Source organism: Aythya marila, assembly GCF_965140915.1.
Source record: "Aythya marila genome assembly, contig: HAP1_HAP1_SCAFFOLD_192, whole genome shotgun sequence".
In the NCBI taxonomy this organism is placed as follows: domain Eukaryota; kingdom Metazoa; phylum Chordata; class Aves; order Anseriformes; family Anatidae; genus Aythya; species Aythya marila.
In genome coordinates this window covers 396362-459708 of record NW_028137141.1, presented here as the reverse complement: position 1 = coordinate 459708, position 63347 = coordinate 396362, and the positions used below count along the sequence as shown (strand labels likewise).

General features: G+C 48.3%; 2 protein-coding genes and 1 pseudogene across 3 annotated transcripts; 1 reads left to right on the top strand and 2 right to left on the bottom strand.

The window, feature by feature from the left end:
* Positions 1 to 13758: 13758 nt before the first annotated feature.
* Positions 13759 to 31492, bottom strand: LOC309891180 (zinc finger CCCH domain-containing protein 11A-like; the record flags this gene model as incomplete). Its single annotated transcript, XM_082785559.1, has 6 exons — positions 13759 to 13852; positions 14397 to 14458; positions 14873 to 15042; positions 15683 to 15875; positions 16584 to 16660; positions 31432 to 31492. Coding segments are annotated over 6 exons (657 nt in total), but the record flags the coding sequence as incomplete, so codon positions are not given.
* Positions 31493 to 40635: 9143 nt separating this feature from the next.
* Positions 40636 to 41749, bottom strand: LOC309891168 (olfactory receptor 14J1-like; annotated as a pseudogene). The gene has a single exon. The product of its transcript is annotated as an olfactory receptor 14J1-like (transcript).
* Positions 41750 to 47965: 6216 nt separating this feature from the next.
* LOC309891167 (olfactory receptor 14C36-like) lies at positions 47966 to 48898 on the top strand (the record flags this gene model as incomplete). The annotated part of the gene is made up of 1 exon (XM_082785549.1): positions 47966 to 48898. The coding sequence occupies one exon, from the start codon at positions 47966 to 47968 to the stop codon at positions 48896 to 48898; it is 933 nt and encodes a 310-aa protein (XP_082641675.1).
* Between the last annotated feature and the right edge of the window lie 14449 nt (positions 48899 to 63347).

Here is a 63347-nt window from a genome sequence, read left to right as displayed (position 1 = left end):
GAAAGGGAACCTTGAATCCCAGTGATTACGACCTCAGCCAACATGCAAAAAGAAACATCACTGGAAAAGGACAAACAGAAAGACTAAATACGAAACCCAGGAATCCAATCCAGATGCCCGTTTAGTACCTGTCTCTCTCTTGGGTGCTTTGTCAGCATTTCCCGGAGCCTCTACCTTCTTCCCCAGCCTTTCAGCAAGTCTGCGCTTCACTGGAAGGCTGCCTACATCATCTTCAGAGAAAACAAGGAATATTGTAAGGACTTTTCTTTGCAGGAAGGTTTGAGAACAGTCAACAATAAGCTTCTCTTTTTCAAGCATATTTTCATAGAATTGCCTTTCAGCTGCTAAATGTTTTTTGTTTTTTTTTTTTGCCATTTCTGCAGTCAACACAGATCTCCACTGCAAAGTATTTTCCTTTCATACATCACAAATACTCTTTAATGCAGTCATATATAGAAGGCAGCACCTACGTAACAGCTCATAAAAAGTTCTCACCCGCGGAGGCTTTCCGTTTTCCTTGTCTATCAGCAAGATCTACTCGAACCACAGGTTCCGCCCCTAAAACAAAGGGGATTTTTTTTTTCTATTTCACAGAAACCAGTAGCCAACAGAAATATTATCCTGTTAGCCCATGTCCAACAAACCCCAGTCAGACACTCTTTTGACAGCTAAACCACATAAACTCATATTTTAACTATAATTAACATAGAAAAAAAATATTAATAGTCTCAGTGCTTGCTTCAAATTCCAGCTGAGATAGTAGAGAGTGAATCTGAGTCTGCTTGACACCTATACTTTGTGCAGAACAAAGCTGCATAAGCAAGCAGAATATTCTTAGGTGCAAATGCTGAGAAATATTCCTTTCTAAGGTGAATGTCTACGAGTAAAAGTACTTCCACACTTTTTTCCCTTTAAAAGGCATTTGCACAGCTCTAAACAATTTATACACAAACTCCTGTCATACTGCGTCCACACCTGCCACTGTACGCCTCTTTAATGCTTCAGAAATTGCTTCTTATATAGCACTGTCTTCTACAGCTCTTTCTTCTTCTCGTTACTCTTCTGTTTTTCAGTTACCCCCCTATTGGCATACTGACACTTTTTTTTTTCTCCTGCCACTGCACTTAACCTGAGCACCAAATCTTTCCAGTACAACCAGGGGCTTTAAGCATAAAAGCACGTTTTGAACAGAAGGCAGCACCAGAAGGCTAACATGGGTGAATTGTTTTAAGTATTGCTTAACCCTCCAGTTCAGGACTAATGAAATCAAAACAAAAGCATTCATTATTACCTTTCTTGGAAGACAGTGTCACAGTTCTCACCACTGTCCGGACATTTTCCTTTTCTGGAGCAGGAAAAATCATAGAATCAACGGGACGAAGAGAAGATCTCGAAGAACCTTCTGTTCAGAGCAACCAAAACATAAGGAAGTTTACCCAACATAAAAAACTATCACAAAGAACAAAAAACTTTAAATGATTTGTTACTGTCAAAAATACAGCAAGCAGAGCATGTAAAGAAGAGAGGTGACTAATTTGCCTCTGGTTGCCCTTTGCACTCCCATTTAGAATACCAGCTGGCTGAGAATCAGGTTGCTTTATGCCCCCAGCTAAAAATGGAAGTCTGTCCCTCAAGCAGCTCCCAGTCACCATCACCTGCCGTGAACAGGATAAGAAAGTAGGCAATATTAACTCACCACCGTGTCTCTTAGTTTTTTCCTTCATCTTCTGCCATTTCATTTCCTCAAGTGTTTTTATTCCAAAATTCAGATTGCCCTCTGAAAACAGGAAACAGTTCGTGAGACAGGCTTAGAGGCACTCACTGAGGACCACAGGTCCTCAGGCTTCTTAGCGCTCAGGAACTTTCTGAAGTATTTCGAATAAAGCCTGTCAACACTCCTCACAAGTGAAAGAGCCATAGAACCAATGGCATTTTGCCCCTCCTTTCATCCTTCAGGGTTCAAAATGTAGTTTTAATTTTCATCCATTTACACGATATTAGATCCCTCTATCGTTAGATATGGCTTATCAACAATGGTTGCAAGGCTGCACGTGCAGCCATTTAAACTCCATGCTGTGGCCCTGTTTTGTTCTCCAAAAGTAAAGAAAAGGAGTTCACCTTTCTGACCCAATGGGCACGTGATGGTATTAATGGCAGAAATGAGATCGTGGAAATAACCGACTCCATTCAGCACCCCTACATTTTGTTGTGTTTTTACACCACGCTGCTTTTGAGTTAACTGTCAAGTTCTTCTGATTTATCCTACTAAGGTGCTGGCATACCTTGTTTAGTAGTAGTAGAACTGCCTTTCCGAGTGGAAATCACCCGTAATCCATTTTTGCCTTCCGCAGCTGGTTGCTGGACGGGAGTTTTAGTTTCTTCTCCTTCCTCAGAAAGTTGCTCTGAAGGGCAAAAATCGATTCAGTTATGCATAGACCAGGTTGGTCATGATTACGTAGCTCATGCAGTGACACTTCAGCCCATGGTTCATATAAAAAACTTTCTTGCTGTTTTTTTTTTTTTTTTTTTTTTTTTTTGTTTGTTTGTTTCTTTCTTTGTTTCTAAACAGCTACACTGACCTGATGAACTCCTAAGTAGAATACACTAGGACAAAACATCTAGGACTCTAGATTCTCTCTGCAGCTTTAACTACTACACAACACATTGCTCTTCAGACAGAAAAAACAAATTTCCTTCCTAGTTTCACATAGAACTTTACACAACAGACCAGCTAAAGCCAGGAGTGGTTCTAAGCTTTCCTCCAACGTTTCAGCTTCTGTCCACCGACTGCCAGACAAAGCCACCAGTGACCTGGCCAGACTGCCTGCCCTATCGCTAGTCAGACCTCAGGTCATCTGTGATTTATACATTCATTTACAGCACAGATTCCTTCAAGAACCAAAGATTTAACACATTCATTTACAGCACAAATTCCTTCAAGAACCAAAGATTTACACAATCATTTACAGCACAAATTCCTTCCAAGAACCAAAACATGCTCACCATCATCATCTTCATCATCATCTGCAGCATTGATTACAACTGGAGGGTGTGTAGGGCTTGGGACATTTTCAGAGTTTTCCACTTTCGTCACCCCCTTAGCTGTGGAGAGGGATTTGACTGGACAGAAAGTTTGTTTTGCTGCAGTGACATCTGAGCCACTTTCAAATCATCGTCCGCGGACTCAGGCGGACTTGGCAGTGTAGCTAGAGGAAGAGGAGGATCATCGGTAATATGGCAGTTTAAAACTTTGACCACAATGCAAAGAGATGGTAGCAAAGGCAGATAACCCGCACAGACAACGAGTTCAGCATCTCCTTTTGCCCATCCCATCACTGCTTACACCGTGAACAATGATTTCCCTTCCAACAACAACACATCTCCCTACCACCCAGCAAAAGAGGAAACAACAGGAAGCAAACTGCAAGGCAAACATCACACAAAGCAAAGAGAAGCTGAGCACGAAAGCAGAAAACAAACACCAGCAGTACACTCGGTGCAGTACACCTATGACTGCAGACCTTTTCCTGCCCTCACAAATGAACAGTTACCTGACGCCCCCTACAGCATTGGCACCCACTAAGTAATACTCAAAATTAATTCTTCAGCGCTTAAAGAAAAAGGACCTAAACTCACTCTTGCTTGGGGGTAAGAATTGTCCATCGATGTAACGTCCCTTTGCATGATGAAAAGCACAGTTGGCTTTCTGACAGCCTCCCGGCTGGTTCTCCCAGTAGCAAGGAATCTCACTGCGCTTTTTCTGAAGACAGAAGGAAAGAAAAGCTCGTGATAACATGCACCTGAGGCTTGCAAAGAGATGCACAGCTCCAGATCGTGACAGCTGTCACAACACAGTGCTGAAACAGCATTCCAAAGGTCAGTTTCTCAGTTAAGTGCAGTATTTCTGGGCATATTCACAAAGTTTGCATAAGCTGTAACCACTATGCACATTTAGATTGGTCATCACTCAGTTTGAGAAGACAGGCACTCTCAGACATCAGTTGAGGGGGGGTTAAACTAATACACCTAGGATTATACGAGGATTATTCAGAGGGAAAAAGAACATCTGAAATTGCCTAGGTTAACCCTGTCTAGAACTACTTCTTGGAGACTTAGTTCTGCTGCACCTTTAACTTTCCCCACTTCCTACCCCAGGCAGCTACAACAGCCTTATCTGAAGGACCGTGGGTCAGAAGAGACCTGATAGTTCATTATCAAGCCTGCTCCCATGAGGATAGAACAGCCTGTTTATTACCCCCCTGCTCCAGCAGGTTTTAGCAGTCTATTTAACAGCTATTCTGCATCTGTTGAGAAAACTCTCAGCATCTAATAAAAAATAAAATAAAAATTTCTTGCTAAGACATACCTAAGGCATTGATTTTATTTCCCTCTGCTTCCTCCCACCCCCTCTCTTGGTAACAGAAACCAGTATGATTTTGAAGCAAACGAATCTATCCTGCAAAAGCACAATCAGTACACCTACGGCACTGAAAAATGCTTTTGTGGATTTATTTTGAGAACACATCGTTAGGCACTCACCTCAATTTCCATGTGTCTGAATCGGCAGACATTCCTGAAACAACGACCCTCCTGCCACAGCTTGCAGACCGTCTCATTGCCCAGAGCAGCTTCGCAGTGGCGGTAGGCACATTTGTCTCCCTGGAACCAAAAGGAAACCAACAAGGAAAATAGAGTACAGCCTCAAAAATGGCCATGCTGCTGCCTAATGGTGCTACAACTGAATTCACAATCTATCTGGTTCTACGGTTAACCAAAGACCAGTGTGCTTCCTCCTCCTAATCTACTCCTTCCTGAAAAAAAGGGGAAAAAAAAGCAAAGCAAAGGAAAGCCAGCCATACCTTGCTACAGGTAGAATAGAAATAGAAGTAGCAATCGTCTCCTTGTTTAGACATGCCGACGAGTTCTGCTAACAAGCTCGGGTTCTCTCCACAGGGACTTCCTCTGCTCTTGGAGACAGCTGTCTTCACCCTTGCTTGGGCTGAAAGTCTTCTACTGGCTTGTGATCGGTGAAATCTTCTTTTTAAAAGGAACCCGAAAGAAAGTAACAAGTGAAAAATAATGAGGAACGAACATTTTTCCAGCTTTCTTCAGTTAATCAAATCAAGTTATCAGTCTCTCCAAGAGAGCAAAGCCTTGAAATCAGCTGTGACATGAACTAACTAAATATTCAAGTTCTGTAAAGCTGCCAGGAGCTTTGTCAGCAAGCGTTCTCTTCCACAGCCTCAATAATATGACCTGGAGCACATCTGGAAGCCTGAAAACGGAGTCACTCCTTAAAAAACCACCTGATGATACATGCAAGTCAATAATCAGTTATCGATCTTCAAAGACTTCCAGTTAACTGCTCCTGTAGGCCGAACCAAGACTGAATCCGTGAATTAATAATAAAGGGGTAGGAAGAATTTTCCTCCTCACTTTGCCAAGGGAACCTCTCATCCACAATTCAAACATAGGATGCGCTTTTAAACAGCTTATAACTAAGAGAGGAAGCAAGTCCATTTGAATGCTCTCTCAGGCTGGATGCAGCCACGGTTAGTTAGCTCTTCAAAAAAATAAAAAACAAAAACCAAAACAAAACAAAACCAAAAAAAAACCAGCGCATTTAGAGATGAACTCGTGATTCAAAGTGGCTGCAAAAATGAGGCTCCATCTTCCACAGCCGGACAATTTAACTTTTTTTTTTTTTTTTTGTAATTTAAAATTCAGCATGTTCCAATCTCTGGTCTTCAAGATTTCTTCACCTATTAAGAAAACACAAAAACCTTTCCCCGTCTTTATTACCTGTACAGCAAAAAACATACCAGTGCATCTAAATCCACAGATGTGCACACGCATACACACATCTGTGTTTATACACACACGAGGAGGGAGTGAGAGAAAGTTAGCGAGAGCGACAGTGAAAATCAGAATTTTTGCCTTTTCGACACAGAGAGCGCGTAAAAATTCTCTCATTTTGAGGGAACTAGAAAAAAATGGAGGCTCTGCAAAAGATTTTGATGAGTGTGCCTTCGAGGCCGATGCTTTGTAACAGGAGGGATCTGGGGGCCAGCACACAAATATGCATACGGATGTACATGCATACAGGATAAACATATCTATACACACAAGCGTGCACAGTAGATGTTGTATGATCTCCATATCGAGAACAACTCGTAGAGTTGCAATCACTTAACAGCAGCAAGACAGCAGATCAAGGGTACAGCAAGCTTTGAGAGGCAGGGGAATGCTCACTTTGCCAGTGGCATGGCTGCATGATACCAAGGAGTTTGAATTACTTTGATTTTTTGGAAGCAATTTGGTTTTTCTTTCTGCGCTGTAGCAAATGCCACAGGTTTGCCATCACGTGCTGTTCCCTAATCCATATATCCATCATCATCCATTGCTGCAGGATCATGAAAGGTTACAGAAGACGACTTAGGTCCAATTTAACAGCCAATGATTTTTCGATGAGCAGAGCTGCAACAGATTTTATTTAGACACAAGCATTTTTTTTCTTTTTTCTGATATGAAGTCAGAAATTTTGATTATTTCTTTTTTTTTTAAAGACACTAAATGTCACAAAACCTGCAACCAGACCAGGTAAAGTTCAAATTAGAGTGATTCTGAATCCTTTCATTAAAACGCTGCACATTTCTGTGCCAATTATTTCTGACTCTTCTGGACAAAAGTGGATGAAATAGTTCTTACAAATTAATAATAAAAGGTTGGAAGCTTTTACTCACACCAACACTAGTGAATTTTCCAGGAAATATTGCTTTGGCAGGGAATTTTCCCAAATCTAAAATAAAGAGAGGAAAAGTTGGGTTCTCATATTAGTTACTGCTTTTGACTGCTGGACAAAGGGAATAAAAACAGTAGTTAAGTGCAAGGTTTCCTTCTCTTCTTTAGTATGGATAGGAATCGTCACTTCGGACCTTTAGCACCTTCAGAAACACACCCAGTGCCATGCAGGTTCCTCTGCAGCTACTTCTAACAATTACTGGTGCTCCTTAGCATGGAAGTTTGACTCAAAACACTCTCCAGATTTAGCTCTTTTGACTGCCCAAGGAGCTCATCATTTTGCTTGTTGCCTTCCATTTTCCTGAACACACCGGGAACGCTGTTCAGAATCTGAATGGATCTGGTCTAAGGAATGGGAAGAAAGCAAAACCAACGATACCTTGCAGCCCTACATTCCAAAAAAGCAGTCTCATTTTAAAAAGGACCTCAAAAGCTTTTTTTTTTTTTTAAACTGACATCTGCCAACATAGCAATCCAAGCGCTAAACCAGCTGAAGTTGCCCCTGAAAGCCTGAATAAAAATGAGTAACTCTGGTGCACTCAGCAGGTCTGTCATAGAAGTTGGTAAGGTTTTTAGATTTCTTTTTTTTTGCTCCAGGGTGCTGGTAACATTTTTGCATTAAGAGATTTTGAACCTTTTGTACCAAAGAATTAGAGGTGCGCTACAGTGCCAGTAGCTGGGGGTCTGGAAATACACACCAACAAGTGTCATAAGCTTTGCCTTTGCTGAAGGAAGATGAATAGTACAAAGAAAATCTGTCTAGTTTGTTTTACAGGCTTGTCTTTCTCAGTATGGAACAAACTGACCTCCCTGGTCTAACTTTGCAGTTGCCTATTCTGCCTTTGTCCTGCAGAGAAGAGCAAGAAAGGAACAAATCTATTTTTGCACCCCAAAAACGCATTAGAGGAGGATTATCACACCCACCTAAGGGTACTGCCTTGTTTGTTTATAAAGCACAAACCATTTCTCTTCTTGGACACTCTCTGTTGCTGGCCTGTTTTGTGCCTTCCATTTGTAATAAAGTTATTAAGATGCTTACCCCTTGTTTTTTTTTTCTTTTTGTTGTTTTTTTTTTTTTTTGTTTGTTTGTTTTAATTTGTTTTTTTTTTTTTTTTTTTTTTTTAAAGAACAGTGGAAGTGGAGAGTCGGATGACAAGCAAGAACAAACACTAGAAACTCCTTGTTCTGCCCCTGCTTTTTAATCACCCAGCATCACCCCGGCTGCAAAACAGCCTCTGCTGATTTACCTGCTTGTTAAAGCACCCCACAGGCTGCAAGTGCGGTGTGCTAGGTGTCAAGTTATATTTAACGGTGCACACGTAACCATTCATCTTCCCACAGTCGAAGCACAGAACAGCCTCTTGCTAACACAACTCATCCCTGCTGCTGCAAGAAACCTCATGGCCTGCAGGAAAACCTCAAGCTAAGAGTTCCAAAGCAAAAGCAGAAAACGCATCATTTGTACTCTTTCTATTTGAGGGAATTCTAGCTGCTAAACGCTGCCTACATCTGAGGGCACGTTCTGAGGCTGGGGGGAAGGACACTCAACACCCACTGACAGCAGGAGTGCAAAGATGCCAGCCAAGAAGGCAAAGCTTAGAGCTGAACGCTGCCTCAGCTTCCTCCAGCAGCCAGCTGGGGGTCACCTTTCACCACGCTCTCTGAGCCTCGGAGCCCCGAGTTACCGCAGCCGCCACGTACAGCTGCTCCTTGCTGGCCCAAACTATTTCAAGAGTCTTCAAACTTCAGGGACCTGTTTTACGACAGCCTCAACATCAAATTCATCTGTTCCTGAAGGCGCTGATCGTCCTGCTGTTTCTGTAGCTGTCCAAGAACAATCCTGAACTGAGGCACTCGTCTGATCACACAGTGCTTCGGCACAGATTTCTCTTTAGCTTGACACAGCAAGGTGAAGAGGAATCGATTCTTGCAAGCAACCTCTCAAGCAGGGATCTAATAAGGTGACCAAAACGACAGATCTGTGGTGCAGATCTGAGCACGTCACTCTGCAGGGAATCACTTTCAAGCCTAAGATGTTTCACCCATCTCCCTGCCCCAGAGCGACACAAGGAAAGCTCTTAAGCAATTGCTAGCCTCTCCTCAGTGCTCACGAGTCCCAAATCACTAATTTTACAATATATAAACCATGGCAGCTGGCACCTAGTTGGCACACGGTGACACTGCACACGTTGGCAGTGTCCTCAGGAGCTGGAAAGTCAGGGCTGAGGGGCTTAAGGGAAAACCACACATCAGTTTAGCAACTTGGCTCCCGTAGGATACTTCCTACGGCAGGAGTTTTAGCAAAGTCCCTCCCTCAGAGGGACCTGCTGGCTAATTAAAACGGGACTTCTGCTGGAGCAGTCAGAAGGCAGCAGGGTATCAGGAGATATCCAGTGGGCATCACCGTCAGCCTGTGGCAGTTTGGGGTCCAGGTATCAGTGGTTATGCGTGGTTTTCTCTGCTTCACTTTCTCCAAAGCTGTGAAAACATATTTCTTTTACAGCACTGTACAGTCACACGTTACGGATGGAACCAGCTGCATCAACTTCCAGTACGACGGTGTTGGAAAAAGGTGCCTTTGGTGGTCAGGAGCACAACAGCTCTGGTGAGGTGTTATTTAAGTGTGTTCTTACATCTGAGTTTCCTCATAGCAGTATGTAGCTGAGGGGCTCCAAGTTTCCCAGGTAAGATTGATGTTTTTTCTCCTACCAAGCACCAGCTCAGTATACAAAGCTCTGTTAATAACACCCAAGCGTGTAGATGATAAGCTGAAACTGCTTTTAAACCTATTTGTTGTTACGAAAATAGCTTAATACACCATCTTCACAGGGTAAAAATTCACATGGAAGGACAGAAAAACCCAGAAGCGCTTCCTGAGCTTCAGTTTACCAACAGCACCATCGGATTTAGATCCTGGCCTGGCAGCCAGGATGCAGGGTCTGTAAGCATTGCTGCGATGTGCAAGTGCCAAGGCAGGTTTCTGGCCTGCCCTGACTAAAATACCTTTTATATTTTTAATACAAACAGCGTGCCAGGTACGCTGTAATGCCAATGTGCCAGCTCAATAGAGGATGTCAAACAACAGAGGCGTTTATCCTAATTTCTGGCATGAAAACACTTTTAACAGCATTCTTTTCATGAAGAAAACCCTCTCTATCTTCTCCAATGCTCCAGGATCTGCTGCAGCTGCAGCAGCCGCGCTGGTACAACCCACGTCTTTGCCAAATCTTTTCAAGAATTGTGCTTTACCTCGGCAATGTTGAGGTCACTCCTCTTCCTCCTCCAGCTGAGCAAGCAGCTCGCTGGCTCTGCCACACCGCAGGTGCGGAAGCGAAAGCTGGGAACACAGGAGTCAAACTCTCAGTGCTCACGAAGCCACCAGGGCAGAGGGCTGACACAGAGGCACCCCGGATCCGCTCTCCCTCCCCGCTGCGAGGCTCGCACCAGCCCCGACCCGAAGCGCACACAATGCTTCGCATGGTGATGTCACCGCTGATTCTGAGTCCCCACGTGAGGATCTGCTTCACCACTCTCAACGTTGGTGTTGGTTTTTGTTTTTTTGTTTTTTTTTTCTTTTAAACATTCTCAGCTTATGGGAAACCATCAGGTAAACCACAGATCGCTAGGGAAGAAGGCCCACACGAGGGAAGTCCGTGCTTTTCTTCCAGGCAGTGGCACGTGCTTTAACACGCCGCGTTCGACAAAGCAGCTCTCCCCGTTTTGCTCAGTGGCAACAGGCACGACTGCAACGCACACAGGTGTAGGCAGCACCTGCAGGTCCCAAACCCTTAACCCGTTTTTAGAGAGCACCAGTTTTGTAAGTAGTGCTTTTCCCTTAATCCATGACCCCTTCTTTCCTTTATTTCTATCGGGTGGCTCTCCTCCATTTTCCTCCTCAGTGTCTGAGCAGACACTGGGAATCGTTTCCGGAGGAAGGGCACGGCTGAAGCTCCTCCATCTACTCTCCGAGAAAAGAGAGTATGTTAAAGAATACATCTTTCCTTTCTTTTCCCTTTTTTAAATACAATTTCTGAAATCAATGCTGCGGCCTGGCAGCAAATACCTACGGGACTAAAGATGATTCCTCATCCTCACTGTGACGTTGTAGTTAACCTCCCAACGAACCCATCTCCCCAGGAAGCGGCCATTTGAGATGGGAAGGGGCAGAGCAAGAGGAAGCTCTCCTTAGCCTAGCTCTTCCCCCAACACCACCTCGCCACCCAGCACCAAATTCAACTCACCTGCTCCGCCCGATCACTCGAACGGGCGTCCGACGCTGGCACACGCCGCAGCGGTGGTTCTGACGTGCCTTAAATCACCTCTCCGCAGAATCTCTCGGGTCTGTACGCTCAAATAACGCAGTATTTGAGAAATAACGCCCAGAGCTCACACTCTGAGTGCAGCCCAACAGCACCGAAGCACCGGTAGGCTAAACATTCCAAACCTGGCAACAAGGCTGACCCAAGCAACAGCACGGAACCCTTCTGCACCTTCAGCGTGGACATCAGCGTAAGGAAACACAGACCTCCTCGATCCAAATTTTAAGCGAGAAACGCAAAAGGTCACCCAACCGGCTTGTTTTCAGCAAGCTAAAGGAGAAATTAAGGCGACAACCGGGTGCATCCAGAGTTAGTCAGATCCTGAAGGCAGTTCCTTGGGGGAACGGAGGAGCAACGCGCCAGATGAGGGCTGCCTTACAGCGCACCCCTTAGAGGCACTGCTATGGAAGGAAGGCAGAAGGTTGGAACTCGAAAGAACTCGCAAGGCGCCCGTTAAGGGGGAAATCTTTCATTTTTTTCTCAGCAGAACCTCCCCTCTCCCCTCCCCTTCCCCCCTTGAAGGCAGCCCGGGGACTCTTTGCTTCCTTAGGGAGAGCGCAGGGACGGGGCAGGGTGGTGGGACAGACGGCCACAGGGTCAGATGGACGGACAGACAGACAGCCGGACAGAGGGCCCAGCAAGGCCTGACGAAGGGCACCCCGACACGGCCAGGAGCCGAAAACTCACCGAGGGGAATCCCCAGACCCTCCCCACTCCCCCCACACCCCCCAAATCCCCATCCCCGCCCCCTCCCCGCGGTACTCACGTTCTGCAGGGAGCGGAAGATGAGGTTCTGGGGCGCTGCGTTAAGGGCTCAGCACGGGGACGACAGTTCCGGGCTCGGGACAAGGCCCCAAACCCCACAGCGAGGCCTCAGGGCCCCGCGACAAGGCCTCAAGGCCCGGGCCGAGCCCCCTGAGGTCCGAGCCGCCCCCCACCCACCTCCCCGGCACCCCCCAGCCGCAGGAAGGATACGATGGGCTGCACCATCACCTTCTGCACCTTCTGGCCCTGCCCGCGGTACGCCATGGCTGCTGCCGCCTCGCCGCTCCCGCTCCCAGCACCGCAGGCAGAAGAGGCCAAGGCTGATGGTAGAACAGGGCTTCCTGGGGTGAAGGGAAAGCGAGGGCAGGTGGGCGCAGTCTCTGAGCTCTCCTCCTCCTGAGTTTGCTTTTTCTCCCCCATTTCTGAGCTGGCAGAAGTCCCCGTGAAGTCCTTCGGCACGATGAAGGCCTGCGTGAGCTCCAGCAGCAGTTTCGGCGGCGGACGTTTTCCCTGGTGGGGCCGGGGCGTCACAGCACACACACACACACACACACACAGAGACACGTGGTTTTGTCCAAACATTAAGTATTTACAACAAATTCGACAAGCGCTTTTCCTCTGCCAGCAGCAAATGCCTGAGGGCCCCCACAGCTTCACAAATCCTAGCGGGAAGAGCCTACCGTGCCGCGAAAAGTTCGGAAAATAATTCAAAATTGACCTGCTAGGGGAAAAAAAACGATGGCTGGTGGCAGGGTACACAATACACCCGAATCTCAGCTCTGTCCTCCGCAGGGTCAGTGCCCACGCCCAAGCGCGATGCTGATGGCACCCGAACATTTGCTGTAGCAGGCGGCAGAGCCAGCAGCTCAGGGGAGCAAGTTTTAAAACCAAGAGGCACTTAAACAACCCTTCATCGACCCCGTGACTGTGGCAGAGTCCCGACTGCTCGCCCCGGAGTCCTCACACCAGCAAAAAGCACCAACCAAAGCCTGGGGGAACTTTGGTACAGCACAAGAGAAGGGAGTGGGGGTAGCGGAGCCGCATGGCAGAGCTGCTGCTTTTCACCATTTGATCCTCCCTGATAATTGAAAGGAAGGCTGGGTGGGCTGACCCCCACCCCCATTCCTGGCAGCAAGTTTGGTCCACAACACACTGGAATAACGATTCTGCTCCCTCCCACCCCTACAGCTTCATCATCTGACACGGGTACACTCAAAACAATGGCATACACGAGTCAAAGTCAAGAGTTGACATAGTAACTCCAGGATTTGGCTATCAACTGTCCGAGAAATCAGAACACCGAAGCTTCACAATGTACCCAACATCGAGTTGTGCCAAGGGCGGAGGAAGGAAGAAGCTTTACGTTTAAGCCTTCAGAGCATCGCTCCATCAGAAGATCGATTTGCAGCCACCATGGCGTGCCAACGGAGATCTTTCTGTGCCAAAAGAAGTGCTTTGTCCTCTCGATATCGAAGGTAACCACCTATAGTTACAGAATGGATGCACAAGACCTTAACTCTGACCAGCAGGGAAATTTAGGACAACTGAGTGCAGATCCTGGCAATTTCTACCACTTCGGACTGTGCTTTAAGTCTCATTGCAAAGCCTCAGTTAGAAAAAGGATCACCTCGGGGTATCCAACAAGAAGAACAGTTTTAATTTATTATTAATTTTTAATTATACCATAGGACTACGCAGTTCAACTGTCAATCATCTCGGAGAGTTCAAGGAGGAGGTCATCCTCATCCTTCCCTGGGTCTAAGTCGATTTCGGCTTCCAGTCCGCCTCCTGAGATTTCCCAAAGTAGCTTCTCAAAATCTTCATCCGCAGATAAGGGCGCGTTCCCTGTGGAACTCAGCCGGCGTGTCCGTGCCTCTTCTAGCTGGGAAGAAGCTGAGGTCGAGCTCTCGAGATCCATCTCCATCTGCTCCTCAAATCTTTCCGGGCTTCCAAGACGCACTTCAGGTCTTGGGAGAGCAAGAAAGAACAATCAGGATATGCCATTTCTTAACGGGAAATCCCTTTCCTGCAAACTGGCTCTTAAAACTGTAGGCAAGCCCTCCTACGCTTCAATCTTACACAGGGATTGTTATCAATCAACCCAGGGCTACATTTGGAGCCCGATGCGTTACCAGGTACATTTTTCAGTCTGGGGGTTTATCTGTGAAGCCAGGGCACCTGGAGTTGAGGTGGCATTCTTGAGGACCAAAAGGCACAGGACACTACTCATCATCTATCACCTCACGAGGAAGTAGAACTTCACCTCATCCTCATTTAGGTATTCTGACAACCCAAGAAGTCACCGGAAAGCTGTGCTGACTTGCAGCATTTCAAGAAAGCCTAATTAAGCAATCCTGCTAGCTGCTAGAACGTGGTTTCAGGTGACTTATTCCTTTGATGGATTTTGGCTTTAATTATCTCAGAACCCTCATTTTTTCCCACATGTGACAGAACTTATGTTTCCCTGGGGATATACACTGATTAAGAAAAAGAACAAGTTGGGGGTGTCACCTGTTTTGGGGATTTTCTTCAAGTCTGATGGCTGGGACGTGCTCCGGCACGTCTGGAACACCCTAGAAAGCAGCAAAACAGTATTTATGACACATGGGTAAAAGATTCCTTAATAGCTTTTTCCTCCACACTGCTTCTCCTCTGGCATTGCGGAGCCGTGGCCAAAATACAAAACCAAGGTGCTCCTGAAGAAAGTTCACATTCACCTGGAGGTTACTCACGATCTGGTGTCTTTTAAGAACATGGCATTAATGGACAAAATCCCCCCCACCAGAGAAATCACAGCATCAGAGTACCGGTTACAGACTGCCATTCATCTCATAAATACAGAAGGGTTCTACAAGCATCCTGCAGACAGCTACTGGATTTCAAAGGAAACAGGAGGCCTGCAGAACGTTTGAGTTTTCCACCTTTTCAAATAGAGGAGGGTAGAAATTTAACAAGGGATCCATCTCTGCATTAGCCCCTGGCCTTACCGTGGCTGCTTTTTTGGCTGGAGGTCCCTTCATGTCAGCATCAAAGGCAGTCTGTAGTTCCACAGCTGCTATGGCAGAGGGGTAACTCCCAGGTGCCTTACGTTTCAGTGCCTTCTTCTTGGGGAAAGTGACTTTCCCACGCGAAGGCTTCGCAGATGTCATAAAGTTGCCTAGAGTAAAAGGAAGAGAGAACTGATACAGTCTTGCTCTGCCTCAGGAAAAATCCAGGTTCTCCTAATCATTTCCACAGTCCTTCTACACACTTAAATGCATTTGGCCAGCACAATTACACCGCCATTGCCTGGATTCTCAGGAATCTTTTCCACATAGTAAACTCTGTCTACCAACAAGCCATACAAAGGAACAAAGAAACCGAAGAGCTACAGTAAGTAATAATCCAGGACAAGGGAAACCTCAGACACATAGCAATCCTAAGTGCAAGCTAGGTTCACAAATATAGACAGCTTTTATATTGAAAGTCCTGCTCCCTCTAGCAAAGGAAAAAGCAGCAGTTATAGTAGGACAAGAGTGTAGGCAACTGTTGTACCAGCTTCCTCTCCCTTGCAGTGATGTCCCACAGTTAAGTTGTTCTACAAAGTCCACATTTGTAGTGTCATTTTCTAGTCTCCCGTTCCTTACCTAACATCTGGCTGGCAGGAAAAGAAGCAAACTAAGAAAAAGAAAGTACACCCTTCGCTTCGTAGCACTGCGTGGCAAAATGCACCCAGCCAGAGTTACAGCATGAGAATTGGCATCTTCTGCCTGTATTTCAGAAGACAACCTAAGTAACTCTTAACCTTCAACACTTACTTTTAGCTTCCTGGCCCTGAAATTGAGCTGCCACTTTCCCTGCTGGTTCAGTATTAAAGAAGCCAGCAGTAGATTTGACAGCAGCTGCCTCCTTCCGAAGCTTCTCTTGTTGTTCTCTCTGTTGCCACTTCTCCCACCGTCTCTCTTCAAAGCTCTTCTCTGGACATTTACGAGTTCCAATCTGCTGAGTGGGCTAGAAGGAAAGAAAAGTAGTGCATGAAGAGGACAAAAAAAAATAAAATAAAAAAATCCGTGGAGATTCCGTTAAGAAAATCTGATCAGCAATCCCTCCAAAATGGTCTTGAAGTGGAACAGCATATTAATCTCGTTCAGGTTACTGTTGGTTTGTTTTTTTTTTTTTTTTTTTCCCATAAAATTCTGCATTCTGTAACAAGAGCCATGCTTTACTATGGACACAGTCTCACATATCTGCAATATCCACTATGGCAAGCTTCTTTAAACAGCTAGGGTGTTCTGCTGTACATCTATTTATGCCATTCTTTTTAAGCAGCAGAAAGTCATACAAGTTCCCCTATACAGTATCCACTGACAGATTGATTTCCTTGAACACAGAACTCTGGCCTTCTGTATGAAATCCTTCATGTCTGACAGATCAAGTCAGTAAGAACAAAAAGAATTCCCTCCACGTTAACTGTGTAGATTTCAGCTGGTGCTAACAGGGTTTCTTTCTTGCTGTGGTATAAACAGACTGATTCCAAGTTTGAGGATTACAGAGTTGTCTGGAAATGCTGCTGGAGACAGGATTTAGACTGCACTGCAGCTCCTACCAGCTGCTGAAGGGTAAGAACACACTCAAGAGGGTGGCACACGGTGAGTAACAAAACTTGTCAGAATTATCAGAAATTGTACGGATGTATGTGTGTCTTCACAGAGGACTCACCCGTACATCAGGTCCAGAGGAAAGTTTAGGAAAAGGCCGGTTCAATTCCACTGCCTTCTTTTCTTCTTTTTCAGGTGCTTTAAAAAAAGACAAAAAAAAGTGTTGTCAACGGCAGAAATAAAGAAAGCTGGGTACTTGTTTCCTTTGTGCATTTATTTCCTTGTGTCCCATGAGAGAGAGAGAGAAAGGCTACGATGTGCAAGCCATTCAGCATTTATCCATGAAGCAGATCCTGAGCAAACTGAACTTGCTCAATATGGGAAGCACCTCACTGGGGCAGGCATTAAAGCATCTTATTACCTGTTAGTTTTGTGCTCCATAAAGATTTCTGCTCTGCTGGGGCAGGTCCGGGTTGTGCTTTCTTCTCTTCTACCAAGCGATTATTCTGTTTTTCAGACAAGGCTTCAGAGAAAGTTTGGATGCGACCTGCACGAGCAGCTCTTGCCCCTGCGCTGGAATCTTCAGTTTTACCATGCCCTTCAGCCTCGGCTTTGGCTTGAGTTTCGCGTCTCTGAAGAGCTTTCTCACGACGGATTTCCTCCAGTGTTTTCACATGGATCTCTCCCATCGGCTTAGCAGCCTTCCCTGTCATCATCAAGAAATGAGGAGAAGCACCAACATTTAAAGAGAGTCCAGCAATATTTTAAGTCTCCAGAATTTGTCAGAGCACTAAGGAAAACTCATCTTGAGCGTTCCCAATAATGCATCTTAGAACAATATCCTTAGAACAACATTCTCCTCCTCCTCTGAGCCACTTGTATTTTGAAGACCAGCCCTATCCAGAGAGAACTGCTACACAGAAATGCTGCTTTACTTGATTACTTGTTCAGACTGCATTTCAAATTCCTGCTCCTGGCAGTGGTTCTATTCTAATTGTACCTAACGGTTCACAGAAGCAGCTAAAAACCTTGACAAGGCACAAGCAGAAAATAAACACACACCTAGAGCCAGAGTTCTGATAGTGGCTGTCAGAAGAGCTTCAGCACTCAAGCAAGAGGCGTCAGTTCTTTGTTTTCGTTTCAATTAGTTTGTAGGGATGTATGAAAGCAGTCCAAGTTCGTGGAAAGGAAGGAGGAGAAAGCATATTTAAGATCTAGCTGTTACCTCTCTCAGTACTGGTCTGTTTAGGAGGTAATCCCAGCCTGTCCTTCAGAGACTTGGGAACTCGAACTGCAAAACAGAAAAAGAACGAATTAGGGAGGCTGCATAATGTCAACTTCAGGTTCACATTTCAAAACAAGACAGGAAAGGGAACCTTGAATCCCAGTGATTACGACCTCAGCCAACATGCAAAAAGAAACATCACTGGAAAAGGACAAACAGAAAGACTAAATACGAAACCCAGGAATCCAATCCAGATGCCCGTTTAGTACCTGTCTCTCTCTTGGGTGCTTTGTCAGCATTTCCCGGAGCCTCTACCTTCTTCCCCAGCCTTTCAGCAAGGCTGCGCTTCACTGGAAGGCTGCCTACATCATCTTCAGAGAAAACAAGGAATATTGTAAGGACTTTTCTTTGCAGGAAGGTTTGAGAACAGTCAACAATAAGCTTCTCTTTTTCAAGCATATTTTCATAGAATTGCCTTTCAGCTGCTAAATGATTTTTTTGTTTTTTGCCATTTCTGCCATCACCACAGATCTCCACTGCAAAGTATTTTCCTTTCATACATCACAAATACTCTTTAATGCAGTCATATATAGAAGGCAGCACCTACGTAACAGCTCATAAAAAGTTCTTACCCGTGGAGGCTTTCCGTTTTCCTTGTCTATCAGCAAGATCTACTCGAACCACAGGTTCCGCCCCTAAAACAAAAGGGAATTTTTTTTCTATTACACAGAAACCAGTAGCCAACAGAAATATTATCCTGTTAGCCCATGTCCAACAAACCCCAGTCAGACACTCTTTTGACAGCTAAACCACATAAACTCATATTTTAACTATAATTAACATGGAAAAAAAATATTAATAGTCTCAGTGCTTGCTTCAAATTCCAGCTGAGATAGTAGAGAGTGAATCTGAGTCTGCTTGACACCTATACTTTGTGCAGAACAAAGCTGCATAAGCAAGCAGAATATTATTAGGTACAAATGCTGAGAAATATTCCTTTCTAAGGTGAATGTCTACGAGTAAAAGTACTTCCACACTTTTTTCCCTTTAAAAGGCATTTGCACAGCTCTAAACAATTTATACACAAACTCCTGTCATACTGTGTCCACACCTGCCACTGTCAGCCTCTTTAATGCTTCAGAAATTGCTTCTTATATAGCACTGGCTTCTACAGCTCTTTCTTCTTCTCGTTACTCTTCTGTTTTTCAGTTACCCCCCTATTTGCATACTGACACTTTTTTTTTTCTCCTGCCACTGCACTTAACCTGAGCACCAAATCTTTCCAGTACAACCAGGGGCTTTAAGCATAAAAGCACGTTTTGAACACAAGGCAGCACCAGAAGGCTAACATGGGTGAATTGTTTTAAGTATTGCTTAACCCTCCAGTTCAGGACTAATGAAATCAAAACAAAAGCATTCATTATTACCTTTTTTGGAAGACACTGTCACAGTTCTCACCACTGTCCGGACATTTTCCTTTTCTGGAGCAGGAAAAATCATAGAATCAACGGGACGAAGAGAAGATCTCGAAGAACCTTCTGTTCAGAGCAACCAAAACATAAGGAAGTTTACCCAACATAAAAAACTATCACAAAGAACAAAAAACTTTAAATGATTTGTTACTGTCAAAAATACAGCAAGCAGAGCATGTAAAGAAGAGAGGTGACTAATTTGCCTCTGGTTGCCCTTTGCACTCCCATTTAGAATACCAGCTGGCTGAGAATCAGGTTGCTTTATGCCCCCAGCTAAAAATGGAAGTCTGTCCCTCAAGCAGCTCCCAGTCACCATCACCTGCCGTGAACAGGATAAGAAAGTAGGGAATATTAACTCACCACCGTGTCTCTTAGTTTTTTCCTTCATCTTCTGCCATTTCATTTCCTCAAGTGTTTTTATTCCAAAATTCAGATTGCCCTCTGAAAACAGGAAACAGTTCGTGAGACAGGCTTAGAGGCACTCACTGAGGACCACAGGTCCTCAGGCTTCTTAGCGCTCAGGAACTTTCTGAAGTATTTCGAATAAAGCCTGTCAACACTCCTCACAAGTGAAAGAGCCATAGAACCAACGACATTTTGCCCCTCCTTTCATCCTTCAGGGTTCAAAATGTAGTTTTAATTTTCATCCATTTACACGATATTAGATCCCTCTATCGTTAGATATGGCTTATCAACAGTGGTTGCAAGGCTGCACGTGCAGCCATTTAAACTCCATGCTGTGGCCCTGTTTTGTTCTCCAAAAGTAAAGAAAAGGAGTTCACCTTTCTGACCCAATGGGCACGTGATGGTATTAATGGCAGAAATGAGATCGTGGAAATAACCGACTCCATTCAGCACCCCTACATTTTGTTGTGTTTTTACACCACGCTGCTTTTGACTTAACTGTCAAGTTCTTCTGATTTATCCTACTAAGGTGCTGGCATACCTTGTTTAGTAGTAGTAGAACTGCCTTTCCGAGTGGAAATCACCCGTAATCCATTTTTGCCTTCCGCAGCTGGTTGCTGGACGGGAGTTTTAGTTTCTTCTCCTTCCTCAGAAAGTTGCTCTGAAGGGCAAAAATCGATTCAGTTATGCATAGACCAGATTGGTCATGATTACGTAGCTCATGCAGTGACACTTCAGCCCATGGTTCATATAAAAATCTTTGTTGCTGTTTTGTTTTGTTTTGTTTCTTTCTTTGTTTCTAAACAGCTACACTGACCTGATGAACTCCTAAGTAGAATACACTAGGACAAAACATCTAGGACTCTAGATTCTCTCTGCAGCTTTAACTACTACACAACACATTGCTCTTCAGACAGAAAAAAGAAATTTCCTTCCTAGTTTCACATACAACTTTACACAACAGACCAGCTAAAGCCAGGAGTGGTTCTAAGCTTTCCTCCAACGTTTCAGCTTCTGTCCACCGACTGCCAGACAAAGCCACCAGTGACCTGGCCAGACTGCCTGCCCTATCGCTAGTCAGACCTCAGGTCATCTGTGATTTATACATTCATTTACAGCACAGATTCCTTCAAGAACCAAAGATTTAACACATTCATTTACAGCACAGATTCCTTCAAGAACCAAAGATTTACACAATCATTTACAGCACAAATTCCTTCCAAGAACCAAAACATGCTCACCATCATCATCTTCATCATCATCTGCAGCATTGATTACAACTGGAGGGTGTGTAGGGCTTGGGACATTTTCAGAGTTTTCCACTTTCATCACCCCCTTGGCTGTGGAGAGGGATTTGACTGGACAGAAAGTTTGTTTTGCTGCAGTGACATCTGAGCCACTTTCAGATCATCGTCCGCGCACTCAGGCGGACTTGGCAGTGTAGCTAGAGGAAGAGGAGGATCATCGGTAATATGGCAGTTTAAGACTTTGACCACAATGCAAAGAGATGGTAGCAAAGGCAGATAACCCGCACAGACAACGAGTTCAGCATCTCCTTTTGCCCATCCCATCACTGCTTACACCGTGAACAATGATTTCCCTTCCAACAACAACACATCTCCCTACCACCCAGCAAAAGAGGAAACAACAGGAAGCAAACTGCAAGGCAAACATCACACAAAGCAAAGAGAAGCTGAGCACGAAAGCAGAAAACAAACACCAGCAGTACACTCGGTGCAGTACACCTATGACTGCAGACCTTTTCCTGCCCTCACAAATGAACAGTTACCTGACGCCCCCTACAGCATTGGCACCCACTAAGTAATACTCAAAATTAATTCTTCAGCGCTTAAAGAAAAAGGACCTAAACTCACTCTTGCTTGGGGGTAAGAATTGTCCATCGATGTAACGTCCCTTTGCATGATGAAAAGCACAGTTGGCTTTCTGACAGCCTCCCGGCTGGTTCTCCCAGTAGCAAGGAATCTCACTGCGCTTTTTCTGAAGACAGAAGGAAAGAAAAGCTCGTGATAACATGCACCTGAGGCTTGCAAAGAGATGCACAGCTCCAGATCGTGACAGCTGTCACAACACAGTGCTGAAACAGCATTCCAAAGGTCAGTTTCTCAGTTAAGTGCAGTATTTCTGGGCATATTCACAAAGTTTGCATAAGCTGTAACCACTATGCACATTTAGATTGGTCATCACTCAGTTTGAGAAGACAGGCACTCTCAGACATCAGTTGAGGGGGGGTTAAACTAATACACCTAGGATTATACGAGGATTATTCAGAGGGAAAAAGAACATCTGAAATTGCCTAGGTTAACCCTGTCTAGAACTACTTCTTGGAGACTTAGTTCTGCTGCACCTTTAACTTTCCCCACTTCCTACCCCAGGCAGCTACAACAGCCTTATCTGAAGGACCGTGGGTCAGAAGAGACCTGATAGTTCATTATCAAGCCTGCTCCCATGAGGATAGAACAGCCTGTTTATTACCCCCCTGCTCCAGCAGGTTTTAGCAGTCTATTTAACAGCTATTCTGCATCTGTTGAGAAAACTCTCAGCATCTAATAAAAACTAAAATAAAAATACCTTGCTAAGACATACCTAAGGTATTGATTTTATTTCCCTCTGCTTCCTCCCACCCCCTCTCTTGGTAACAGAAACCAGTATGATTTTGAAGCAAACGAATCTATCCTGCAAAAGCACAATCAGTACACCTACGGCACTGAAAAATGCTTTGGTTGATTTATTTTGAGAACACATCGTTAGGCACTCACCTCAATTTCCATGTGTCTGAATCGGCAGACATTCCTGAAACAACGACCCTCCTGCCACAGCTTGCAGACCGTCTCATTGCCCAGAGCAGCTTCGCAGTGGCGGTAGGCACATTTGTCTCCCTGGAACCAAAAGGAAACCAACAAGGAAAATAGAGTACAGCCTCAAAAATGGCCATGCTGCTGCCTAATGGTGCTACAACTGAATTCACAATCTATCTGGTTCTACGGTTAACCAAAGACCAGTGTGCTTCCTCCTCCTAATCTACTCCTTCCTGAAAAAAAGGGGAAAAAAAAGCAAAGCAAAGGAAAGCCAGCCATACCTTGGTACAGGTAGAATAGAAATAGAAGTAGCAATCGTCTCCTTGTTTAGACATGCCGACGAGTTCTGCTAACAAGCTCGGGTTCTCTCCACAGGGACTTCCTCTGCTCTTGGAGAGAGCTGTCTTCACCCTTGCTTGGGCTGAAAGTCTTCTACTGGCTTGTGATCGGTGAAATCTTCTTTTTAAAAGGAACCCGAAAGAAAGTAACAAGTGAAAAATAATGAGGAACGAACATTTTTCCAGCTTTCTTCAGTTAATCAAATCAAGTTATCAGTCTCTCGAAGAGAGCAAAGCCTTGAAATCAGCTGTGACATGAACTAACTAAATATTCAAGTTCTGTAAAGCTGCCAGGAGCTTTGTCAGCAAGCGTTCTCTTCCACATCCTCAATAATATGACTTGGAGCACATCTGGAAGCCTGAAAACGGAGTCACTCCTTAAAAAACCACCTGATGATACATGCAAGTCAATAATCAACTATGGCTACAAATTACTTCTCTAGAACACAGTAAGGACGCATTAAACAGCACGTTCCAGGCACTGTGGGTCTTCGATTTCACCTACCTGGACAACCTCAGCAAAGTTATCGATCTTCAAAGACTTCCAGTTAACTGCTCCTGTAGGCCGAACCAAGACTGAATCCGTGAATTAATAATAAAGGGGTAGGAAGAATTTTCCTCCTCACTTTCCCAAGGGAACCTCTCATCCACAATTCAAACATAGGATGCGCTTTTAAACAGCTTATAACTAAGAGAGGAAGCAAGTCCATTTGAATGCTCTCTCAGGCTGGAGGCAGCCAGGGTTAGTTAGCTCTTCAAAAAAATAAAAACCAAAAAACAAAACAAAACACCAAAACAAAACAAAAAAAAAACCAGCGCATTTAGAGATGAACTCGTGATTCAAAGTGGCTGCAAAAATGAGGCTCCATCTTCCACAGCCGGACAATTTAACTTTTTTTTTTTTTTTTTGTAATTTAAAATTCAGCATGTTCCAATCTCTGGTCTTCAAGATTTCTTCACCTATTAAGAAAACACAAAAACCTTTCCCCGTCTTTATTACCTGTACAGCAAAAAACATACCAGTGCATCTAAATCCACAGATGTGCACACGCATACACACATCTGTGTTTATACACACACGAGGAGGGAGTGAGAGAAAGTTAGCGAGAGCGACAGTGAAAATCAGAATTTTTGCCTTTTCGACACAGAGAGCGCGTAAAAATTCTCTCATTTTGAGGGAACTAGAAAAAAATGGAGGCTCTACGAAAGATTTTGATGAGTGTGCCTTCGAGGCCGATGCTTTGTAACAGGAGGGATCTGGGGGCCAGCACACAAATATGCATACGGATGTACATGCATACAGGATAAACATATCTATACACACAAGCGTGCACAGTAGATGTTGTATGATCTCCATATCGAGAACAACTCGTAGAGTTGCAATCACTTAACAGCAGCAAGACAGCAGATCAAGGGTACAGCAAGCTTTGAGAGGCAGGGGAATGCTCACTTTGCCAGTGGCACGGCTGCATGATACCAAGGAGTTTGAATTAGTTTGATTTTTTGGAAGCAATTTGGTTTTTCTTTCTGCGCTGTAGCAAATGCCACAGGTTTGCCATCACGTGCTGTTCCCTAATCCATATATCCATCATCATCCATTGCTGCAGGATCATGAAAGGTTACAGAAGACGACTTAGGTCCAATTTAACAGCCAATGATAGTTCGATGAGCAGAGCTGCAACAGATTTTATTTAGCCACAAGCATTTTTTTTTCTTTTTTCTGATATGAAGTCAGAAATTTTGATTATTTTTTTTTTTAAAGACACTAAATGTCACAAAACCTGCAACCAGACCAGGTAAAGTTCAAATTAGAGTGATTCTGAATCCTTTCATTAAAACGCTGCACATTTCTGTGCAAATTATTTCTGACTCTTCTGGACAAAAGTGGAGGAAATAGTTCTTACAAATTAATAATAAAAGGTTGGAAGCTTTTACTCACACCAACACTAGTGAATTTTCCAGGAAATATTGTTTTGGCAGGGAATTTTCCCAAATCTAAAATAAAGAGAGGAAAAGTTGGGTTCTCATATTAGTTACTGCTTTTGACTGCTGGACAAAGGGAATAAAAACAGTAGTTAAGTGCAAGGTTTCCTTCTCTTCTTTAGTATGGATAGGAATCGTCACTTCGGACCTTTAGCACCTTCAGAAACACACCCAGTGCCATGCAGGTTCCTCTGCAGCTACTTCTAACAATTACTGGTGCTCCTTAGCATGCAAGTTTGACTCAAAACACTCTCCAGATTTAGCTCTTTTGACTGCCCAAGGAGCTCATCATTTTGCTTGTTGCCTTCCATTTTCCTGAACACACCGGGAACGCTGTTCAGAATCTGAATGGATCTGGTCTAAGGAATGGGAAGAAAGCAAAACCAACGATACCTTGCAGCCCTACATTCCAAAAAAGCAGTCTCATTTTAAAAAGGACCTCAAAAGCTTTTTTTTTTTTTTAAACTGACATCTGCTAACAGAGCAATCCAAGCGCTAAACCAACTGAAGTTGCCCCTGAAAGCCTGAATAAAAATGAGTAACTCTGGTGCACTCAGCAGGTCTGTAATAGAAGTTGGTAAGGGTTTTAGATTTCTTTTCTTTGCTCCAGGGTGCTGGTAACATTTTTGCATTAAGAGATTTTGAACCTTTTGTACCAAAGAATTAGAGGTGCGCTACAGTGCCAGTAGCTGGGGGTCTGGAAATACACACCAACAAGTGTCATAAGCTTTGCCTTTGCTGAAGGAAGATGAATAGTACAAAGAAAATCTGTCTAGTTTGTTTTACAGGCTTGTCTTTCTCAGTATGGAACAAACTGACCTCCCTGGTCTAACTTTGCAGTTGCCTATTCTGCCTTTGTCCTGCAGAGAAGAGCAAGAAAGGAACAAATCTATTTTTGCACCCCAAAAACGCATTAGAGGAGGATTATCACACCCACCTAAGGGTACTGCCTTGTTTGTTTATAAAGCACAAACCATTTCTCTTCTTGGACACTCTCTGTTGCTGGCCTGTTTTGTGCCTTCCATTTGTAATAAAGTTATTAAGATGCTTACCCCTTGTTTTTTTTTTCTTTTTGTTGTTTTTTTTTTTTGTTTGTTTGTTTTAATTTGTTTTTTTTTTTTTTTTTTTTTTTTAAAGAACAGTGGAAGTGGAGAGTCGGATGACAAGCAAGAACAAACACTAGAAACTCCTTGTTCTGCCCCTGCTTTTTAATCACCCAGCATCACCCCGGCTGCAAAACAGCCTCTGCTGATTTACCTGCTTGTTAAAGCACCCCACAGGCTGCAAGTGCGGTGTGCTAGGTGTCAAGTTATATTTAACGGTGCACACGTAACCATTCATCTTCCCACAGTCGAAGCACAGAACAGCCTCTTGCTAACACAACTCATCCCTGCTGCTGCAAGAAACCTCATGGCCTGCAGGAAAACCTCAAGCTAAGAGTTCCAAAGCAAAAGCAGAAAACGCATAACTTGTACTCTTTCTATTTGAGGGAATTCTAGCTGCTAAACGCTGCCTACATCTGAGGGCACGTTCTGAGGCTGGGGGGAAGGACACTCAACACCCACTGACAGCACGAGTGCAAAGATGCCAGCCAAGAAGGCAAAGCTTAGAGCTGAACGCTGCCTCAGCTTCCTCCAGCAGCCAGCTGGGGGTCACCTTTCACCACGCTCTCTGAGCCTCGGAGCCCCGAGTTACCGCAGCCGCCACGTACAGCTGCTCCTTGCTGGCCCAAACTATTTGAAGAGTCTTCAGACTTCAGGGACCTGTTTTATGACAGCCTCAAGATCAAATTCATCTGTTCCTGAAGGCGCTGATCGTCCTGCTGTTTCTGTAGCTGTCCAAGAACAATCCTGAACTGAGGCACTCGTCTGATCACACAGTGCTTCGGCACAGATTTCTCTTTAGCTTGACACAGCAAGGTGAAGAGGAATCGATTCTTGCAAGCAACCTCTCAAGCAGGGATCTAATAAGGTGACCAAAACGACAGATCTGTGGTGCAGATCTGAGCACGTCACTCTGCAGGGAATCACTTTCAAGCCTAAGATATTTCACCCATCTCCCTGCCCCAGAGCGACACAAGGAAAGCTCTTAAGCAATTGCTAGCCTCTCCTCAGTGCTCACGAGTCCCAAATCACTAATTTTACAATATATAAACCATGGCAGCTGGCACCTAGTTGGCACACGGTGACACTGCACACGTTGGCAGTGTCCTCAGGAGCTGGAAAGTCAGGGGTGAGGGGCTTAAGGGAAAACCACACATCAGTTTAGCAACTTGGCTCCCGTAGGATACTTCCTACGGCAGGAGTTTTAGCAAAGTCCCTCCCTCAGAGGGACCTGCTGGCTAATTAAAACGGGACTTCTGCTGGAGCAGTCAGAAGGCAGCAGGGTATCAGGAGATATCCAGTGGGCATCACCGTCAGCCTGTGGCAGTTTGGGGTCCAGGTATCAGTGGTTATGCGTGGTTTTCTCTGCTTCACTTTCTCCAAAGCTGTGAAAACATATTTCTTTTACAGCACTGTACAGTCACACGTTACGGATGGAACCAGCTGCATCAACTTCCAGTACGACGGTGTTGGAAAAAGGTGCCTTTGGTGGTCAGGAGCACAACAGCTCTGGTGAGGTGTTATTTAAGTGTGTTCTTACATCTGAGTTTCCTCATAGCAGTATGTAGCTGAGGGGGTCCAAGTTTCCCAGGTAAGATTGATGTTTTTTCTCCTACCAAGCACCAGCTCAGTATACAAAGCTCTGTTAATAACACCCAAGCGTGTAGATGATAAGCTGAAACTGCTTTTAAACCTATTTGTTGTTACGAAAATAGCTTAATACACCATCTTCACAGGGTAAAAATTCACATGGAAGGACAGAAAAACCCAGAAGCGCTTCCTGAGCTTCAGTTTACCAACAGCACCATCGGATTTAGATCCTGGCCTGGCAGCCAGGATGCAGGGTCTGTAAGCATTGCTGCGATGTGCAAGTGCCAAGGCAGGTTTCTGGCCTGCCCTGACTAAAATACCTTTTATTTTTTTAATACAAACAGCGTGCCAGGTACGCTGTAATGCCAATGGGCCAGGTCAATAGAGGATGTCCAACAGCAGAGGCGTTTATCCTAATTTCTGGCATGAAAACACTTTGAACAGCATTCTTTTCACAAAGAAACCCCTCTCTATCTTCTCCAATGCTCCAGGATCTGCTGCAGCTGCAGCAGCCGCGCTGGTACAACCCACATCTTTGCCAAATCTTTTCAGTAACTGTGCTTTACCTCGGCAATGTTGAGGTCACTCCTCTTCCTCCTCCAGCTGAGCAAGCAGCTCGCTGGCTCTGCCACACTGCAGGTGCGGAAGCGAAAGCTGGGAACACAGGAGTCAAACTCTCAGTGCTCACGAAGCCACCAGGGCAGAGGGCTGACACAGAGGCACCCCGGATCCGCTCTCCCTCCCCGCTGCGAGGCTTGCAGCAGCCCCAATCCAAAGCACACACAATGCTTCGCATGGTGATGTCACCGCTGATTCTGAGTCCCCAGGTGAGGATCTGCCTCACCACTCTCAACGTCCGTGTTGGTTTTTGTTTTTTTGTTTTGTTTTTTTTTTTAAACATTCACAGCTTATGGGAAACCATCAGGTAAACCACAGATCGCTAGGGAAGAAGTCCCACACGAGGGAAGTCCGTGCTTTTCTTCCAGGCAGTGGCACGTGCTTTAACACGCCGCGTTCGACAAAGCAGCTCTCCCCGTTTTGCTCAGTGGCAACAGGCACGACTGCAACGCACACAGGTGTAGGCAGCACCTGCAGGTCCCAAACCCTTAACCGGTTTTTAGAGAGCACCAGTTTTGTAAGTAGTGCTTTTCCCTTAATCCATGACCCCTTCTTTCCTTTATTTCTATCGGGTGGCTCTCCTCCATTTTCCTCCTCAGTGTCTGAGCAGACACTGGGAATCGTTTCCGGAGGAAGGGCACTGCTGAAGCTCCTCCATCTACTCTCCGAGAAAAGAGAGTATGTTAAAGAATACATCTTTCCTTTCTTTTCCCTTTTTTAAATACAATTTCTGAAATCAACGCTGCGGCCTGGCAGCAAATACCTACGGGACTAAAGATGATTCCTCATCCTCACTGTGACGTTGTAGTTAACCTCCCAACGAACCCATCTCCCCAGGAAGCGGCCATTTGAGATGGGAAGGGGCAGAGCAAGAGGAAGCTCTCCTTAGCCTAGCTCTTCCCCCAACACCACCTCGCCACCCAGCACCAAATTCAACTCACCTGCTCCGCCCGATCACTCGAACGGGCGTCCGACGCTGGCACACGCCGCAGCGGTGGTTCTGACGTGCCTTAAATCACCTCTCCGCAGAATCTCTCGGGTCTGTACGCTCAAATAACGCAGTATTTGAGAAATAACGCCCAGAGCTCACACTCTGAGTGCAGCCCAACAGCACCGAAGCACCGGTAGGCTAAACATTCCAAACCTGGCAACAAGGCTGACCCAAGCAACAGCACGGAACCCTTCTGCACCTTCAGCGTGGACATCAGCGTAAGGAAACACAGACCTCCTCGATCCAAATTTTAAGCGAGAAACGCAAAAGGTCACCCAACCGGCTTGTTTTCAGCAAGCTAAAGGAGAAATTAAGGCGACAACCGGGTGCATCCAGAGTTAGTCAGATCCTGAAGGCAGTTCCTTGGGGGAACGGAGGAGCAACGCGCCAGATGAGGGCTGCCTTACAGCGCACCCCTTAGAGGCACTGCTACGGAAGGAAGGCAGAAGGTTGGAACTCGAAAGAACTCGCAAGGCGCCCGTTAAGGGGGAAATCTTTCATTTTTTTCTCAGCAGAACCTCCCCTCTCCCCTCCCCTTCCCCCCTTGAAGGCAGCCCGGGGACTCTTTGCTTCCTTAGGGAGAGGGCAGGGACGGGGCAGGGTGGTGGGACAGATGGCCACAGGGTCGGATGGACGGACAGACAGACAGCCGGACAGAGGGCCCAGCAAGGCCTGAGGAAGGGCACCCCGACCCACAGGGCCCGGGATGCAGCCTGGTCCCCCTCAGGGCAGCGGAGGGGAGCCGGGCCGGGCACGAGGCCTTTCCCCCGTCCCCTGCTGGTCTATGAAGGGCTCTAGTTACCGGCGAGCAGGGATTTTTACCGATCCTGGCCGGACAACGAAGACTACTTATTAGACAAGTACAATTCTTTTTTTCCTTGTGATAACTTTTCTTGACCAAACCCCACGATTGTGAATGAGGCAAAATGAAAGATGTAACATGGGGACGTGCGCATACTCACGATGATGCAGCCTTCTATCCGCATGTTCACCTGCTCATAGAGCCACACCTGGATCCTCGACCTCTGCAGAACGAAGGAGGAGAGTAAGGCGGGCCACAAACACTGAGCAGGTTTGTTCTCTCATGTGTTCAGAAATACCTGCTAGCCACAGCCACGACAGCTCCCAAACGCTCCGAGGAGCAACTCTCAGGGGCAGTTCCAATGTGCAATCTGACATTTGAGCGTTATACCATCGGGTGAATACTACACGTTTGGTGAAGAACACGTTTCCAGTCACAAGGGAACACCCCTGCACGCCCGGCTACACGAGGGGGAAACGCCGGGCTCCTTGTGCCCACCAGCACGCCGCACAGCTCTCCATCCCCCACAAACCCGTCCCGGGACACAGCCAGGAGCCGAAAACTCACCGAGGGGAATCCCCAGACCCTCCCCACTCCCCCCACACTCCCCAAATCCCCATCCCCGCCCCCTCCCCGCGGTACTCACGTTCTGCAGGGAGCGGAAGATGAGGTTCTGGGGCGCTGCGTTAAGGGCTCAGCACGGGGACGACAGTTCCGGGCTCGGGACAAGGCCCCAAACCCCACAGCGAGGCCTCAGGGCCCCGCGACAAGGCCTCAAGGCCCGGGCCGAGCCCCCTGAGGTCCGAGCCGCCCCCCACCCACCTCCCCGGCACCCCCCAGCCGCAGGAAGGATACGATGGGCTGCACCATCACCTTCTGCACCTTCTGGCCCTGCCCGCGGTACGCCATGGCTGCTGCCGCCTCGCCGCTCCCGCTCCCAGCACCGCAGCCAGAAGAGGCGAAGGCTGATGGTAGAACAGGGCTTCTTGGGGTGAAGGGAAAGCGAGGGCAGGTGGGCGCAGTCTCTGAGCTCTCCTCCTCCTGAGTTTGCTTTTTCTCCCCCATTTCTGAGCCGGCAGAAGTCCCCGTGAAGTCCTTCGGCACGATGAAGGCCTGCGTGAGCTCCAGCAGCAGTTTCGGCGGCGGACGTTTTCCCTGGTGGGGCCGGGGCGTCACAGCACACACACACACACACACACAGAGACGCGTGGTTTTGTCCAAACATTAAGTATTTACAACAAATTCGACAAGCGCTTTTCCTCTGCCAGCAGCAAATGCCTGAGGGCCCCCACAGCTTCACAAATCCTAGCGGGAAGAGCCTACCGTGCCGTGAAAAGTTCGGAAAATAATTCAAAATTGCTCTGCTAGGGGAAAAAAAACGATGGCTGGTGGCAGGGTACACAATACACCCGAATCTCAGCTCTGTCCTCCGCAGGGTCAGTGCCCACGCCCAAGCGCGATGCTGATGGCACCCGAACATTTGCTGTAGCAGGCAGCAGAGCCAGCAGCTCAGGGGAGCAAGTTTTAAAACCAAGAGGCACTTAAACAACCCTTCATCGACCCCGTGACTGCGGCAGAGTCCCGACTGCTCGCCCCGGAGTCCTCACACAGGCAAAAAGCACCAACCAAAGCCTGGGGGAACTTTGGTACAGCACAAGAGGAGGGAGTGGGGGTAGCGGAGCCGCATGGCAGAGCTGCTGCTTTTCACCATTTGATCCTCCCTGATAACTGAAAGGAAGGCTGGGTGGGCTGACCCCCACCCCCACTCCTGGCAGCAAGTTTGGTCCACAACACACTGGAATAACGATTCTGCTCCCTCCCACCCCTACAGCTTCATCATCTGACACGGGTACACTCAAAACAATGGCATACACGAGTCAAAGTCAAGAGTTGACATAGTAACTCCAGGATTTGGCTATCGAGTGTCCAAGAAATCAGAACACCGAAGCTTCACAATGTGCCCAACATCGAGTTGTGCCAAGGGCGGAGGAAGGAAGAAGCTTTACGTTTAAGCCTTCAGAGCATCGCTCCATCAGAAGATCGATTTGCAGCCACCATGGCGTGCCAACGGAGATCTTTCTGTGCCAAAAGAAGTGCTTTGTCCTCTCGATATCGAAGGTAACCACCTATACTTACAGAAGGGATGCACAAGACCTTAACTCTGACCAGCAGGGAAATTTAGGACAACTGAGTGCAGATCCTGCCAATTTCTACCACTTCGGACTGTGCTTTAAGTCTCATTGCAAAGCCTCAGTTAGAAAAACGATCACCTCGGGGTATCCAACAAGAAGAACAGTTTTAATTTTTTTTTTTTTAATTATACCGTAGAACTACGCAGTTCAACTGTCAATCATCTCGGAGAGTTCAAGGAGGAGGTCATCCTCGTCCTTCCCTGGGTCTAAGTCGATTTCAGCTTCCAGTCTGCCTCCTGAGATTTCCCAAAGTAGCTTCTCAAAATCTTCATCCGCAGATAAGGGCGCGTTCCCTGTGGAACTCAGCCGGCGTGTCCGTGCCTCTTCTAGCTGGGAAGAAGCTGAGGTCGAGCTCTCGAGATCCATCTCCATCTGCTCCTCAAATCTTTCCGGGCTTCCAAGACGCACTTCAGGTCTTGGGAGAGCAAGAAAGAACAATCAGGATATGCCATTTCTTAACGGGAAATCCCTTTCCTGCAAACTGGCTCTTAAAACTGTAGGCAAGCCCTCCTACGCTTCAATCTTACACAGGGATTGTTATCAATCAACCCAGGGCTACATTTGGAGCCCGATGCGTTACCAGGTACATTTTTCAGTCTGCGGGTTTATCTGTGAAGCCAGGGCACCTGGAGTTGAGGTGGCATTCTTGAGGACCAAAAGGCAGAGGACACTACTCATCATCTATCACCTCACGAGGAAGTAGAACTTCACCTCATCCTCGTTCAGGTATTCAGACAACCCAAGAAGTCACCGGAAAGCTGTGCTGACTTGCAGCATTTCAAGAAAGCCTAATTAAGCAATCCTGCTAGCTGCTAGAACGTGGTTTCAGGTGACTTATTCCTTTGATGGATTTTGGCTTTAATTATCTCAGAACCCTCATTTTTTCCCACATGTGACAGAACTTATGTTTCCCTGGGGATACACACTGATTAAGAAAAAGAACAGGTTGGGGGTGTCACCTGTTTTGGGGATTTTCTTCAAGTCTGATGGCTGGGACGTGCTCCAGCACGTCTGAAACACCCTAGAAAGCAGCAAAACAGTATTTATGACACATGGGTAAAAGATTCCTTAATAGCTTTTTCCTCCACACTGCTTCTCCTCTGGCATTGCGGAGCCGTGGCCAAAATACAAAACCAAGGTGCTCCTGAAGAAAGTTCACATTCACCTGGAGGTTACTCATGATCTGGTGTCTTTTAAGAACATGGCATTAATGGACAAAATCCCCCCCACCAGAGAAATCACAGCATCAGAGTAGAATCATAGAATCATAGAATATCCTGAGTTGGAAAGGACCCTTAAGGACCATCAAGTCCAACTCTTGACACCGCACAGGTCTACCCAAAAGTTCAGACCATGTGACTAAGTGCACAGTCCAATCTCTTCTTAAATTCAGACAGGCTCGGTGCAGTGACCACTTCCCTGGGGAGCCTGTTCCAGTGTGCAACCACCCTCTCTGTGAAGAACCCCCTCCTGACGTCCAGCCTAAATTTCCCCTGCCTCAGCTTAACCCCGTTCCCGCGGGTCCTGTCACTAGTGTTAATGGAGAAAAGGTCTCCTGCCTCTTGACAACCCCTTGCGAGGAAGTTGTAGACTGTGATGAGGTCTCCCCTCAGCCTCCTCTTCTCTAGGCTGAACAGGCCCAGTGACCTCAGCCGTTCCTCGTACGTCTTCCCCTCAAGGCCTTTCACCATCTTCGTAGCCCTCCTCTGGACACTCTCCAACAGTTTCATGTCCTTTTTATACTGTGGTGCCCAGAACTGCACACAGTACTCGAGGTGAGGCCGCACCAGCGCAGAGTAGAGCGGGACAATCACCTCCCTTGACCTACTAGCGATGCCGTTCTTGATGCACCCCAGGACACGATTGGCCCTCCTGGCTGCCAGGGCACACTGCTGGCTCATATTCAACTTGCTGTCTATCACGACCCCCAGATCCCTCTCTTCTAGGCTGCTCTCCAGCGTCTCATCGCCCAGTCTGTACATGCAGCCAGGGTTTCCCCGTCCCAGGTGCAGGACCCGGCACTTGCTCTTATTGAACTTCATGCGGTTGGTGATCGCCCAGCTCTCCAACCTGTCCAGATCCCTCTGCAAGGCCTTTCCACCCTCATTCGAGTCCACAACTCCTCCAAGTTTGGTGTCATCAGCAAACTTGCTCAAAATACCCTCTATTCCTACATCCAGATCATTTATAAAAATATTGAAAAGTACCGGCCCTAAAATGGAGCCTTGAGGGACCCCACTGGTGACCGCCCGCCAGCCTGACGCAGCCCCATTTACCATAACCCTTTGGGCCCTGCCCGTTAGCCAATTGCTCACCCATCGTATGATGTTTTTATTTAGCTGTATGGTGGACATTTTGTCCAGTAGGATCCTATGGCAAACCGTGTCAAAAGCCTTGCTGAAGTCCAAAAAAATCATATCAGCTGGTTTCCCTTGGTCCACCATACGGGTGATCTTATCGTAAAAGGAAATCAGTTTAGTTAGGCAGGACCTACCCTTCACAAACCCATTGGCTGGGACCAATGACTGCTTTGTCCCCCGGGTGTGCCTCAATAAGTTCGAGAACCATCTTCTCCATGATTTTACCAGGCACTGACGTGAGACTGACAGGCCTGTAATTGCTAGGGTCTTCTTTCTGACCCTTCTTGAAAATCGGCACAACATTTGCCAGCTTCCAGTCTACCGGGACCTCTCCAAATTCCCAGGATCGTTGAAAAATAATCGATAGAGGTTCCGCGATGACATCCGCCAGCTCTTTCAGCACCCGGGGATGAATCCCATCCGGACCCATGGACTTGTAGGGATCCAGGTGGAGTAGCAAATCCCGCACACGTTCAGGGTCAGTTGGGAGTTTGTCATCCCCACCGTCCCGGTCCTCCAGCTCAGGGCACCCTGGGTCCCGAAGCCCATCATCGGCATTGAAGACAGAGGCAAAGAAGGCGTTAAGCGTCTCTGCTTTGCCTACGTCATCGTCTGTGAGGAGACCTTCCCTATCAAGGAGCGGCCCTATGTATTCTTTAGTTCTCCTTTTTCCATTTACATATCTAAAAAAACCCTTTTTATTTTCTCTCACAGACACAGCCAGCTTCAACTCTAGCTGTGCTTTGGCCACTCGAACTTTCTCCCTACAAACACGAACAGCATCCCTGTATTCTTTCCATGACGCCTGGCCCTCCTTCCAGTAGCGAAACACTCTCTGTTTCCGCCTCATCTCCATTAGAACATTCCTGGTCAGCCACGCCGGCCTCCTGCCCCGCCTGCCTGACTTGCGATATTTTGGAATTGCCTGATCTTGTGCTTCTAGGAGGCATCGCTTAAAGAGTGACCAGCACTGGTGGACATCGAGGCCTTCAAGAGCAGTTTCCCAGGGGACCTTGCTGACTAGTTCCCTGAGCAGCCTGAAGTCCGCTTTCCCCATATCTAGGGATGAGGTTTTGGTGGCACTTTTCCTTCTGTCACCATAAATTTTGAACTCAACCACTTCATGGTCGCTATGACCGAGGCGGCCACCAATCACCACATCTCCCACCAGACCCTCTCTGTTTTCTAGCAACAGGTCTAGGAGGGCACCTTTCCTAGTTGGCTCCGTTAGCACCTGCACCAAGAAGTTATCATCTAGGTGCTTCATGAACCTCCTGGACTTGCTCGTGTCAGCCGTGTGGCACTCCCAGTTAACGTCCGGCAAGTTGAAGTCCCCCATAAGGACAAGGGGAGCTAATCTCGAGGCCTCTCTTAGTTCTGTAAAGAATAATTTATCGGCGCTATCGTCCTGGCCAGGCGGTCTGTAATAGACTCCCACAACGACATCCCCTTTATTCGTTCGTCCCTTGATCCTTACCCAGAGGCTCTCAACTTTGCCATTGCCGACCTGAAGTTCCACACAGTCCAGCCCCTGCTTCACATAAATCGCCACCCCACCACCTCGCCTACCCTGCCTGTCCCTCCTGAAGAGCCTGTAACCATCTATTGCAACAATAGCCCTTCTTTCTTTTTTGAAGGATGATGTGGCAATGCGATGTGTAGGTCTCCTTGTCTTAGGCGCCCCCTCCAACTGGGACGGGTTTTTATCTACTTTGTCATTCAGATTGGCTTGTTCTAGTCCTTCATATCGATTATTTAAGGGTAGATGAGAAGGTGAGGTGGGCAGAGAGAGGGCTCGCCTACCACCCCGAATAGGCACCTGCCTCCATTCCCCCCCTTGATCTAGGTCTCCTCCCGCTGCCTGGCTGGAGGAGTGAACCTCTGTCTTCTGCGTAACAGGAGACGCCTGTGCCGTGGCAGTCTCGTGAACCTGCCTCAGAGAGGGTAGAGCGCACCTCCACCAGTCAATTTCCCTCTCTGATTCCCTGATGCTCCTGAGCCTGTTCACCTCCTCCCGGAGCTCCGCTACCTGGCTGAGCAGTTCTTCAACCTGGGCACACCTCCCACAGGCATACCCACCACTGCTGTCGGAGACCGACAGAAGGCTGGGGTACACTCTGCAGCCCAGGACCTGGATGGCTGCGTGTTTCCCCGAGCCCTCCGTCTGAGTAGCCACACTGGTGACCGTGGCTGGAGATGCCGCACAAGATGCGGAGGCCACGGTTTTCTGCCTGGTCGATACCATGGTCAGGTTCTACGCAAGCAGGTTACAAGCACCGAAGGGAGAGGCAGCTGCAACAGAGCGACGATGGGCCCCCCGCTCGCCCTGCCCACGCGAACTGCCACGCAAACTGCCGTGCCACGCCCTGTTTGCCCGTCCTGTTCGCCGCGCTCCTGGTTGCTCGCGCTACCTAGGGGCAACTTTTCAACAGCCTGGGAGGAGACGCTGCTGGCTCCGCCTGTGCCTCGTCAGCCTCCCTCGCGAGGACTGCCGGGTCCCGGCGGCTCCCCCGAGTGGCCTCGATGCCGGACAAAAAGCCCTGCCCGCCTCGGTCCCCTGCTCCGCTGCAGAACACGTCTGCCCCGGAGCCGATCGCCTCAGCAAATGGATTCCAATGGTTATTTCAATTTTATTATTTTATTATTTTATTTTATTTTATTTTATTTTATTTTATTTTATTTTATTTTATTTTATTTTATTTTATTTTATTTTATTTTATTTTATTTTATTTTATTTTATTTTATTTTATTTTATTTTATTATTATTTTGTTCCCAAAGTACAACTGACTTTTCTTAGAAAGGGTTTAATGTGCTGGGCTGGGCTGCAGTTACAGGGACAAAGACCACTGCTGGCAGTGGAGCTGTCAGACCTCCAGACTCTGCTTTTCCTCCTGATGGAGGTCTCCAAAGAAGTCACCCTGGATGAACAGCAATAGGAAAATAATGCTCAAAACTGAAATGCAGCAAAATTCAGACTTTGAAATAAGAAGTTTTTGATTAGGTGCTTTTTGAAATCTTCTTCCTTAACTACATCATGCAAGCTCTGCCATTAGCTGAACAAATCTTGAAGTCTTTAAGAAAACGGTGGTAGAGATGTTAGGAGTTTCTTCATTTTAATGAGGTCCATGGTGTATTTTGGTGCTGAGTCTATGAAGCTCAGGTACTGAGAGGAGAGTGATGTAACCGCTTGAGCAAGTCAAGTCAGAAGGCACAAACGTTGAAGTGACTTAGAGTGTTAATGGGCCCCACTGAAGGCTGTTACTAACGAAGCCTCCCTGGGGACTTGTTAGGGCAGATAATTGGAGGCCATGATTACAGACAGGCAAAGCGCTGTGCTGAGAAAAGTCTTGGTTGGTTTTAGTGAAGCAGAAGAGTCAAGGCCTGCCACCAGCTACTGGAGGGGAGATCTTGTACCCCATGTCTGGCTCAGGGCTCTTCCTGGGGATATGTGGGATGTTCTGGGCAGCGTGATGCCATGAAAAGAACAGTGGTATGACACCTCCCAGCCTCTGCAAGGGTTGCAAGGAAGGAAAGAGGCCCCACTGCAATGACTACATCTCATCACCTCATAAGCTCTAGCCAAGGGGACAAAAACTTCAGGGCTGTTGGGCTTTCCATTCTCGCCTGTACCCTCTGCCTTCTCTGCAAGCTTTCCAATGCTGTCCCACACTTTGCCCTATTTTCTTGAAGTCTGCAGAAACCCATGTCTGTTTACCACCTTGCTCTCATCCCAGCATTTCTTCCTCATCGAGGCTAGTGCCAACCTTCCACATTGCATTTTGTGGCAGCTTATTCTCTCCTGCTCTTTCCTATTATCAAAGGAAGCTCCATCAGGGTGGAAACCACCCCTGAAGAGGCATCCCAACCCACCAGGCTCCTTGTGGCCTCGCAGCCAACCAGACACAAGTGACCTCAGCAGCATCTCCCAAGCCCTGGGCCTGCTGCTGGCTTTGCAGCTTCTTGGCTAAACACAGCCAAGTCTTGTGCCTCCTGCTGTCCAGTCATTGACTCAAGCAGAAGGGACAGGACAACCCATTCTGGGGCCTTCTTTCTGTCTGGGACCTCCTGGCTATGTAGGCAGAAGGGATCCCACAGTCAGCATGCCAAGCAGGTGCTTTCTGCTGGCCTAGCAGGGCCACTGGCAGATGTCCGCCCAGAAGTACAGATCCCAGGGAGAAGTCAAGGGTGACCTGTCTGCTATAGACAGAAGTGACCTCACAGTCCCTTTCTGTGACACGTTCCTGCTGCTGCCCTATCCACTGCAGAGGTAGAAGTGACCTCACAGTCCCTGCCACAGTCACATTCCTCCTGCTGGGGCAGGAGATTTCGAGGTAGAGCTGACCTCTCTCTACTCTCCTAGGGACTAGATTTGACCTTTCTGGGTTAGAGATTAAGCAAAGTTTTAGTGGGAGTGTTTGTTGCTCTGCTTGTGGTGTCAGGTCTCTGGTTAGGTTATGGGCACACATGATGCTTAAGGGTTTTGTTTACATCTGCCAGGAAGTCTAGGATGAAATAGAGCAATTTAATGTTAGTGTTAGGGGCAATGATTCGGGTGAGCAAGAGAGTAAATGTAAGGGAAAGGGGCTATGGGCTGAGTTTTTCTTCAGGTGATACTTGGATTTCTGCATTACAATAGTGGATTTCTGCACACACTGAGAAAAAGTCTCTCCCCAGCTTTTCTGTTGGCCCACTTTAAGTACTGGATGGATGCTCTAAGGTCTCCTCAGAGCCTTCTCCAGGCTGAACAACACCAACTCCCTCAGCCTGTTTTAATAGGAGAGGTGCTCCAGCCCCTTGATCATCCTTGTGGCCCTTGTCTGGACTCACTCTAATAGCTTCAAGTCATTCTTGTATTGGGAGCCTCAGAGATGAATGCAGTACTCCAGGTGGCGTCTCATGAGAGCAGGTGGGAGTCTCATGAGGTTCCCGCAAGCAACCTCTCAAGCCTGTCCAGTTCCCTACCGCCAAGAAGGAACATGACGACCTATAGCCAGGCCTTCTTCCTGTAAGGGTCCTACTGGGTATGTAGGCAGAGGGGATCTCACAGTCGGCATGGCAATCGAGTGTCTGCTTGTACTGGGTCTGACAGGGATGGAGTTAACTTGCCCTGCAGCAGCCCACATAGTGTTGTGCTCTGCGCAAGGGGAAGTTGCTCAAGGACTCTTCCTAGTATGGCATCAGCCACAAATGAGCTGAAAATGTGCTCCGTGTTGTCATAAAGGGAGATAACAAAGAGGGTCAGTGGTGTTGACCCAAGTGCCCATCACTAAGGGATGCTACTGGTATCTGGCTGGCAGGAGGACTTTGTACCACTGATGTCCAGCAACCCTCCCCCTCACATCATCATCATCCCTTTCTTCAGTCCAAATATCACCAGTCTGGCTAAAGGGAGACTCCAGAAGACCATGGCAAAGGCCTTGATAAAGTCCAGGTTCACCACATTGCCTTCTTTCCCCTTCCCTACTGCTTCAGCAATTTTTTTTCCTGCCACATACCTGACGATGGCTGTGGCAGGACTTTCCCCGTTATGTCATCAGGAGCAGAGGTGACAGTTGCAATTCTCCTCGCCCTTTTATTTATTTATTTGTTTATTTATTGTCATTCCTTAAGATGCTTTTGATGCCTGCCTTTTCCAAGTCCCCAGAAATCTCTGAGCCAAACCTCTGACAGCCCAGTCCAGAAAGTCATGGTAGTGTGACATGGAGGAGAGGAGCATCTGCTTTGAATCTGTGCAAGAGGCATGACAGAAGTCTCACAGGGACAACAGGGGTTGTTTCTGGAGTCACACAGGGCAGCGTCAGGGCTCTGTGAGGTGCCTATGTCTGAGCTGGCCTCCCATGCTCCTCATACACATGGGGCTGTTGAGAGACACAGGTCCCTGCCTTGCACATCCACAGGCAGTGCACTGCAGTGCCTGCAGTGAACCTTTGGCTCCCGCAGCCACTGCCAGAGGCTGGGAGGCACCTCAGCCCTGCGGTACCTCATCCTGCTCTGCCCTCCTCTGAGATACCCCAAGGCATGAGGAATGGGCACAGAGACGTTCAAGGAAGCACATCCCAGAGCTGCCTTCAGGTGGCTTCCCAGGGGACGTTACTTGGTCTTGTGACACTATCTGTCCAGCTGACCTTCATGAGACTTCTAGGAATAGCTGATGGCCTTTGTGCTCCTTTGTGTTCATCTCCCCACACGCATATGATGTGCCTGGTGTCACCAGCATTGGGTTTCTCTTTCCGTGTCTCCCATGCACATACAGCAGGCCCTGCTCTTCTGGGAAATCCTATCCCCCGAAGAGCAAGTGAGCAATGGCTTTGTCAGTCATTGCTGAGCCTCCTGCCCATACACCCCACAGCTCTGAGCTTGTGATGGAACTCTCCAGAGTATGAAAAATGACCAAAAGAAAACTTTGTTCCTGCAATGCTTTATGAGTCATATGCAGAAGACAATGGGCTTTTTTTTTTTTTTTTTTTTTAAGATTATCAGGTCTTATCAGTTTCCTCAAGGCATCCTTGAGCTCCTGGTTCCTCATGCTGAAGATGAGGGGGTTCACTGCTGGAGGCACCACTGAGTACAGAACTGCCACCACAAGGTCAAGGGATGGGGAAGAGATGGAGGGGGGCTTCAAGTGGGCAAACAGGACAGTGCTGACAAAGAGGGAGACCATGGTCAGGTGAGGGAGGCACGTGGAAAAGGCTTTGTGCCGGCCCTGCTCAGAGGGCATCCTCAGCACAGCCCTGAAGATCTGCAGATAGGATAATAAAATGAAAAAAAAAGAACCAAAGAGTAAAGAAAAACTGAAAACAAGTAGCTCAAATTCTCTGAGGTAGGCATTTGAGCAGGAAAGCTTGAGGATCTGGGGGATTTCACAGAAGAACTGCTCCACAGCATTGCCTTGGCAGAGGGGCAGGGAAAATGTGTTGGCCGTGTGCAGGACAGCTTGGAGAAAGCCACTGCCCCAGGCAGCTGCTGCCATGGTGGCACAAGCTCTGCTACCCAGGAGGCTCCTGTAGTGCAGGGGCTTGCGGATGGCAACATAGCGGTCGTAGGCCATGATGGTAAGAATTGAAAACTCTGAACCAAAGAAGAAGACAAAAAAGAGGACTTGTGTAGCACACCCTTGATAGGAGATGGTCCTGGTGTCCCAGAGGACATTGGCCATGGCTTTGGGCAGAGTGGTGGAGTTGCAGCCCAGGTCGAGGAGGGTGAGGTTGAGGAGGAAGAAGCACATGGGGGTGTGGAGGTGGTGGTCGCAGGCTACAGCGGTGAGGATGAGGCCATTACCCAGGAGGGCAGCCAGGTAGATGCCCAGGAAGAGTGTGAAGTGCAGGAGCTGCAGCTCGCGTGTCTGCGAATGCCAGCAGGAAGAACTCACTCACAGAGCTGCTGTTGGGCATTTTCTGACATTGAACACAGTTGTCTGTTGAAAAAGAGAAGGCAGAACAAAGTTAGAAGAGAATTCTCTGAGGAAAACATTTTGAAAGTCTTAGAACACTCTCATCCCAAGCCTCTCTCTTTGCAGGAGAATCTTTCTGCATCTCTATCACTTGAGTCCTGGCTGATTCTTTCTGAGGCTGACATTGGGAGCAGGGATTCCTGTGGGCTCCAGAGGAGTCTTTCCTGCTGTGAAGCATTTGAGAAGCAGGAACAAGGGGGAAACTGAAGTTCAGTCCACTTATAAGATCCATGAACTTCACAGCGCAGTTCCAAAGAACACCTCCCTCCAGTATAGAGCAAGGCAGATTTTCTTATGCTTAGTACAACAAGCACACTCTACTGTTTCCCAATATGTAGAGAAGCCCCTTCTTAATGCAGAGAAGCCCCTTTTCCAGTGCAGATGGACAGAATCCTCACCTTGTCTTCAGGTGCATGAGCAGGATCTCAGCTTCTCCCTCTTCGCCAGGGCTGCAGAGGCCTCACTCCAGCTGCCCACAGACAGCCAGTCAGCAACACGGACATGGCCTTAGCACAGAGGTGTTTTCTCCTTGGGGGACCTGGAGAACACAAGGATGCCAAGAGGGAGCTGCATCCTGCTGGAGATCAGGCTGCGGCCCAGGAGGATGCCCCTCAGTAAATTGAATTTTTTAAAGCTGGGGTGTCCGAGCATCCCAGCTGCACCCCTGCAGTGTCTGGAGGAGGCTTAGCACTTGGCTCTTGGCTGATCAGGGGCAGCTGGGTTATGGCTCTCCATGGACTTTCTGCCAGATGTCCTCACCTCGCAGTACAACCCAGCAGGACTCTCAAAACCCACTGCCCTCCCAGAAACAAGACCCAGGAGGAGACCCTTCCAGGACCTGCAGCTGCATGGCCCTGCAGCCAGACACTTACCTTGTCAAGGGCTGTGCAGATTTCTCCTGCAGGCAGCTCTCAGCATCCTCCCACTCCCAACTGCCTCCAAGCCCTCTCTCCTCCCCTCCTCTCCCCGTGCCAGCTGTGGTCAGAGCCCAGAGCCCTGCTGCACTGTGCAGAGGAGCTGCTCCTGGGCACAGCTGTCTCTCTGCACCAGGGCCCTCTTGCCACGAGCTCTCTCTGTACCAGAAGTCAGGCCCAGCCCAGCAGCACAGGCCCAGCCCAAGGCATTGCAATCACCCCTCTGGGGGCTTTCCTGATGAGCCCACAAACCTCAGGCACTCAGAGACAGTTGAAGAAATCTCTCCAGAAGTCCAAGTCAGATGCAAGTTTCCTGGAGTGTCCCCCTGAGGGCCAGCATTGACACAGCCTCCCTTGAAGCTCATTAGAGCAGAGCATTGGAGGCAGTGAGGACAAGGAGACAAAGGCAATGTGAAGGTGACACTGAGGTGTACACAAAGTGGATGCGTTTCACCAAGCACAAGGGCCCAGACAATAATGATTTAAAATTTGAAAAGATTGAAAAGGAAGATAAATTTGTTATAATAACAATAATAATAATAAGAAGAATATGTACAGAGCAAGTGATGCACCATGCAATTGTTGAGAAGCCCCTCACCAATGCTCAACCTGTCCCTGAGCAATGTCCCCCTGACCCTGGCCAGCCTGCATCAGGATCTGTTGTGCACGTCCCTTGGCCTTAATTTCTTTTAGTGCAAAATCAGCTTTCAGAGGGATTTGGAGTATTTTCTTCCCTTTCTCAAATACTTCCTCTGCTCTGTCACCCCACACAATGATGCCATCGATGTAGTGCAGGTGTTCAGCAGCTTCCTCCTCTTCCAGTGCAGTCTAGGTCAGTCCATAGTCCCTCAGGGCTGTGTTTCCAGCCCTGGGGCAGTTGATTCCATGTTGCAAGCAAGCTGCGGCCTTCACTCTGCTGGCAGACAGATGGAGAAAAATGCATTAGCGATATCAATTGTGGCAAAACACTTGGGTGCCTTTGATTCCAGTTTGCATGGAAGCTCTACCGTGTCTGGCACGGCAGAACTCAGCATTGCATGACTTCATTCAGGCCACGATAGTCCTCAGTTAGTGGACTCAGCTGGTGCTATACTGACTCAGGTGCACGGTTGTGGTAGTGATTGGCACCAGCTGTCCTTCAACGCTCATCAACCCCACAACAGAAAAGTCCTTTGAGAGACCAAGGCAAGGTAAACAACAGTTTAATGTCCTCCATCTCCAAGGCACCTATGCCAAAAGCCCACTGATACCCTTTTGGGTCCTTAAAATATCTATCCTCTCCTGGAGTAGTCTCTTGCAAGGATGCACAGAGTCTCTGGGTTAGTGCCAATGGGTTGCTTTTGCCACTCCTTCCCACTTAGATACACTTAGGCCAGGACCCAGTACACTGCAGTGGTATGTGTTTCTTTGGAAATGCCAGGGTGATAACACCTCCTTTTCAAGCATTTAACCATTTTTTATTAGGATTCTGCACTTGTTTGGGGATGACCTTCCAAAGCTTTGGAGGTGCCCACTGCTCTAGGTGCCTGCCCATATCCTCACACACTCCTTGCCACTAGAAACTCTCCTGCCACCAGAGAGATATCTGAATGGCCTTCTTAAGTTGTTCTGAAACACATTCAGGAGACATAACAATAGGAACATGCTGGTTTGACCATCCCAAGGATATTCACAACTTTGAAGAGCTAGTGTAACTAGCCTAATGGAGAAGAGGGAAGTGAAGCAGAAAGGGAGAGTGAAGAAGTGGGGAAAAGTGTCTTCCTCTTGTCTCCCCCACAGCTTGGTTTCCTGAGGAGAAAAGGTCCAGAGTGTAATTCTTAATAGTTTCTGAGAGATGTCTCCCAAGATATGGAGGTAATGGCAATGCTGAGTGCAAGTACCAGATTAGTTTCATGACCAGGAATTTTACCATGTCATAAGCCAGTGTTACACGGTACATCAAAAGAATGAAGTTAAACCAGCCATCAGAAAAGATAAACAGCATGACAGGGGAGGCATACAGTAAATAATGTTCTATACAACACAATTCTGAAATGTAGCACTACAGACCTGAGATTTAAGAAAAAAAATAAAAGAAAAAAAGAAGGAAAATCAACCTTGTGATCAGCAAATATTAAAATCAACTAATGCTTATAACAGCTTTCTTTTAACATGCTGTGGTCAGATCTGTCATTGACTCAAACTTTGTGCTCCATGTTGGGCACCAAAAAGAGTGTGGTTTATCCCGGCAGGCAGCTCAGCACCACACAGCCATTCACTCATACACACACCGTGCTACATCCCCAGTGGATGCAGTTGAGAATGAGGAGAGGAAAAAAATGAAATAAAAAAGAAATCATGGGTTGAGATAAAGACAGTTTAATAGGACATAAAGGGAAGACAAATAATAAATGAGAGACAGCAGCACAATCAGGGTAAGCCATGTCCCTGCAGACATGAACAGCTGACAGAATGGACCATCAGTGTGAAGGAAACATTGAGAAACTGCAAGATTTTGCCTACAGAAACCTCTTGGCATTTACAAGGATCAGAGCCTAGTCCTGCACCAGAGGAAGGGGAACCCCACACATCAGGGCAGACTGGGACCCTGCTGAGTGAGCAGTGCCCAGGAGGAGAAGGGCCTGGACACCACGAGGGATGCCATAGAGCAGAGGTGCCTGCTCACCAGGAAGCAGGCCAGCTTCCTACAGAGCTGCCTTACGAGGAGCATGGCCAGCAAGCAATCTAAGTTATCAGACTAATCTCAGATCCCCTGAGACACCACACAGACGAGGGTATAGAGACAGCAGGAAAAGAGGTGCAGGTGTGAGAGTCCCTTGGACAGGCTGGTGTGGAGAGGAGCAAGGGCTGTAGCAAGGCTGAAAGTGCCAACAGGACATAAGTCTCTGTGCCTGAGGCTACGGCTGTTGTCTGTGCCACTGAGGCCTATCAGGAGACAGCTTATCATTAAAGCAGCAGAGCCTCATTGCCTCCTTATCTCCACCCATGAACTAGGCAGGGGTCGTACCATCCTCCTGCACTTGGCCATGCACATCCCCATCTCCTACTGCCCCAGGAAGAGCCCTGAGCACTGTGTGAAGGGAAAGGATCTCCCTTCCCAAGGGCCAGGGGTCAAGGCCTGACCCTTGTACTTAATGAAACACATCCAGTTTTCCTACACATCAGTGTCACCTTCACATTGCCTTTGTCTCCTTGTCCTCAGTGCCTCCAGTGTTCTGCTCTAACGAGCTCCAAGGTAGGCTGTGTCAGTGCTGGCCCTCAGGGGGACACTGCAGGAAACTTGCATCTGACTTGGACTTCTGGAGAGATGTCTTCAATTGTCTCTGAGTGCCTGAGGATTGTGAGCTCATCAGAAAAGCCCCCAGAGGGGTGATTGCAGTGCCTTGGGCTGGGCCTGTGCTGCTGGGCTGGGCCTGACTTCTGGTACAGAGGGAGCTCGTGGCAAGAGGCCCTGGTGCAGAGAGACAGCTGTGCCCAGGAGCAGCTCCTCTGCACAGTGCAGCAGGGCTGGGGGCTCTGACCGCAGGCACCCAGGCAGAAAGGGATTCCAGGCAGCCTGGAGGGTGTACGCAGAGGAGAGCTCAGTGCAGGAGAAACCTTCACAGCTCTGCCCACGGTAAGTCTCTGGCTGCAGGACAGTGCAGGCGAGGTTCGTGGAAGGGGCTTCTGGGTGTGGGATGTCTCTGCCTGGCCAGGAGCTGCCAGGATGTCTCTCGTGGCTTGTGCGGTGTGGAGGAGAAGGTGCTGCAGGGCAGCTGCAGGGGTGCCCAGGGCTGTGGTGCAGAGCAGGGTCCCTGCTGTGCCCCAGGGGCTGTGTGCTGGGGCAGGGCCTCTGCTGCCTGCCAGGCTCAGCACTCTGCCTGCCGGGGGAGCCCAGGGGCTTGAGCAGAGGAAGGGCAGGGCAGGGGCTGCCTGCAAAGAGAAGGCTCTTTCTGCACTCTCTGCCTGCCTCTCCTTGCCTTGATTGTGGGGTAGGTTCCATGTTAAGAGTGGTTGGATTTGCACAGGTAACTGAGCTTCCTGTTTCACTGAACTTAGACATAAAGATGTCAGTGACAAACCTCAAAATATCCCTTTTCTTCTCTCTGCTCACAGAGTGCACTAGGGCTTTTCTGTGCTATTCTTTAGGACCTGCAGATAGGGAGATGTCCCCAGAGCTGTCCCCATCCCCAGGAGGTGTCTGCAGGGCAGAGCTGGGCACACAGTGGGTGGAATGGTGTCCGTGAGCATGGATGGGAGGAGACATGGGGACAGAGAAAGAGCTGCTGGCATGGACAGCTGCAGGCAACAGGGACATGGGCAGGCTGTGAGAGGGAGTTGCTCCCTCCCTGCCATCCCCTGCAGTGCAGGCGCCTTCCTTGCAGCATCCCCTGGTCTCCTCTCTTCCCCTCAGAGCTTCTGTCATGGCTTGTACAATATGGGGGGCTGAGAATATGGGGTGTCTGAACCCTAAATCTCTGTGTAAGTAGTCACATTTGCTGCAGGCCCCCTCCACTTTCCTCCATGGAAGAAGGCACAGAATCATTGAATCATAGAAGAGCAAAAGTTGGAAGGGACCCACAAGGACCATCAAGTCCAACTCCTGCTCCACAGAGGTCTTACCCCCAAATTCCTACCATATGACAAGGAGCATATTCCAAATGCTTCTTCCACTCCAGAGCTCTTGTCCCTCTCCTGTCTGTGCTAGCCAGATGGCACAGGGCTGTGAGGACAGGCTCTACCTCACTGACACCGCAGCTTCTGCACTGGGTTGGGTCTGCCCTGCCTGCCCATGCCTGCTTCTCCCCCTTCCCCAGCGTGGTAGCTGGTGGTGTCTGATTCTGACAGGGAGTGCTGTGCATGGCGGGTGAAGCAGGAGGAGATGCTTCCTGTTCTCTCCGGCCAGATACGCACAATCCACCTGCTGATTTTGTCTCCTGGATATTGAACAGGGAAGATGCACACAGAGTCGCACAAACACCCCTCACTCAGCAGAGGAAGCCACTTCCCAGGAACCTTCCCTCTTGGAACCTTGAATGGAGCAGAGCAGGCTCCTTGGGAGCTGATGGGCAGAGGAGGCTGCAGTGTACAGGTTACTCAGGAAATGCAGAGCAGGGCTCCAGTCAGGGAGAGAGAAAAAGATCCTCTAGAAACAGGAAATGTAAGGCTTTAATTGGGAATTAACTGAATTTTGCTCAAAGACTTTACTCGTGACACTCTCTATTTTTTTCTCATTTGGCAGTGTCCATGTCCAGAATCAGCAAATGCCCAACATCAGCTCTGTGAGTGAGTTCCTCCTGCTGGCATTCGCAGACACATGGGAGCTGCAGCTCCTGCACTTTGCGCTCTTCCTGGGCATCTACCTGGCTGCCCTCCTGGGCAACGGCCTCATCCTCACCACCATAGCCTGCAACCACCACCTCCACACCCCCATGTACTTCTTCCTCCTCAACCTTGCCCTCCTCGACCTGGGCTGCATCTCCACCACTCTGCCCAAAGCCATGGCCAATGCCCTCTGGGACTCAAGGGTCATCTCCTATCAAGGGTGTGCTGCACAGGTTTTTCTGTTTATTTTCTTGTCTGGAGCAGAGGTTTTTCTTCTCACTGCCATGGCCTACGACCGCTACGTTGCCATCTGCAAGCCCCTGCATTATGGGAGCCTCCTGGGCAGCAGAGCTTGTGCCACCATGGCAGCAGCTGCCTGGGGCAGTGGCTTTCTCAATGCTGTCCTGCACACGGCCGCTACATTTTCCCTTCCCCTCTGCCAAGGCAATGCTGTGGACCAGTTCTTCTGTGAAATTCCCCAGATTCTCAAGCTCTCCTGTTCAGATGCCTACCTCAGGGAAATTGGGTTTATTGTATTTAGCTTTTGTTTAGGTCTTGGCTGTTTTGTTTTCATTGTGGTGTCCTATGTGCATATCTTCAGGGCCGTGCTGAGGATGCCCTCTGAGCAGGGCAAGCACAAAGCCTTTTCCACATGCTTCCCTCACCTGGCCGTGGTCTCCCTTTATCTCAGCACTATTATGTTTGCTGGCTTGAAGCCCCCTAACATCTCCTCCCTATACCTGGACCTTGTGGTGGCATTTCTGTACTCAGTGTTACCTCCAGCAGTGAACCCCCTCATCTACAGCATGAGGAACCAGGAGCTCAAGCATTCACTGAAGAAGCTCTTTCAGTTGTCTTCTAGAATCAATTAGCTGTTGCTCTGCTTCTCCAATGGGAAAAGCTCACCAAAAAAACAGGGTGGGAGACACAGCCTTTCAGTGCCAGGTACCAGGTCCACCAACACAAACTTTGAGAAACGAAGTAAAAATATTATTTACAGAAGGAGAGAAGATGAATCTCAGAATGCAGGGCTGCAGGTACCTGTGGGCAGTGCAGACACTGACCTGTGGTCTCAAGTCTCCCTGGGTGGTGAGTAGGAGAAAGTGGCCAGTGCCTGTTCTGTGCCACCTCCCCTCCAGCCCTGTCCTTCCACAGGTGGAGTATTTCTTCCTTACTTAGGCACCAGCAGAGCTTTGCCTCCTCATCCTCCACAAGGAGATGAGCCATAGGCCTGGCTGTGTGTGAGGGGGCAGCAGACCTGAGCAGAAAAAAGCCATTTTCATGGCACTGAGGCATCTGAATGGCCCAGCCCTTGTCATTGGGTCTGTTCTCTGCAGCAAAAGGCTGTCACCAAACCCCACTTAAATGGTTGCTCCTGCAGCTCTGAGGACCTCTCCAAGGGCATCACAGTATCAACGATCAGGACCTATGAGGGTCAGCCCACCCATGGATCGCAGCAGTAGGTTGGTAGGATTCCATAGTTCACAAGGACACCTCCTTGCTCTTTTCATGAATGTCTGTATTACAAATTGCTACAAATCCCTACCTGTAAAGCAACTACAGATTGCAAGAAACTATTAAGTTACCACTAGGAAAGCAAATATGGGCTTGTGATGCTTTCCCTAAATCTGCACCAATAAATACTATTTGAGGTGCTACTGCTATGACACTCATGAGTCCACTTGGTGGAGGGAGCAAGGCATGGCACCTTCCCCTTCTTTCTTTCGGGCCAGTCATGATAGCTCTTGAGGAATGTGAGCATTGGGTAACCCTAATGACATGCCTCCAGATTGTGTTTCTGTCTTCTTTTTTTTTTTTTTCCCCAAGTGTAAACTACTAAACAAAAGGGTACCAGAGGGCTGTTGGCATAACTGCCTTGAATGCAGCGAACATCAAATAGTTTTCTACCTTGCCTTGTCTCGCACAGGACCCTTCTGTTGTGGGGTTGCTGAGAGCCGAAGAGCAGGTGCTGATGGCTGCCACAACGGTGCACCGGCAGCAATAGCGCACTGACCTCCAAGTCCTCCAAGCTCAAGAGGTATGTATTCCTGTGAGCAAAATGTCAGACAAAGGGAGCAGGAGACCTGCTAGGATGATCAAGGAGATCCTGGAATGACTGAAATGGAAGAAGGAAGTACACATAAAGTGGAAAAGGGGACAAGCCACTTGGGAAGAATATAGGGACATTGTCCAAGGAAAGGTCTTTTTCAAATATATCAAGAGCAGAAGGAAGAGGAAGGAAAATGTGGGCCCACTGCTTAATGAGGTGGGTGCCCTCGTGACAAAGGATACAGAGAAGGCAGAATTACTGAATGCCTTCTTCGCTTCAGTCTTCACAGCTAAGAGCAGCCCTCCGGAATCTCTGGCATTAGGAACAAGGGAAGAAATCTGGAGAAACGAGGACTCTCCGTTGGTTGAAGAGGATCAGGTCAGAGATCTCTTCGGCAAATTTGACAGCCACAAATTCATGGACCCCGATGGGATACGTTCATGAGTTCTGAGGGAGCTGGCAGATGTTACTGCTGGCCAATCATTTTTGAAAGGTCATGGAGAACAGGAGAGCTGCCTGAAGACTGGAAGAAAGCTCATGTCATACCGCTCTTCAACAAGGGCAAGAAGGAGGCCCCAGGCAACTACAGGCCCGTCAGCCTCACCTCCATCCCTGGAAAGGCAATGGAACAGCTCATCCTGGAGGTCATCTCCAGCATGTGGAAGAGAAGAAGGTGATCAGGAGTAGTCAGTACGGGTTCACCAAGGGCAACCATGCTTCACCAACTTGATAGGCTTCTATGATGGAATGACTAGCTGAGTGGGTGAGGGGAGAGCAGCAGATGTTGTCTACTTTGACTTCAGCAAGGCTTTCAGCACTGTCTCCCATAACATCCTCATAGGCTAGCTGAGGAAGTATGAGATGGAGGAGTGGTCGGTGAGGTGGGTTGTGAGCTGGCTGGATGGCAGAGTTCAGAGGGTCGTGCTTAGTGGAACAGAGTCTAGTTGGAGGCCTGTAGCCAGCAGTGTCTCCCAGGGACCTACACTGAGTCCAGTCCTGTTCAACTTATTTGTCAATGACCTGGATGATGGAATAGAGTGCACTCTTGTCCTGGTTTCAGTTAGGACAGAGCTAATTTTCCTCCTAGTAGGTGGAAAGGGTGCTATGTTTTGGATTAGGATGAGAAGAGTGCTGAGAAGAGTGCTCAGCAAGTGTAAAGATGTGCTGTTTCATGTCAAAGCACTCTGTTTTGAGTCAAAGCTCTCCTCAGGCTCTCCTCAAAGCTCCACTCAAGCTCTCCAGCTCAGATCCCTATCTTAGGGAAGTTGGGGTACTTGCGTTCAGTGTCTGTTTAGCAGTTGGATGTTTTGTTTTCATTGCTCTGTCCTATGTGCAGGTCGTCAGGGCTGTGCTGAGGATGCCCTCTGAGCAGGGCCAGCACAAAGCCTTTTCCACATGCCTCCCTCACTTGGCCGTGGTCTCCCTGCATAGCATCACTGCCATGGTTGCCTACCTGAAGCCTCCCTCCACCACCTCCCTATTCCTGGGCCTGGTGGTTTCAGTTCTATATTCGGTGTTGCCTCCAGCAGTGAAACCCTCATCTACAGCATGAGGAACAAGGAGCTAAAGGAGGCACTGAGGAAGTTATTCTAATCTACAGTATTTCCCCATCAATGAGGTACCTGCATATCTTCCTCACATGTACCTGGGCAAGGCAGAAACAGCTTTGTTCATGTATTTCAAAATTGCTTTTCATTCTTTGCAATACTAGTCCAATAAAAACATTTTTCTCCATCTCACTTCTTCGACCTTTCGTTGTTGTTGTCGTTGTTGTCTTTTTATGAACTAAACAATTTAACTAATGGGAAATAAAATGGGAAAGGGGAAAAGGGAGGGGGAAAGGGAAAAAAATAAAACAAAAGGGAGGAATACAAACAAATAAAATAAATGAAGGCTATATGGAAGTGCAGAGGAAAGAAATTATTCTCTACTTCCCACAAACGAGCGATGATTGACCATGTCCTTGAAGCAGGGCCTCAACGCACGCAGCTGGTGTTCGAGAGGAGGACCGACGTTTTCCCAACGAGAGCCCACCCCTCCCCTCTTCTTCCTGTTTCCACCTTTTATTGCTGAGTGTGACACCACATGGTATGGAATATCCCTTTGATTGGTTTAGGTCAGCTGCCCTAGTGATGTTTCTCTCCTCAATTTTGCCCACCCCCTAGGAGGGTTAGAGAAAGGCCCAATGCTGTGCCACTGCTGCTCAGCAGTAGACACAACACTGGTGTGATAACACTGCTGTTCCAGCTACAAGTGCAGAGTACGGCACTGTATGGGCTGCTGCCGGGAAAGTTAACATTCCAGCCAGACCCAGTACAGGCGGTAAGGATGAGGCCGTTGCCCAGGAGGGCAGCCAGGTAGATGTCCAGGAAGAGTGCAAAGAGCAGGAGCTGAAGCTCCCGTGTGTCTGTAAAGCCAGCAGGAGGAACTCACTCACAGAGCTGATGTTGGGCATTTTCTGACATTCAACACAGTTGTCTGTTGAAGAGGAGAATGCAGAGCAAAGTTAGAACAGACTTCAATAAGGAAAACCTATTCCATGTCTTAGAACATCCCCCATACGGTCGTCTCTCATTGCAGGAGAACCTGTATGAATCTCATTGCTTCCATTCTGAGCTCTCTGTGCAATGCTCTCGGATTCTAAGTCTCCAGCACAATCTTGACAACACATTGCTATCAAACCTGCCTCCCCTGCAATGCAGGAATGGGAAAACACACAACCAAATAAAGTCTTCTCCTTCAGATAAACCAAGCCTCAATCTTCTTCTGGAAATGACACCTTATAAATGCCATTCCCTACAACATATTCAACTTCTCCCTGGAGAAACAGATTGAACCATCCTGACAGATGCTATCAGGCATCGGATGTGCCAGCTGTAGAAGACCCCTCTGGCAACTGCACCTGCATTGCCCTGCTGCCAGAGACTCACGGTGTCAACAGCCTGCAGATGTGTCCTGCCACACTCTGCCCTCTGTTGCTGCGCTCCTCACTGCCTCCAAGCCCTCTCTCCTTCTCTCCTCTCCGTGTGCCAGCTGCAGTCAGAGCCCCCAGCCCTGCTGCGCTGTGCAGAGGAGCTGCTCCTGGGCACAGCTGTCTCTCTGCAGTGCTGCCTGATTGCCAGGAGCTCCCCTTGGGCCCAGGAGCCCTGCCCAGCTCAGCAGCACAGCACCCGACCATGGCATCACTTGCTCTGTGCCCTTGGGCTCCCTCGAGTTGTCCCCAAAGCCTCAGGGCTCCCGAAGGCAGCAGGGTCTCTGCTGGGGTGTGGTGTCTGAAGCATACCAAATTCATCACTGTCTGCCCTTCTCTGAACACAGGGGAGATGACTTTTACAAGGGTGATTTGTATTCTTGGACTGTGGTTGTCAAACATGTCCTTTAACATGTTGGGCATTGAAATACCTCTGAGCTGTTAGCTCACACCCATTGTTCAGAAGCTTATTTGTTGAAATATAGATGGTTTAAAAGGACAAAAAATGAAGATATAAGAATACCAGTAACAATATTAATAAATAATAATGCATTTTATTATTATTATTATGACATGTATAAAGCAAGTGATGCACAGAGCAATTGCTCATCACACACTGACCAATGCCCAATCAGTTTCCCCAAGCAGTGTTCCCTGCTAAACCTGGATAGCATGCATTATATTCTCCTGTGCAGGTGTCATGACCTTTCTTTGTTTGAGGACAATACAAGCTTTCAGAAAGATTTGGAGCATTTGCTTCCCTTTCTCAAATTCTTCTGCTGCTGTGTTGCCCCATGTGATGATGACATCAGTATGTTGGAGGTGTTCAGGAGCTTCCCTGTGTTCCAGGGCAGTTTGGATCAGCCAATGGCAAAAATAGGGCTGTGCTTCCAGCCCTGGGGCAGTTGATTCCAGGTGGACAGGACACCCCTCCATGTGAAAGCAAAGTGTGGCCCTTGTACTGCCGCTGCAGGGATGGAGAAAAATGCATTAGCAATATTAATTGTGGCATAGCACTTGGCTGCCTTTGACTCCAGTTCATACTGAGTGAAGTTCTAGCACGCATGGCACAGCAACACTCAGGGGTGGTGGGACTTCATTCAAGCCACAGAAGTGCACCGTTATCTTCCACTCACCATTTACTTATGGATTGGAATCAGGGAGTCTCTGTTAGTGCAATATTACCTCGGGCGCACTGTTGTGGTAGCGATTGGCACCTGCTGCTCATTGGCCATCAGCACCTACACAGCAGAAGGGTCCTGTGAAAGAGTGGGCAAGGTAGACAACTGTTTCCTGTCCTCCGTCTCCAAGACAGCTATACCATAAGCCCACCAATACTCTTGTGGACCTTTGAAGTACCCGCTCCTGAAGTAGTCTATGCCAGGGTTACACAGAGCCTCCAGGCCAGTCCCAATGGGTTGCACTGGGACTGGCCTCCCACTCTACTCTACGCTAGTGCGGCCTCACCTCGAGTACTGGGTTCAGTTTTGGGCACCACAGTACAAGAAGGACATTAAACTGTTGGAGAGTGTCCAGAGGAGGACAACGAAGATGGTGAAGGGCCTAGAGGGGAAGACATATGAGGAGCGGCTGAGGGCACTTGGCCTGTTCAGCCTGGAGAAGAGGAGGCTGAGGGGGGACCTCATCGCTGTCTACAACTTCCTCGCGAGGGGGAGTGGAGAGGCAGGTGACCTATTCTTTGTAAACACCATTGATAGGACCCGTGGGAATGGTATTAAGCTGAGGCAGGGGAAATTTAGGCTGGACATCAGGAAGAGGTTCTTCAGCGAGAGAGTGGTTGCACACCGGAACTGGCTTCCCAGGGGCGTAGTCACTGCACCACGCCTGTCTGAATTTAAAAAGCAATTGGACTGTGCACTTTGTCACATGGTCTAAACTTCTGGGCAGACCTGTGCGGTGCCAGGAGTTGGACTTGATGATCCTTATGGGTCCTTCCAACTTGGGATATTCTATGATTCTATGATTTCCCACTGTTCCCAGTTAGACTCACTTCAGCCTCCAGTGCAGTTAACTCTTGGGTTTGATGTGCCAGGCCAATAATCCTCAAAGTCCAATACACCTGATTGTCCTCTCCCTCCCCCAGGGTGGAGGCTGGGCCCCTCTAGTCCTACTCATAGTATTCTTTACTCTGTTTGGAGGATTGCCCACTAGAAATTGGAGCAGCAAGTTTCTCAGAAGAACCACTTCTTGACAATGTTTTCCCTTGTGCTTCATCTATCCGTGCCTGTAAGGTGGAGGCCAATTTTTGCATCCCATTTTCTCATGCTCTCTCCATGGTCAGACCATCAAAAGCACAGGATGGAACCTGGTATGTACCCACTATGTCACCTTTCTTGAGCAGAGGGATGCTTACATCTGATAGCTGAGCTATTGTTTTGTGCAGGTGGGGAGGAAGCTGTATTCTCTTGGAGCTGTTGGACCTCTTGGGAAAGATTCTTTCTGGACAAGACACAGACCCACAGGGAAGAAGAGAGACTTTCTTCATACTGCCATAGTTGGCTAGCCAATTCATCCACCATAGGTTCCTCTTGGTCTTTCCTGGTCATTACTGCCAATGGGTTGGCATATGATGATGGTGTGCTCTGTACAAACTCCTGCCACATGGGTCATATACACTTGACTTCATCTGGATCTTTGGATAGCTGTTTGTTATCTAGGTTTCTACAAATCGCCTTCAGCACGCCTAATTTCCTCAGGTACCAAATACCCCTCTGCTTGGTGCTCCACTTTCCTGGTTGACATACAAGATCTTCCTTCAAGAGAGACCTTTCCTTCAAGCATGATGGGAGTAAGTTCCTTGTGCCCTTTTCCAATGGCTTTGTCAATCACCCCTTCCCTAGAGGGGGATTCTGTCTGCTTGGCTTCCCTGCCCTCTAATTCCAGGCTATTGGCCCTGTTCTCCCCCCACGGGAGCAGCCAGCTGACAATGTGCTCACCGACATGATGGCTTAAATATTTTCCCATATCTCATAGCTTACCCTGGGAAAGGGATCGCTTGGTTTCTGATGTTTATATAATCTCTTCTTCTTTGTCCTCCTGCTTGCAGGATGGCCCAACTTTGAAGAAACATGCCTCATCTTCTTCCTTCTTTCTTGTCTGGGTAGGAGTTTCTTTCCTCTCTAAAGAAAAACTGACTTTCACACCCATTGTTTTCTCTTGCATGTAGAGGCAACCGCTACTGGCACAGGCTGGTTCTCCGGCCCAGCCATGGAACCCATTGCAGGTGCTGGAGAGGCTGCAGGGTCCATCACAGGAGTTGTTCTGGCTGCAGGGCCTTTTGGATGAGTTGGAGTGGCTGCAGTGCCTATTGCAGATTTGGGAGTGGTTATAGGGCCTGTCACATGTGTCAGTTTAACTTTGGGCCCACCTCAGGAGCTGAAGTGCCTGCAGGGCCTGTTGCAGGGTTTGGAGTGGCTTTGGACAGGCTATATACCTGTCCTGGAGGAGAAGGGGGAGGTGCAGGAGAAAGGGAGAGGGAAGAAGTGGTGAAAAGCATCCCCCACTGTCCATCCCAGTTCCACTCACCATCACCACCCACCCTGCATAGATTTACTCCCCGAGGAGAAAAGGCAAAGAGTATAAAAGAGTGTAATTCTAAATAATTTCTAAGAGCTGAAGAGATGGTTCCCGAGTTATGGAGGCAGCAATAATTTTATTCTATCAGTAGTGTTATCCAATACAGCAAGGCAGTAACCATAGACAAGCCCCCAGAATTAATGAACGGCATGACATGGAAGACAGACAGTCAGTAATGTACTATGCAACACAATTCTGAAAAGAAGCACAACAGACCCCAGACCAAAAAGATCAACATTGTGATCAGCGACTGTTAAACTGATCTGATGTTTATAACAATTTACTTTTAAAATGCTGTGGTGAGATCTGGCATCTCAACCTTTGTGCTTCATGCTAGGCACCAAGCAGACTTGCTGTGGTTTGACTCTGCAGGCAGTTCAGCACTACAAAGCTATTCATCCAATGAATGGATGGAGGAGAGAACTGGGAGGAAAAAAAACGTAAAATTTCATGGGTTGATGTAAAGACAGTTTCATAAGACACAAAAGGAAGACATTATTATTGTTCTTCTTAATGTTAAAGTTAATGTTATAGACACTAATTAACAGACTAATAATAACATTTTTGTGTGTATATCAGAAGACAGGAAAGGTGGTGGTGATTAACTGGAAAGAGTCAGACCAGAGCACGGCAGACATGCTATGGAATGTGGGGTGGATATTATCCTAGGTTTGGGTGCAATAGAGTAAATTTTTCTTCCTAGTAGCTGGTACAGTGCTGTGTTTCATATTTACAGAATCTCAAAAAAGTTTGGGTATAAAAGTACCTTATGGATCATATAATTCCAACTCACTTGTGTTGCAGGAAGCATGGCTGAAAGCACGACAGACACCAGTAGAGTCAGATCATGTTCCATTTTATTGCCCGAATAGCCTAACTTTTATAATGAACTTAACAGGGGCGGACAGTGTTTCACACAAGATTATTGGTCAAAAGCACTCAGAAAAACAACTACAAGAAAACAACCCCACCTGCAAGAAAACAACCCCCTTGTGATTAGCAGTCACATAGACCTTGTCCTTGAAGCCAGCTACTGGTAACAATATTTTTCTGAATTCCTCAATTGGGCGATGTGGGAACACTGTCATGGGAACTTCTCATAGTTGCCCTGGTAGCTTGGTTTGCTCAGCTACAGCAAGCCATGGGATTTTTGCTGTTTCAAAAATCCCTCAACAATCCCCCCCCCTTTTTTTTTTCTTTTTTGAGCAAACCATGCCCAATATAACATTTTTGCAAGTAACCCTTTAACCACATTTATCACAATACCACATGCAATGACGATTGACACCACAGCAAACAGAATCCTTAATCCCTCTTTGACTAATCCCAGTAACCATCTATGCATTGTTTCAAACAAATCAGTGAACCATTGATTGAAAGGATTGATACCATATTGAATCTTTCTCATGTGCTCTTTCAGGAAAGTAATGGATTTGTGAATTGACTCATTATGATCAAAAAGTTTTAAACAGTACATTCCCTTAAAGTCCTCACACCCATTCCTTTGAGCCAAAAGCAAGTAGTCAATAGCAGCTTGATCCTGTAAAAGCACATGTCCCAGACTATTTTGATCTGGTAACATCTCCTCAAGTATCTCTGTCGTGGCATAGGCTTGCTTCTCAGCCCAGCATACCAATTTTTCTAAGTTGTTACGTGCGGCCAGATGTGCCACTCTGTTATAAGTTAGACCACACAATTTACTGGTCTATTGAAATTATTTTATTAATCAAGTAAGCAGACACAAGCAAAACAGCGCTGGGCGGCTGGGGAGTCTCCGCTCCACCACGGCACGCAACTTCCCCTTTCCAGTGTTGCTGTTTTATAGCATTGAAGTTCCGGCTTGTCGAGACTTGTCGAGACCTGCCGAGACCTGTCGACTTGTCGAGACCTGTAGACTTGTCGACTTGTCGAGACCTGTCCTGAGACTGCGCAGTCTGTTGTTGGGGGTCGTTATTCTTCCTCCGGTGATCATGCGTTGTGCTTATGTTCAGGTGGGGGCAAAACAGGATGCCTTGCGGTGGGTGGGTGGTATCTTACAAAATCTTTGTTTTAACAAGGATGTTCACCCAACCCCCCTTCCCCATTTGTCCGCATGTTACAATGCCGTGAGTTGTGAAACCTTATCTCCTCAGTAGATTCTTTAAATTCTCAAGGACAATGAACAAACCCCTACTAATTTATCACACACTCCAGGCACTAAAATTGCCAATGCCGCTCTAGCTGCAACCCCACACAATTCAACATTATCATTGCAATCTGGTGCAAGCAATGCCCATTTATGTCTGGTGATCTCACGCAACTGTAACAAGCTAGGAGCAAATACAACGAGTTTATCTAAGTAACATGGACATCTGATAGCATTTGCAGGGATACCTTGCCAGGCCCTATCCCCACAAATCAGAAAAACATTGGGAGGTAAGGCCAAAGCTGTACAATTGTTCCAAACACTGTAGTTGTTACCCCTTGTCTCCATGCTATAAACCCCTAAACCCTGCTTAGCAGTGTCATTGTAATCACAGGTGTTATTTGTATTTTTGTACTGGTATGGCCCTTTCCAGGTTCCTGTAGCAGGATTCATCTGATAGCCATGGCTGCATTCACATTTGTAGCCACCTTTCAGGTTGATACAGATTTGACTACAGATACCAGGGTTTTGGCATTCATCAATATCTCCACAGTTTCTCTTGTCTACAAACTCAAACCCAGCTGGACAGTCACATTCATTTATGTTACATTCCTTCAGGGGCTCATCACCCCAGTCCTTGCAGTCTCTCTGCTGGTTACACACTTTATCGATATCTATGCATTCTCCACTTCTGTACTTGAATTTGCCAGGTCCAGAGCACTGAATAACATTGTTACAGTTTGCTTCATCAGTGCCATCCAGACAGTCTCTCACACCACTGCACTGCCTATTCCCATGGACACAGTTCCTATCTTCACATCTGAACTGGTCTGGCCTGCAGGTCCGAGAAGGGCAGTTAATTTCATCACTTCCATCCTTGCAATCAGGATCTCTGTCACAGTCTTTTTCACCATCACATTTCCAGGACACTGGGATACACTGGGTTGACTGAGGACCACAGCTGATTTCATTTACCTGGCATGTTCTCATATGACACAGCTCAGCACTCTCATCAGACCCATTTTCACAGTCCGGATCCCCATCACACTGCCATCTGTTTGGCACACACTGACCACTGTTGCACACAAAGTCAGATTCAGCACACGTCTTCTTCACACAAGCACTCTCATCACTGCCTTCTGAGCAGTCTTCACATTTTGCTCTAGCACCGTCGGCAGCAGTGCACAGGCCGGCAAGGGCGAGCAGCAGGCAGAGCGCCCCGCAGCGCGGCAGTGCCCGCCGCCACCCCACACCTGTGTCACTTATACTACTCCTATTACCCGTGCTGTTAGTGTCAGTGGCATCCTCCTGGTACCATTTCTGTCTTTGTCGCCCCTTACTCTCCCCCTTTTCTTTTTGCCACTGACCATTCACCACAAATGGATGAGACACATGATTACTAGTTAGGAAAGAGAATGTAATGTCTGCTATACGGCTGCAGGCAGTGCCAGCTGCAACCTTAGAAGCTGTTTGTGAAAGAGCCTGCCAGTGGTCATTTGGCAGTGTAATCTGCGTCTCTGCACTCCTGCCCAGCAATAGAGCTAAGTCGTCATTAGTAATCTGTAGAATGTGGCTACCCCACGGAATGTTATCCAGAAATATAGTTATAACACCGATCTGGGGACGAATAGTCTTTTTTGCATTGCAAGATAAACCTCTTATAAAAAGAATGCCAGAGAGAAGCAGCACAGCCACCGCTGCTTCCATGGTTACGTCAGACAGGCTGCAGGGTCCTGATGTCCGCCCCTCTGCTACGTGCCGACTTGCCACACAATGAGGGTCGGCTGCCGTTGTCCACTGACGCCTCTGGTCTCCCGTAGCAACTCGATCTCGGATGTTCCGCATCGCACCGCGATTACTTCAATTTCACACAATTACTTCAATTTCCCGCGTTTTCCTTGGCTCCGTTTCCCGCGTCCCGCCACGATTCCATTTCCCACGTCCCTCTGCGATTCCTTTACCCGTGTCCCTCCGCGATTCCTTTGTTCAGGTCGATGTGTAGAGTGTTTCAACGTCTCTGTACTGGGTCTGGCTGGAATGTTAACTTTCCCAGCAGCAGCCCATACAGTGCCGTACTCTGTACTTGTAGCTGGAACAGCAGTGTTATCACACCAGTGTTGTGTCTACTGTTGAGCAGCAGTGGCACAGCATTGGGCCTTCCTCTAACCCTCCTAGGGGGTGGGCAAAAAGTGAGGAGAGAAACATCACTAGGGCAGCTGACCTAAACCAATCAAGGGGATATTCCATACCATGTGCTGTCACACTCAGCAATAAAAGGTGGAAACAGGAAGAAGAGGGGAGGGGTGGGCTCTCGTTGAGAAGACGTCGGTCCTCCTCTCGAACACCGGCTGCGTGCGTTGAGGCCTTGCTTCAAGGACGTGGTCAATCATCGCTCATTTGTGGGAAGTAGAGAGTAATTTCTTTCCTCTGCACTTCCACATAGCTTTCATTTATTTTGTTTGTTTGTTTTCCTCCCTTCTTTTTATTTTTTCCCTTTTTCCCCTCCCTTTTTCCCCTTTCTCTTTTTATTTCCCCTTAGTTAAATTGTTTAGTTCATGGTAGTCTTTATTTAATTATTATAATTATTTCCCTTTAATTAAATTATCCTTATCTCAACCCGTGAGTTGTTCTTTGCTTTACTTCTCCCCCTCCTCATCTAAAGGAGGGGGAGTGAGAGAGCGGTTGTGGGGTTTAGCTGCCCAGCACAGTAAAACCACCACACCGGGTAACCTGGGGTCGGGGTCCCGAGCTAACCCGGGGACCTGGGCCGGGGACCCGACATGACTCGCTGACCCGGGCAGGGGGTCCTGACCCAAACCGGGGACCTGGGCCGGGGACCCGACCCGATCCGGTGACCCATGACTGGGGTGGGGACCTGACCATGGTAACCGGGCCGGGGACCTGACATGACTCAGTGATCCAGGGCCGCGGTAACGACGCAATAAAGGGGACCCGGACGGGGACCTTATATGACCCGGTAACCTTGGGCCGGGGCCCAGACCCTACTGGGGGACCCAGGCCAGGGACAAGATATGACCTGGGGACCTGGGCCTGGGGACCCGACCCGGGGACCCAGACTGGGGACTGGACATGACCAGGGGATCCTGGGCCGGGATCCCGCACCGACACGGTGTCCCTGGCCGGGGAACCAACATGACCCATTGACCAGGGGCCAGGGCCAAGGTCAACACCTGACCCGGGAACCTGGGTCAGGGACACAAACCGACCCGGGGACCCGTGCCACGGACCGGACTCAACCCAGGGACCCAGGCCGGGGACACGACATGACCCGGTGACCTGGGTCCGGGGTCCCGACCCGACCCGGTATCCTGGGGCCAGGGACTCGACCCAACCCAGGGACCTAGGCCATGGACCCGACCCAACCCGGGGACCTGGACCGGGGACCAGACCCAACCCGGGGACCCAGGCCAGGGTGAAGACATGACCCAGGGACCTGGGACCGGGGTCCTGAGCCGACCCGGGGACTCGGGCCGGGGACCGGACCTAACCCGGGGACCCGGGCTGGGGATCCGACCTGACCCAGGGACCTGGAACGGGGACCCGACCCAACCTGGGGACCTGGGACCGGGGTGGGAACCCAACCCTGGTACCCGGGCCGGGGAGCATACATGACCCGGTGACACAGGTCTGGGGTCCCGACCCGACCTGGGGACCCCAGACGGGGACCCGACATGACCCGGATCCGGGGTCGGAGTCCCAACCCGACACGGTGACCCCGGCCAGGAACTCGACATGACCTGGGGACCCAGGACCTGCATCCCGACCCCACCCATGGACCCGGGCCAGGGACCCGAAATGAATGGGTGATCTGGGGCCGGGGTCCTGACCCAACCCGGGGACCTGGGCCGGGGACCCGACATGACCCGCTGACCCGGGGTCGGGGTCCCGACCCGACCCGGGGACCTGGGCCGGGGACACGACCTGACCCGTTGACACAGGGCCGGAGTCCCGACCCGACAAAGTGACCCAGGCCGGGGACTCATCATGACCATGTGAACTTGGGCCGTGGTCACAATACAAAACTGGGACCCAGCCCGGGGACTCGACATGACCTGGTGACCTGGGGCTAGGGTCCCGACCTGACTCGGGTACCTGACATAATCCAGAGACCCGGGGCCGGGGTGTCGACTGAACCTGGTGACCCAAGCCGGGGAGCTAACTTGACCAGGGGACCTGGGGCCAGGGTCCAGACCCGATTGGTGGACCCTGGTCGGGGACCAGACATGACCCTATGACCCAGGGTCGGGGTCTCGACCCGACACAGTGGCCCGGGCCGGTGACCAGACATGACACGGGGACCTTGGACCTGGGTCCCAACCCTACCCTTGGAGCCGGCAGGAGACCCGACATGAACCGCTGACCCGGGGCCGGGGTCCCAACCCGACCCAGGGACATGGGCCAGGGTCCCGACCCGACCCAAGGACCCGGGGCCAGGGTCACATCCTGACCTGGGGACCCGGGCCGGGGAACGGACCCAACCCAGGGACCTGGGCCGGGGACCTAACATGACCGGGTGTCCTGGAGCTGGGTTCCTGACCCAACCCAGGGACCTGGGCC